This window comes from Sphaeramia orbicularis, chromosome 7, assembly GCF_902148855.1.
Source record: "Sphaeramia orbicularis chromosome 7, fSphaOr1.1, whole genome shotgun sequence".
NCBI lineage: Eukaryota > Metazoa > Chordata > Actinopteri > Kurtiformes > Apogonidae > Sphaeramia > Sphaeramia orbicularis.
Genome location: NC_043963.1, coordinates 11,308,541 through 11,380,629, shown reverse-complemented (window position 1 = coordinate 11,380,629; position 72,089 = coordinate 11,308,541). Strand labels below are relative to the sequence as shown.

The 72,089-nt window shown below is 36.2% G+C and overlaps 1 protein-coding gene across 3 annotated transcripts; it reads left to right on the top strand.

Moving 5' to 3' along the window:
- Positions 1-14,791: 14,791 nt before the first annotated feature.
- On the top strand, positions 14,792-52,926 carry LOC115422869 (translation initiation factor IF-2-like). 3 transcript variants are annotated; one of them, XM_030139474.1, is made up of 5 exons: positions 14,794-15,291; positions 41,907-42,323; positions 43,743-43,851; positions 49,724-49,772; positions 52,022-52,924. In XM_030139474.1, the coding sequence occupies exons 1-5, from the start codon at positions 15,228-15,230 to the stop codon at positions 52,073-52,075; spliced, it is 693 nt and encodes a 230-aa protein (XP_029995334.1). In that variant the 5' UTR covers positions 14,794-15,227; the 3' UTR covers positions 52,076-52,924. The 3 variants fall into 3 exon arrangements, with proteins under 3 accessions (XP_029995335.1, XP_029995334.1, XP_029995333.1); XM_030139473.1 differs by having other exon boundaries at positions 14,796-15,291; positions 41,907-42,332; XM_030139475.1 differs by lacking the exon at positions 49,724-49,772 and having other exon boundaries at positions 14,792-15,291; positions 41,907-42,332; positions 52,022-52,926.
- Positions 52,927-72,089: the final 19,163 nt, after the last annotated feature.

Here is a 72,089-nt window from a genome sequence, read left to right as displayed (position 1 = left end):
AAATGGCAATGTAACCAAATCTAAGCCACTCAGGTGTGAACAAATTAACCCATAAAGACCCAAACAGTCACCGGCGACCAAAACCATCTACTGACCTTAATTGTTTAATACCTGTTGATCCATTAATCCTATCAATACATGAAAATAATTGGTGTAAAATACAGTTTGTCATCTTTTCATGGTCATCAGATATGACCCATTTGGGCGTTCAGAGGCTCCGTAGTTACCATGGTAACACTGTCATCTTCTACAACATTGATTCACCAGTAAAACCCATGGAGTTGGATCAATGACAGTGGATGGAGATGCTTGGTTTATGTTCAATTAATGGTATATTTAACTGAAAAAGTCACTTTTTCTTCATTTTTGTTTTGTTTTGATATAATAACCTTTGACTTTACTCTGAGCATTTCTGAACATCTACACAATCAGTCAATTAAACAATGGAAAATAAATAATTTTCACCAGAAAAAATGTTAGATTCAGAGGAGAATATTATAATAAATGGTGATAAATCACTTACGGAAGGTTAAATAGAGAGAAAAATTCATTTGGGAACTGACAGTTGTCACACTGGGTCCTTATGGGTTAAAAAAAACAAAAACAATTCTGCCTTCCTTTCACATCTGGAGTCAGATAACATAGAACAAACTGTACAGAGTATCTTAAACTTCCAAGTTGATAAAAATCTTAACCCCACATTCATTTTAAACATGACTTATATGAGTAATCATTACTCATATATTACTCAGTAATGCAAAGTCTGTTAACGTTTAAGATGAAAACATATGACTCTTACTCTTGTCTTTCACAAAATCATTCAGAAAGTAATATTTGTGTCACATCTACAAGTACATAACACCAGCAATTATAGGCAACTAACCTGGCAACTTGGTATCCTGTCCTGGTGGTGAATTCATTGAACTCCCAGGTTCACATGAAGAGTCACTGTTGTGAGTTTAAAGCAGCTGGAATTTGCTTCACTTTTTCGGAGCGCTCACTCCCTGCTAGCTTGTCGTATGCGTTAGCATGTTTTGTCTGCTCGTGTCTCTTTTACATTGAATTCCTTAAACAAGGCAACAGTCCCTTGACAAATTAGGCAAACATAATTGCCTCGATTTTCAGTGAAAAAAAATTGTAATTCCCATCTCTCCTGGAAGCGGCAGCCCTCACTGTCAACTTTTGTTTTTTTATTTACAGGCGCCGTGGTTAGAAATTAGCGAAAAGGGTTCACAGCGAGGTCACAGAGCCAGATAGAGTTAGAGTGGTGCTGCCACCATGAGGTGAAAGGAGAAACTGCATTTTGAACCTTTTATGATTCATGTACTCCAGGGGTGTCAAACTCATTTTGGTTCATGGGGCCATATTTAGCCCAATTTGATCTCAAGCGGGCCAGACCAGTAAAATAATGACTTAATGACCTATAAATAATGACAAATCCAAGTTTTTCTTTTTGTTTTAGTACAAAAAAAAACAAAAAACAATTAAATTATGAAAATATTTACATTTTACAAAAAAGATGTGAATAACTTGAAAAAACAGAAATTTCATTTGAAAAGTTAGTGCAATTTTAACAATATTATGCCTTGACATATTATTTATACACGTACATTACACACAATGTTGCATAAACATTTGGTAACAGGTATAATATTGTTAAAATTTTGGAGTTTGGAACTAAAATTTGAACAATTTCTACAATATTACATCTCTTATTATTAACACAACTCCAGATCACAGTGGATCTATAAATGCACAAAACATTTAGTAACAGGCAGAATATTGTTAAAATTGCACATTTCAGGTTGTTCATCTTTGTTTTTATTTATGCATTTATTTGCATTTTATTGTGAAAGAATACTTTAGTAAATGTAAATATTTTCCCAGTGTAAGGTTATTTTTTCACTAAAATTTTTTCCACATAATTTTTCACGAAGAAAATTTGTAGTTGTCATTATTTATGGGTTATTGTGTTGTTATTTTTACTGGAGATCACATTGGTCTGTATGTGGAACTTGAACCAAAATGATTTTGACAACCTTGACTGTTCAGGTTAATTTTTGCACTTTCATCCAGCGGGATGCAATGGAACCTTTGGCGGGCCAGATTTGGCCCCCGGGCCGCATGTTTGACACCTGTGATGTACTCGGTTCAACAGTCCAAGCGGGCCATAAATAATATAATATAAAACCCAAGCTGTGGGCCGTATAAAATCTGACCTCGGGCCGTGATTGGCCCCCGGGCCAGACTTTGGACATGCCTGCACTATGCCATAATATGACTGATACTTACTAGTAAATAATTAGGTTTCTGGCTTTATATTATTATGAACAAATATAATATGATTTACAGAAACACATAATACAATAACACATATATGTAAATACACATTCATACACAGCTCTATACACACATATACAGGGTGGGGAAGCAAAATTTACAATGAACATTTAGTTGTTTTTTCTCAGCAGGCACTACGTCAATTGTTTTGAAACCAAACATATATTGATGTCATAATCATACCTAACACTATTATCCATACCTTTTCAGAAACTTTTGCCCATATGAGTAATCAGGAAAGCAAACGTCAAAGAGTGTGTGATTTGCTGAATGCACTCGTCACACCAAAGGAGATTTCAAAAATAGTTGGAGTGTCCATAAAGACTGTTTAGAATGGAAAGAAGAGAATGACTATGAGCAAAACTATTACGAGAAAGTCTGGAAGTGGAGGAAGCAACAAAAAAACGTACCAAAGCTTTTATTAAAGCTCTCAAATCCAAAATCCTAAAGGATCCAACCAAATCCATGAGAAAAATGGCAATTGAACTTGAGGTAGACAACAAGACCGTTAGAAATGCAGTAAAATAGGATTTGAAGTTAAAATCTTACACAAGAACACCAAAACACTTGTTGACAACAGCAACAAATCCAACTTTAGCAATTTTTGGGAATCATGTTTATGTCCGCCTTCTAGCCCAGATCTAAACCCTCTGGATTCTGCTATTTGGGGCCTTTTAGAACATGCTACCAATAGAACATCACACAGCAATGTCGACTTTCTTAAAGATACTATTAAAGAAGAATGGGAGAAGTTGTCACCCGAATATTTGAGGAACACTTGCGCAAGTTTCAGGAAGCGTGTGAAGGCAGTTATTGAGAAAGAAGGAGGACACATAGAATAAAAACATTTTCTATTATGTCAGTTTTCTTGTGGCAAATAAATTCTCATGACTTTCAATAAACTAATTGGTCATACACTGTCTTTCAATCCCTGCCTCAAAATATTGTGAATTTTGCTTCCCCACCCTGTACACCTATATATATACACACACACGCATGCACACCTATACATACATATATGTCGAGGCCCAAAACGGAATCTGGCCCGATTCAGAATCGGGCCGGCCCAGAATGGAATTCTATTCTAGGCCGGCCTAGAATGGAATCCTGCTGCTATAATGTTATTTTTATACCATGTTTAATGCAAATGATCTAAATTATTACAAAAATCAATACATGGAATTTGCAAATATGTGAAAAAAAAATGAAACAAACAACATTTTAATTGTAAACTATAATACACTTTATTTACAAATAGAACCTAGTGGTACTCCCCACCAATATATGGTACAGTGAAATCAACTGAAACTGACAATAGTTACTCAAGGTATACAAGACTGAAAATGTAAAATTATGACAAATTATGGAATTATGGATCATTTGCATTAAACATGGTATAAAAATAACATTATAGCAGCAGGATTCCATTCTAGGCCGGCCTAGAATAGAATTCCATTCTGGGCCGGCCCGATTCTGAATCGGGCCAGATTCCGTTTTGGGCCTCGACATATACACACACTTACCACATACTTGTACATCTTTGTCACACCCAATGATAAAGATGGATAGAACAAGATATTTAATTTTTGCATTTCACAAATTCATCCCAGGGGCCAGACTGGACCCTTTGGCGGGCTGGATTTGGCCCCTGGACCGCCTGTTTGACACCTGTGCCCTAAGGGTTAATGACAACACATCATTGACCCACACTTAAAAAAAAGAGGATTTGGGAACTTCCATTCTTTTAATTCCCCGTATTTCTAAAATGGATGGACACTTTATATACGGATATTTTTTGAGTGCACTTACCTTATAGTCTGTCTTCACGTTATTTTTGTCCATTTTTTTGTTCTAATGTATGTGCAGCGGTCCATGGTGCCATGTTCTCAGGGTGTTACATTCATCACAACAACAATAAGACTTTTACATCCAGGTTTGTGAGGTTTAGTCGACAGAGTTCACTACCTGTCGGCGAACAGTGAGCCCCCCTCCCCACCCCACCCCCACCCCCACCTCCACCTCCACCTGTCTGGTCTTCATTTGTCAGTTTATAAGCTAACTGATATAAAATACTGTGGAATAAGCTTTTTCAGTAGCTCACGCAACAGCCACTAATTAAAACATAAACATGATGTGTGGACTACCTGCGGCTAGACCCGGAGCAATGCATAGTTTTCGGAGGTTTTTATTCATAATATTGGGAAAGTGCGATGATGATGATAATGATAAGGAGGAGGAGGTGGAGGTTGATTTTTGGCTTTAAGTTGCCTGATTTAGCAGAAGAATCGCAGTTTTTGCACAACGCAAATCTTGTAGTGAATAAGAGAAATTAAAAGGTGGGACTTTTTATTCTTTGTTTCGGAGGATGTTCAGCTTAATTGACCTGCAAAGGAAGCAAAGACTAAATGAAATGTTTATTTTTGGGTTTTTTTGTTTGTTTTTTTTACTGTGATGTTTACTTTTATCTGTGTGTACAAGTGTGTATAGTCCTCTCTGGTTTCATTTAGCACACAGCTCAAAAAAAAAAATATTCATGAGAAACAAATACTTTGTTTGTATTCAGTGGCTTCACAGTGAAATATGACATTTATAAGTGCTCTTTGGTTTGGAGAGACTCTTCGATTGTTTAGGATGGTCAAAACAAAGTCTCATTGTAGAAAAAAAAAAAAAAAGAAGAAAAATACTCATTAATATCGCCATTAAATGCTGTATTACAGTGACCAGCATATATATCTTATATGTTTGTGTGTTGTTGTCCTTGTAAATACTAGTATGTACTCCTCTGTTTGCCCTGGAAAAACACAGACTGATATAAGAAAGAAAAAAAAAAGGAAAAAAAAGACAAAAGAAAACCGCAAATGGAGAGAAAAGTATTTTGTTATTTGTCCTTCAGGAGACATATTATGTACATACCTTCAGTATATTGTAAATAAGTGATGAAAAAAAAAATGACGTTAGCGTTTTGTGTGTCATAAATAATCTGTGTATGGCGGTTCAAAAGTTAAAGTCTGTTTCAGTGTTTATTAAAATGTCATTGACCATTTTTACTGCGCTAAACTTTGCGTCTGCTGTCGTTATTTCATCAGCGGCGAAAAGAAAAATAAACAGAGCGAGAGTAGCAAGTTTGGAAGCACTTTGGGTCTATTTTTAAAAAAGATGTTTACTCAGATAAAGAGAAACTATTTTTCAGATAAAACACATTTTTATATTATTTTAACCCTTTCATGCATGAATTATTAGAACCTTTGTCAAGATCTTTTCTTGAGTGTTTTTATTCCTCATTAGGCATGAAAAAAACAATGTAATTGAGTTTTTTTTTTTTTTTCATGGATTTACTAAAATGTCCACTTGGCTACACTGTGCATTTTATTCTTGAAGCACAGAAACATGTATTTAAAACCCAATATCAGAAAGTGATATGAAAACAATGAAATAAAAACATTTTTAATGCTGCTAATCTGATGTTTTCTCACATTTTAACATACTCTAATACTCGTTAAGACTCACTTGATTGATTTGATTGATTAATGTATTTATTTTGAATATGAATGTCAAAACAGAAGAAAATAAATAAACAAAATACTTAAACATAATAAATATAACACATTTTCTAAAAGGAGTGAGAAGAAGCATAACTTATAAAATCCCACCCCTTTTCTTTAATAATTAATAACAGTAATAATCATCCTAGTTTATGGAGATAATATGCAAAAAAAAAACTTTTTTTTTTTTAAACTGTTAATTACAGTCTAACAATTAACAATTGATTTATACTCAAACGTATCATTGTAGATCAGATTTTTTTTTTAAGAACAGCAAAGTTACAGTAATCATATGAATGTCAGTGTATTGGATGGTGCATAAGTGTCCACTGTGTCGGCTGATTATGCAACTAAAACAACAAAACCTGTGAATATACAAGAGAACAGCTGGAGAATAACTGTCCACTGGAGTGACCACTATGCATGAAAGGGTTAATATCATTTTTATACAAAAATCTGCATGTAACACGGTCAAAAGGACACGAAAATTAGGCACTACTCTTTATTTTTTTTAAAATATCTTTTTATTCTCTCACAGGTACATTGTGAGAATCGAAGTAAGCATACAAGGCAGAGTGTTTGACAAAAATGACCGCTGTTGTAAAATCATTCACGATTTATATGTGTTTAACTGGGCAGGTTCTGCATGTAATACTAGTTATGACTCACTTGATTGATTTGATTGATTAATGTATTTATTTTGAATATGAATGTCAAAACAGAAGAAAATAAATGAACAAAACTCTTAAACAGAAGACATATAATACATATTCGAAAAGGAGTGAGAAGAAGCATAACTTATAAAATCCTACCCCTTTTCTTTAATAATTAATAACAGTAATAATCATCCTAGTTTATGGAGATAATATGCAAAAAAAACAACCTTTTTTTTTTTTTTTAAACTGTTAATTACAGTCTAACAATTAACAATTGATTTATACTCAAACGTATCATTGTAGATCAGATTTTTTTTTTTAAGAACAGCAAAGTTACAGTAATCATATGAATGTCAGTGTATTGGATGGTGCATAAGTGTCCACTGTGTCGGCTGATTATGCAACTAAAACAACAAAACCTGTGAATATACAAGAGAACAGCTGGAGAATAACTGTCCACTGGAGTGAACACTATGCATGAAAGGGTTAATATCATTTTTATACAAAAATCTGCATGTAACATGGTCAAAAGGACACGGAAATTACACACTACTATTTTTTTTATTTATTTTTCTTTTAAATATCTTTTTATTCTCTCACAGGTACATTTTGAGATATCGAAGTAAGCATTCAAGGCAGAGTGTTTGACAAAAATGACCGCTGTTGCAAAATCATTCACGATTTATTTGTGTTTAACTGGGCAGGTTCTGCATGTAACGCCAGTGGACATGATGAGTTACATACGAAACCTGGAATGAGACTGAGATTCATGAAAAACTCACGTCTGGATTAGAGAAACCACTAGGATTGACAAATTTGACACAGTGTCTTTATTTATAGCGGTATATAAGAGCATTTACAGCCATGTTTTCAGATCAAATGCACTCACGCCTAGGTAGTTTTTCATGTCCTAATTTTGGTCCTATTTTTGGCCCCAATATGTAATTAAAAATTCATTAATTTTGGGATAGCTCAGAGCAAGGGTATAGTTTTGTTTGCATTTATCTGAGGTCATCATTAGGTACATCCTGGAGGGAAATATGTCTAAATTTACCTTTTCCTATTGGGTCTAAAAAGCTGGAAAAGTGTCAAATAACAAAATGAACCCAGTTTCATAGAAGCACCGAACTACACATGCAAAAGAACATTTTTTTCTGATTTATTTATTTTTTTAAACCAGAATTATCTTGAGAAATTTGCTAAATCACTCCAAAACTACAGCTCTTTAGATAAACTTCTGATCCCTGTGATGTTTATGAATACAGCCTCTTGCTTTGACGTCTCTTTTCTGTTTGTGTTTTCATAAAAGCAGGGGAGGCTGTGTAGATTCCAGTCAAATGGTGAAACTGTCGTCACTGCAGGGAAAATCACCAGTCACTACAAAGTCACAAGCTGTGAAGATTTTGGCCGAATATGTTAGAAAGTCCCGCATGGAAACGGAACAACTGGGAAACTGCTTGTGATTGGCCGATTATGTGAGTTTTTTTTTTTTTTAAGCTAGAAAATCAGAGCTCAGAAAGAGATACTCACATCCTTGAGACCTAATATGTAACTGGATTTATTTATTTTTTTGAGCTAGACAACATTTGTAAGAAAAACTAAGACTGTCTTGCAGTATTGGTAACATGGTCTGATCTATGCTAAACTATATGGACAAAAGTATTGGGACACATTATGGCTATAGCTGTTCATGCTGATATGAGACAAAAACATCAATATTTCCTTTAAGTTTAATGGGAAATTTTTCTTCCTAAGTGAGATGTGAAGGAAGTAGATGGTTAATTGTGGTGGAAAATTATTATTTATAGTCAGAGCAGGAACAACATTTGAGAAATTTAGAGGTAGAACATTTAAAATCATGGTCATGAATAAAAAAAAACAAAAAAAACCAATGATATTTATCCCAATATAAAACTATATTATGACATTTGTCCATATTGTTTTGTATCCCAGACCCCTGTTAGAAAAGAAATACCTGAATTCAGTGTGTCCCAATACTTTTGTCCATATAGTGAATGTTCCCGCTGTAGCTGCTTGTCGTGCACATCATCCGTCATTTTGTCATTTCGGTGAATATCAATGTTGTATCACTATTTAAGACTTCTAAGTTCACACCAAAACAGTTTCAATACTTTCATTTATCATCACCAGTGTAGCCTCCATAGTCCTAAACCAGGAAATAGGCTGAAGAAATGCACAGACGAAAGGACAAATGTTGAAAATCACAGAATCGAGTCGATTTATACAGGACTAATATGTCTTTATTTCTTTATTTAAGGATTCCCAATAGTCTGTATCAAAGTAGAGACTATTCTTCCTGGGGTCCATTCCCAATATTAAAGTATTGCAATTTTTACATTTACAAAGCACATAGAAAAAAAAAACAAAACAAAACATAATTATATTAATTTATGATTGTTTCATTTTTGATTTCAGGATTATTACGGGACTTCGGGTAGAACATTTAAAATCATAGTCATGGATAAAAACAAAATCAATGTCAAGAGAAATTAAGTACAAACCATCTCTGAGGCATTTTAGAAGAAAACATAAAAATTTAAACCAAACTAGAAGCACTCGGAGAGCGCAGACCTCTGCCAAGGCTGATCAATGCCCCCCCCCCCCCCCCCCCCCCCCCGTGGGCCCCCCCACGCCAAGGAGGTTATGTTTTTGCCAGGGTTTGTTTGTCTGTCTGTTTGTTTGTTTGTCTGTCTGTTAGTGTGCAACATAACTCAAAAAGTTATGGACAGATTTTGATGAAATTTTCTGGTCTGCGCCCCCCCCATGGGCCCCCCCACCCCCGATCACCACCAAAATTTAATCATTTCTTCCTTATCCCATTTCCAACAAACCCTGAAAATTTCATCAAAATCTGTCCATTTATGGGCATTTTCACATCATATGATACAAAATTCTTTCATATTTCTTGCAATAAACGAGTTCTGAAGATTTTACTTTTGCCAATTTATGAGTAATGGGTTTTTTTTAATATTACAGGTGAATGAAATGGCTTCGACTAGAAGATGTTGCAAAAATAAGCCTGACGTATTCTGCTACATCTGTGCTGAATACACCATTGTACCTAACAGGAATCCTGTTAGAAAATGATTTTTTTTCTCTTAAAACCTATTTTGGGTGAGAACTATATAAAAAAATCAACTGATGAAGTCACAAAAATGTAATCAATTTTGTGAGAAGATCAAATTTTTCAAAATCAAATTAGCAAAAAAACCTGACCTGATTGAGAAAAACAGATGTCATTTTTGGATTTAGCGGTGCAAAATGGGCCTAATTCAGTTGAAAAAACCTAGACAACTTGCAAAAAACATTTTTTTTGTAACCCAGTGTATTTCATGGATGAAAGGGTTAAAGTTTTGCAATTTTTACATTTATAAAGCAATTTATAATGACTAGCATCATAGTCATGGATAAAAACAAAAATCAATGTTGAGAGAAATTCAGTAAAAACCATCTCTGAGGCATTTTAGAAGCAAAAATATCGATTTCAACCAACCTAACCAATGCAATGCAGCTGTATTATGTCATTTGCCATTATTGTTTTGTATTCCAGATCCCTGTTAGAAAAGAAACACCTGAATTCAACGTGTCCACATACTTTTGTCCATATAGTGGATGTTTCTGCTGTAGCGGTTGTGCACGTCATCCATCTTTTTTTTTTTTTTTAAAGATTTTATTTTGCTCTTTCAGTGAATATCTATGTTGTATCCCAATTTAAGGCTTCTGAATCTTCACCAAAACACTTTTAATTCTTTCATTTATCATCACCAGCGTAGCCTTCATAGTCCTTATTCAGGAAATAGGCTGAAGAAATGTACAGAAAGAAGCACAAAAATGTTGAAAATCACAGAAACGTCAATTTACACAGGACTAATATTTCTTTATTTCTTTATTAGCCCTTTTTAACCCGCGAACCTAAAAAATTATATTAATATTCATCTACTATAAAAATATAATAAATCAGGACAATGGATGTTTTTTTTCAACTTTTGCTCAAAGTTTAGACCCTAATGTTAATAAAGTACATCAAAAGTGTATTTTAGTGCAAACTTTAATGTTCAAACATGATTTTTAATCTTTGTGGGGTGAAATATACGCTATTAAAAATCTCCGACACGAACAATTAATTTATGCATATCATCGTCAACCCAGCCGAAAAAAAAAACAGGTGAGGATAAAAATTCTAATTTCTCTTTTAGTTTGTTACAGTTTACTCAGGCATAGTAATAGATACAATATTTTAGACAATGGGAATAGATTCTGTGAGGTCTCTAAATGTCCATACTTCCACACCAAGAACATCCATATGAAACTTATTTTTGTGAAGTAATTCTTCATTTACTTTGGGTATGTCTTTGTAGGCGTTTTTCCCCTGAAAATATGGTCAGGGTTAAACAGGTTAGGGATCCCCATTAGTCCGTACCAAAGTAGAGACTATTCTTCCTAGGGTTTATTCCCAATATTAAAGTTTTGCAATTTTTACATTTATAAAGCACATAGACAGAAGAAAAAACATAGTTGCATTTATTTAGCATTGTTTCATTATTGATTACAGGGTTATCACAGGACTATCATCATAGTCATGGATAAAAACAAAAATCAATGTTGAGAGAAATTCAGTAAAAACCATCTCTGAGGCATTTTAGAAGCAAAAATATCGATTTCAACCAACCTAACCAATGCAGTGCAGCTGTATTATGTCATTTGCCATTATTGTTTTGTATTCCAGATCCCTGTTAGAAAAGAAACACCTGAATTCAACGTGTCCACATACTTTTGTCCATATAGTGGATGTTTCTGCTGTAGTGGTTGTGCACGTCATCCATCTTTTTTTTTTTTTTTTAAAGATTTTATTTTGCTCTTTCAGTGAATATCCATGTTGTATCCCAATTTAAGGCTTCTGAATCTTCACCAAAACACTTTTAATTCTTTCATTTATCATCACCAGCGTAGCCTTCATAGTCCTTATCCAGGAAATAGGCTGAAGAAATGTACAGAAAGAAGCACAAAAATGTTGAAAATCACAGAAACGTCAATTTACACAGGACTAATATTTCTTTATTTCTTTATTTAAGGATCCCCATTAGTCTGTACCAAAGTAGAGACTATTCTTCCTAGGGTTTATTCCCAATATTAACCCTTTCATGCATACAGGTCACTCCAGTGGACAGCTATTCAAAGCTGTTCTGTTGTATATTCATGGATTTTTTTTGTTGTTTTACTTCTGTATCAGCCAACACAGTGGACGCTTATGCATCATCCCATACACTGACATTCATACCGTTACTATAACTTTGCTGTTCTTGATAAACCTGATCAGGAGTAACATGTTTAAGTGTAAATCAAGTGCTTGTTATTGTTATAAGTCTGCAATTAACAGGTTTTTTTTTTAAACAAAAGTTGTCTTTTTTTTTTTTTTTTGCATATTATCTCCATGAAGTGAGTAATGGTATTAATATGTTAAAATGTGAGAAAACTTCAGATTAGTAGCATTTAAAAATGTCTGGTAAAGGTTCATACTGTCTTCCACATATAATTATTGTAGGTAATTCATTTATCAGACAAACTAGTAAAGCAAGTAAACAAACAACTACCCCTGTCTGAGAAATGAATTACCAGTAATAAGCATTAAAAATGTTTTTATTTCATAGTTTTCACACAATATATCAGCAAATACATGTTTATTTGCTCCAAAAATTAAACACATGGTGCCCAGCTGAGTGGACATTTTTGTAACCCCATGAAAAATAGGTTCATAAAAAGAAAAAAATTCAATCATATTGCTTTTTTTATGCCTAAAGAGGAATAAAAACACTCTGGAAAAAAATCTTGATTAAGGGTCTCATAACACTGGTCAACAACAAATTTATTGTTGAAGTTTTTTGAGCTGATTTAGGATCATTTTGGTGTGCTGAATCCAAAAATCACATTCATTTTGCTCAATCAGGTCAACTTTCTGAACTATGCTACATATTGGCTTTTTAACATTTTTGCTTACATTTATGGGCATTTTCACATCATATGATACAAAATTCTTTCCTATATCTTGCAATAAACGAGTTCTGAAGATTTTACTTTTGCCAATTTATGATTAATGTTTTTTTTTTTTAATATTACAGGTGAATTAAATGGCTTCGACTAGAAGATCTTGCAAAAATAAGCCTGACGTATTCTGCTACATCTGCGGTGAATACACCATTGTACCTAACAGGAATCCTGTTAGAAAATGATTTTTTTTCTCTTAAAACCTATTTTGGGTGAGAACTATATAAAAAATCAACTGATAAAGTCACAAAAATGTAATCAATTTTGTGAGAAGATCAAATTTTTCAAAATCAAATTAGCAAAAAAAACCTGACCTGATTGAGAAAAACAGATGTCATTTTTGGATTTAGCGGTGCAAAATGGTCCTAATTCAGTTGAAAAAACCTAGACAACTTGCAAAAAACATTTTTTTGTAACCCAGTGTATTTCTTGGATGAAAGGGTTAAAGTTTTGCAATTTTTACATTTATAAAGCACATAGAAGAAAAAACATAGTTGCATTTATTTAGCATTGTGTCATTATTGATTACAGGGTTATCACACGACTATCATCATAGTCATGGATAAAAACAAAAATCAATGTTGAGAGAAATTCAGTAAAAACCATCTCTGAGGCATTTTAGAAGCAAAAATATCGATTTAACCCTTTCATGCATGAATTGATGATGATGATCGAGTTTTGTTTTTTTTTTTTCATGGAGTTACAAAAATGTCCATGCATTTAATTTTTTATGTAAAGAAATATGTATTTAAAACCCATTATCAGAAAGTAAAATGAAAACAATGAAATAACAACATTTTTAAGGCTGCTAATTTGATGTTTTCTCACATTTTAACATACTCTAAAGCTACTTATTACCTCATATAATATGCAAAAAAACAACTCTTTTTGTCTTACAAATAACAACTGATTTACACTTAAACATGTTAGTGCAGATCAGGTTTATCAAGAACAGCATAGTTATAGTAATGGTATGAATTGCAGTGTATTATGGGATGTTGCATAAGTGTCCACTGTATTGGCTGATATGGAACTAAAACAACAAAACCTATGAATATACAAGAGAACAGCTGGAGAAGAACTGTCCACTGGAGTGACCACAATGCATGAAAGGGTTAAACCAACCTAACCAATGCAATGCAGCTGTATTATGTCATTTGTCATTATTGTTTTGTATTCCAGACCCCTGTTAGAAAAGAAACACCTGAATTCAACTTGTCCCAATACTTTTGTCCATATAGTGTGTATGCATAAAGATGTTAAATATGTGTGAATCTTCATGCATCATGTGTTTTTTTTTTTTGTTTTTTTTTGCTGAATCCTGCAGAACCCCCTCCTTTTGGCTGTAAACCCTGGTTACCAGCGCTGTTGTGCTGTTGGGAGGTGTTTGCTTCTTTTTCACTCTGTGCTGTTTTGACCCTTGTATCTCGTTGCCCAACAGGTGTCAGCCTAGTGCCAAGAAACCATGTGTTTGCCCTCCGCTGCATGTAAACTGTGCAGACCACCCATGCCTCCCTGTGTGAAAGTCACACAATGTTCTAACTGAATTTACGGCTCTTTTTCATCAGCCGAAAAAAATTGCTGAAAACTTTTCTCCACCAGAGCGAGGCCGCCGGCTTTACACCTCATTCCAGACAGGTTTTTTAATTTTTTTTTTTTTTTTTTACATTTCTATGTGTTCATCTTATTATCAGTTTAGAGCCATAATGTGTTAACATTTAGTCGAGCTTGTCAACAAAACAGAACCGAACAGAGGAGCTGTGGTGTAGATGCTGTAACTCTGATTCCACATGAGCTCTGTTTATATCCGTCTCCATTCATTCACAAAGAGCTTGTTTTTATTTTAACTTTCTAATTGTGTACGCCGACTTCTTCTTTTTTTTTTTTTTTTTTTTTTTTTTAGCCTAAACCGCTCGTCTCGTCTTGGTAAATAAGTCATCGCTGGTGTTTATGTTGATTTCAGAGTGTGTGCTGTTATGTGTGTGTGTGCTGATGTTACAGGCTTCAACCAACAGCAGAGTGCGTCCTACACGGGGCTGGACCACAAGGACTGGGACCAACTCGCTGCCCCAATCCAGACCCCCTCCTCCCAAACCAACCTGCCTATTGCTCCTCATCCCGCCCAGCCCACCACCACCACCACCACCACCACCTCCACCACCAGCTCCACCAGCTCCAGCTCCAGCTTCCCCTCCTTCACTCTCAGCTCAGTCACTCATACAAACTCCTTTCTCTCTCCTGCTGTGGACCAGTCCACTTCCTCAAACTCACCAGGCTAGACCTCCACTCTTTTTCTTTTTCCTCCTGTCTTTCCACTTCATCCCAAACCAGACGTGTGTTTTTAATTTTTTACCTTTTTTTTTTTGGTTTTTCCTCCTCCTGCAGTCCCGGGCTTTGTCTTCATTCAAAGGATCTCAATCTGCTTCATTCTGCAGACTTTTAAAAAAATTTTTATTCCTGACCTTTTTTGGGCCGGTCCGTGTGTGTGTGTGCGTCTGTGTGTGTGTCTGTGTGTGTGAGTGTTTGTGTGTGTGTCTGGCGTGTGCAGGGGTTTCTGGTGTCGTGCTCTTTGCCCCGAAGGAATCCCTAAAGGTTGCGACTTGGAGGAGAAAGACTTTTCGACACAATGAAATTTCAGCTGCTGCTCCTGCTGGCCCTGGCCGGCCCTTTCTGCGCTTTCACACTTGCAAGTAAGTGGATTCTCAAAGTCTCATGGTCCTGCTGTTAGTACACTGTGTCCACTGTCTGCCTCTGCCTCCATGTGCCCACCCTTTGTTTGCTTTACTGCTGATTTTCCAAGCAGGGAGGCTGGCGTTAGTTAGCCCTTTGAGGATCAATTAATACTAATAATATCAACAGTTTTTTCCTTGAATTCTGAAACCATCTCAACTTTCTAACACTTTCCCACCGCTCCACTTCCATGTGTTCTGTCTTCCCCCCTTAATCTGAGAATCACCCAAGCCAAACATTTTAGCCGAAGGTGTTAATTTAACAAAGAACCAGCGGGCGACTCCATACCCTCCCTCCTTCAATCTCGCTACTTTCCTGTCTCATTTTCACACTGTCACCTTGTTTTTTTTTCTTTTTTCCTCTCATCTCCCTTTTCATTCCGAGCTCAGAGGGAGAAAAAGTTTGATTTCCAGGCACGAGGGAGAAATGTGATGTAATAGTACGAGCTCGACTGCCTCGTGTCTGTAAATTCTTGGCACCGACAAAGAGAAGGGAAGGAATATCCTTTTGGAAAGATCCCAAAACAGAGCTCATACAGGCTGACGGAGGGAGGGAGGGAGGGAGGGAGGGAGGGAGAGAGGGAGAGAGGGGAGGGGATGGAGACGCTGTAGACTGTAACGTACACCCTACACATTCATCTGAAAGTTTATCCTCTGCATCTTCTCGCTTTACCCCCCTCCACCCCCACCCCCCATCTCTCTCTCTGACAGCTTATACGCACTTTCTCTTCTACATCCGTGCCTTATCTCATCATTAGCGTCTTAATTTTGTAGGATATTTCTTGTCTTTCTGTCTTGACCAGCAGTATTCATCAGTGGTGGTGAAAGGGTGGAAGGATGGGGAGGGGGGTGGGGGTGGGGGGGGGTGTGGCAGAGGCCTAAGGGAGCTGTAGGGCAGGGCTGGTTTGCGTGAGGGTATTAATAGAGAGAGGCTCTATATTTAAGAGGGTCATATGGATGAGAGAGGAGAGAACACCCGGTACATGATGGGCTTAAAGTGGGCGCCCCACCCTCTATTACCCACATGTTGTGAGACGAAACAGCGCACCGCCCCTTGGCATTTACCCATCTTTGGTGGGATATCAAGCTTTACCACTTAACCCCTCTCACCCCCCCTCCACCACCACCACCATCTCCGAACAGGCCTCCTCCTTTCTCCAACTCTCTTCCCCCTTCCCCTTTTTGATGAGTCTGGAACCGGAGTTGGGGGTAAGAGCGTGGGGGTGGGGGGGTGAAGGAGAGGAGAGGAGAGGAGAGGAGAGGAGAGGGGTTGGGTCTATTTTTAAGTAACAGCCTTTAGTGCAGGGGTGTCAAACATGCGGCTCGGGGGCCAAATCCGGCCCGCCAAAGAGTCCATTCCGGCCCGCGGGATGAATTTGCGAAATACAAAAATTACACTGAAGATATTAATGATGTTAGTTCAGGTTCCACATTCAGACCAATTTAATCTCAAGTGGGTCAGAACCTGATTATAATAACCTGTAAATAATGACAAGTCAAAAATTTTCTCTTTGTAAATGTCAACATTTTTATGTAATTTTACTGTATTTCTACTAAAACAAGCTATCATTTCTCATTAAAAAAAAAAGAATAACCTGAACAAATATGAACCTGAAACGTCTTAAGAAGTGCAAATTTTACCAATATTCTGTCTGTTATTAAATGTTTGTGTATTTGTTGATCCACTGTGATCTGTAAGTTATTAAGTACATGTGTAAATGTTAAACTGAAGCATAAAGCTGTTAAAATTGCACTTATTTTTCCTAAGAAATGTCAGTTTGTTTCTATTATTCACATTGTTTTAAAGGGTAGTTTGTAGATGTAAACGTTTTTATAATGTAATTTTACTTTTTTCACTCTAAAACACGGAGAAAAGTTTGGAGTTGACAATGTCTGTATATTAGTATGTTATTATTTTACTGGTCCGGCCCACTTCAGATCAAATTTGGCTAAATGTGGCCCCTGAACTAAAAAGAGTTTGACACCCCTGCTTTAGTGATCGGAGACAACATGCCTGCTCTGTTACAGACGAGGTGGAGTAATTAGAAAACAAAAATTTTAGGGTTCATTATCACTATCATTATCAAAATACAAAAACTCCGCCTACTGCGAAGGACATTCCATAATTAAAAAAAAAAAAAGTATCTGAAAAAACAACTGAATCCGTGTATCATTCATTCTTTTCATATTCAATTGAGAATCAACAAACGGAAAACGAAAAAATGACTCAAATCTTCCAGTTCATACGAAATCTAGAATTCGTAGACATTTTTGGAGGGAGCATGTCTACGATGTCCAGAATTGTACCTACCCATTGTTCGTAGGAATCTTTGTGACCTCGATGGCATTAGCGCTGTTTCCTTAAAAATGACAACATCCAGTCTCAGAAAATGGAAAAAAAATGGCGTTTTTGGTCTGTTTTTCCATTTCTGTGAGGTAGTAACTTTCATTTTTGTTATTAGAAAGAGAAAACGAAAATCAATCCGTTTTTTAAAGTTGGTTTATCTGTTTTGACACAGAAAAAAAAAAAAAAAAAAAACGCCTTGAAATTCAATTTAAATTCCTCTAATTTAAAGCAAAAATCATTGAACTACTTGTTTTTCTTTTATTTCTGAAAAGATACACTGACCCTGGAAGATCCTGCGATTTCAGTTGTCATGTCGTCCTCCTTGACAGTAACGCATTTGCTGCCTCTGAATAACACGAAATTCTCCATTATCGTAAAATGTATTAAGCAGAATATTAGCAAACCCAGTCCAGTTCAACACACGAAGAAGTCAGTAACCTCCGGGTCATACCAAATCGGATATCAAAAATGTCAACCTGAACCCCGACATTTGGTCCATTTGCTTCTTTCCAATTTTTAATTTGTTTGTACAATCGGAAATGTATCTGAAAAAAACACTGAATCCGTGTATCATTCATTCTTTTCATATTCAATTGAGAATCAACAATCGGAAAACGAAAAAATGACTCAAATCTTCCAGTTCGTATGAAATCTGGAATTCGTAGACATTCGTGGAGGGAGCATGTCTACAATGTCCAGAATTGCACCAACCCATCGTTCATAAGAATCTTTGTGACCTCGATGGCATTAGCGCTGTTTCCTTGAAAATGAACATCCTGTCTCAGAAAATGGAAAAAAACAGCCATTTATGGTCAGTTTTTCCATTTCTATCAGGTAGTAACTTTGTTTTTATTAGAAAGAGAAGACGAAAATTAATCTGTTTTCAAATTTGGTTTATCTCTTCTGACACTGAAAAAAGAAAAATACCTTGAAATTCAATTTTAATTCTTCTATTTTAAAGAGAAAATCATTTAACTACTAGTTTATTTTTGTTTCTGAAAAGAAAATCCAATTGCCAAAAGATACACTGACTATATCCACCAGGTTTTTTCTCACTATGTCCTCCTTTATGTATGTTGAATATCTATGAATTCGGTTTATGTGGATGCATCTCACAAATTTTCCTACATTTTAAGACAGTATCTATACACCAGAAGCTGATTTAACCCATGTTTAGTTCTGGGGCTTGTCCCATTTTTGCATTTTTGTCCTCTATAGGGGACAAGAAAAACAGCTTTACTTAAAAAAAACAAAAAAAAATACAAAAACCCCACCTACTACGAAGGACATTCCTTAATTTAAAAAAAAAAATGTATCTGAAAAAACACTGAATCCGTGTATCATTCATTCTTTTCATATTCAACTGAGAATCAACAATCAGAAAACTAAAAAATGACTCAAATCTTCCAGTTCGTACGAAATCTGGAATTCATAGACATTCATGGAGGGAGCATGTCTACGATGTCCAGAATTGCACCAACCCATCGTTCATAAGAATCTTTGTGACCTTGATGGCATTAGCGCTGTTTCCTTGAAAATGAACATCCTGTCTCAGAAAATGGAAAAACAGCCGTTTATGGTCAGTTTTTCCATTTCTATCAGGTAGTAACTTTCTATTTATTAGAAAGAGAAGATGAAAATTAATCTGTTTTTTAAATTTGGTTTATCTGTTTTGATACAGAAAAAGAAAAACGTCTTAAAATTCAACTTTAATTCCTCTATTTAGAAACGAAAATCATTTAAGTACTTTTTTTTTTTTATTTCTGAAAAGAAAATCCAATTACCAAAAGATACACTGACTATATCCACCAGGTTTTTTCTCACTATGTCCTCCTTTATGTATGTTGAATATCTATGAATTCGGTTTATGTGGATGCATCTCACAAATTTTCCTACATTTTGAGACAGTATCTATACACCAGAAGCTGATTTAACCCATGTTTAGTTCTGGGGCTTGTCCCATTTTTGCATTTTTGTCCTCTATAGGGGACAAGAAAAACAGCTTTACTTAAAAAAAACAAAAAAAAAAACAAAAACCCCACCTACTACGAAGGACATTCCTTAATTTAAAAAAAAAAAAATGTATCTGAAAAAACCACTGAATCCGTGTATCATTCATTCTTTTCATATTCAACTGAGAATCAACAATCGGAAAACGACAATTTGACTCAAATCTTCCAGTTCGTACGAAATCTGGAATTCATAGACATTCATGGAGGGAGCATGTCTACGATGTCCAGAATTGCACCAACGCATCGTTCATAAGAATCTTTGTGACCTCGATGGCATTAGCGCTGTTTCCTTGAAACATGAACATTCTGTCTCAGAAAATGGAAAAACAGCCGTTTATGGTCAGTTTTTCCATTTCTATCAGGTAGTAACTTTCTATTTATTAGAAAGAGAAGATGAAAATTAATCAGTTTTTTTTAAATTTGGTTTATCTGTTTTGATACAGAAAAAGAAAAATGTCTTAAATAGTCAATTTTAATTCCTCTATTTAGAACAAAAATCAATTAACCACTAGTTTTTATTTTGTTTTTCCAAAAAGAAAACCCAATGACCAAAATATACATGGACCCTGGAAGATTCTGAGTTCAGTTGTCATGCTTTTTTTTTTTTTAATTAATCTCCTCGTGTCTGCTCGCTAAACTCACAAGCCCCATGTATCCTGTAAAACCTTACACCCCCCTCTCTCTCTCTCCCCCTCCCTCCCCTTCCAGTCTCCTGCTTAATGAGTTTTGTCTGCCTCTCCGGGCCTATAATACCCCCGTCACATCTGGACGCTGAGGGACGGGGTCAATGCCCTTTGTCCGTGCCCACTTGTAGAAATGACTTAAATGTGGCGCTTATATTCCAAATATGAGACACATGCCGGTAACAGAAGGACCAAGAGGAACGAGCGCTTCTCACGTCAGCTCGGTCTCGATTTTGAGGGAACAGGGGAAAAAAAAAAAAAAAACGCTTAGTCATACTTCCAAAAATTTCCGTAAGGAGAAAGACACATCTGTTTTATGGAAGGGAGGCTGAGACCAAGCCCAGTCTGTGACAAGGAAGCTGTGTGTTTATGTGTCAAAATAACGGACATTTTCTCCAGTTTTTAGTTTGAGGTACTCCTTCGATGTAGTTTTTTGACTTTCACGTGCATAAGTACGTTAATTTTTGTTTTTATTGTGATGAATTAGCTAGATTTAACTCAGTTTTTATGTAGTTTTAGTATTAGTTGCTGTTTTTTCAGATGTATTTTTTATTACTTTATTGCTATTATCAGCAGAAGACAAGTAATTAATAGTACAGAATAAGATTACCTTGAGAGTAGCTTTCACCTTACATAAGTGTATGTATAAGATTTCATCATACAATAAGCCTGCAGCCTTTCATTTATGTATCTTCCATTCATATTAATGTACATTCCTTCAGATTACAGTGTAAAGATTAATGTACATTCCTATCCTATATACGCCTACATTGTTCACATTTAGACATACATATTAGAGTTATGATTAAACCTATATGTACAAATACCACCATACATATATCAACCTTGGATTACATCTTTTTTTCAGCTATTATGTTTGTAATATGTTTTTTTTATTATCCAAATGAACTATATCCACCAGGTTTTTTCTCACTATGCCCTCCTTTATGTATGTTGAATATCTATGAATTAAGTTTATGTGGATGCAACTCACAAACTTTCCTACATTATGTGACAATATCTATACATAAGAAGCTGATTTAATCCATGTTTAGTTCTGGAGCTTGTCCCATTTTTGCATTTTTGTTCATTACAGGGTACAAGAAAAACAGCTTTACTTAAAAAAAACCCCACAAAAACACTGCCAGCTATGAAGGACATTCCATAAAAAATGTAAAAATGTATCTAAAAAAAAAACAAAAAAAAAACAACCCAGCTGAATCCATGTATCATTCATTCTTTTTATATTCAATTGAGAATCCACAATCGGAAAATGAGAACAATGATAAACGACTCAAATCTTCCAGTTCGTACGAAATCTGGAGTTTGTAGACATTCGTGGAGGGAACATGTCTACGATGTCCAGATTTTGTACGAACCCATTATTCATAAGAATCTCTGGCATTAGCACTCTTTCCTTGAACATGAACAACATCCGGTCTCAAAAGATGGAAAAAAACGGCGTTTTTGGTCAGTTTTTCCATTTCTGTCAGATGGTAACTTTTTATTTATTAGAAAGAGAAAACGAACATTAATCCGTTTTTTAAATTCGGTGTATCTGTTTTGACACAGAAAAAGAAAAACGCCTTGAAATTCAATTTTAATTATTCTATTTTAAAGCGAAAATCAGTTAACCTCTAGTTTTGCTTTTGTTTCTGAAAAGAAAATCCAATTACCAAAAGATACACTGACCATGGAAGATCCTGCCATTTCAATTGTCATGTCGTTCTCCGTGAGAGAAACGTGTTTGCTGCCTCTGAATAACACGAAATTCTCCATTATCGCAGAATGCATTAAGCAGAATACTAGCAAACCCACAATGATCCAGCTCAACACACGTGGAAGTCAGTAATTTCCGGGTTATACCAAATCGGATATCAAAAATGTCAACATGAAACCCGACATTTGGTCCATTTGCTTATTTTCAGTTTTTAATTTGTGCGTACAATCGAAAGAACGAAAAACAAGTTGTTTTTTGATTTTTGATTTGTACGAAAGTTATTATCGTTTACGAAAACTAATGAAATGACAAAAACTAGAATTGAAAAAACATTTTCGTCAACTGAAATAAATAAAAACTGCAATTAAAAGAAAAATAGCATAACTAACTCAAACTGTGTTGTGAACTTACAAAACTAACTAAAACCTATAAAAATTATGGATAAAATTCCCTTCGTTTTCATCTTTGTCTGTGTCGGAATGATATGAAATCGATTTATTTCGCTTGAGCTATTTTAGCTAGCGGCACTTCACGGTCCGTCACTTCTCGTCACTTGTCGTTGTTACCTGGCAACACAGAGACTAAAGTTCGGAGAAAGCACCAGAGTCCTGCATGGGATTTATTTGAATACGACACCGTGAAAGATAAAAGATCTCAAAAAAAACCTAAAACTGAACTAAAACGAAGCATTTATAAAAAAAAACAAAAAACAAAAACAAAACAAAAACAACAGAAAACTAATAAAAACTAGCAATCCTGCTCTAAAAACTAATCAAAACCAACTGAATTAGAGAAAAAAAGTCAAAAATAAATAAAACTAAACTAAAAAATGACAAAACCAAAACTATTATAACCTTGATTTGTACACGAATAATGAAATAACGTCATTTTTTCATTTTCCAATTGTTGATTCTCAAATGAACATGAAAAAAATGAATGATACACTTATTGTGCTGCATTATGTCATTTCCAATCATATTTAATGTAAAAAAAAAAAAGCCCAAACTTTTACTTTCTGGGTCTCGGGAGGATATTCTCGTTATTACTTTCAGTTTTTGCCGTCTGTGTGAGTGTCCAACACAAATGTCTCATCTCTATAGCACCTACGTGTGCTGCAGTGTGAGACATGGTGTAAGAAAAAGTAAGGAAGGGAAAAAAAAAAAAAAAAGAGAGCTGCTGCTGACTAAGGAACACTTACACAACAGGGTGGGTGTTTTATGATGTGGGAGTTGAAGGTTACCTAGATTAGAAATACATTTAGAGGCTCACTTGTTGCATCCGTAAAGGTCAGGGGTGTCGCATTTTTCATCCGTTTGTTTGGAAGGACGAGATTTAGAAGGTACGATCTGTTTATTTAGGCTGCGTTTCTTGTCATCCTCGCTTTGATTCATTAGGTTTTAGGAATTTAATCTGACCTGTTAGGTCTGAGATTAAAGCCCCGCTCAGATCTGATGGTGGTTCGAGTTTGTGCCACCGGTGATGGAGTCCAGATGCTGCATCGAAGAGGGGAAGAAAAGAAAAAAAAAAAAAAAAAAAACGGAGATGTTTGGTGTTTGATAAGAGCGGCTGAGAAGGTTCCACTCTGACCTGTCTCCTGTGTAAGCCCCGCCCCTTACATCTCAGATCTCCACAGCTGACTCCATCTCACTGTATAGAATGCATGGGCAGGGGCGGGAGCTTGGGGGGGTGGGTAGGTTGGGTGGGAGCTGCCCAGTGGTGTAGTCCAGAGAATACCCACTTATTTTTCCGTCAGCATTGCGTTTACCCGCTTCTAACCCCCCTGATGTACACCATTCAGTAGTATCTACAATGGTGAAGCCATGACCCACCCTACTGCGCCAGGATTCACTGCTGTCTCTGATTAGATAGACAGACAGACAGACAGACAGACAGACAAAATGAATGGATGGATGGAAGGTTGGATGATGGATGGACAGCCATATAGGATGGATGGATGGATGGATGGACATGGATGGATGGATGGATGGACGGACGGATGACGGACATTTAAAATGGATGGATGGATGGATGGATGGATGGACGGACATATAAAATGGATGGATGAATGGTTGGATGGATGGATGGACATAAAATGGATGGATGGACGGACGGACGAACGGACAGATGATGGACATTTAAAATAGATAGATAGATAGATAGATAGATAGATAGATAGATAGATAGATAGATAGATAGATAGATAGATAGATAGATAGATAGATAGATGGACGGACATATAAAATGGATGGATGGATGGATGGATGGATGGATGGATGGATGGATAGATAGATAGATAGATAGATAGATAGATAGATAGATAGATAGATAGATAGATAGATAGATAGATGGATGGATGGATGGATGGATGGATGGATGGATGGATGGATGGATGGATGGATGGATGGATGGATGGATGGATAGATAGATAGATAGATAGATAGATAGATAGATAGATAGATAGATAGATAGATAGATAGATAGATAGATAGATGGACAGACATAAAATGGATAGATAGATAGATAGATAGATAGATAGATAGATAGATAGATAGATAGATAGATGGATGGATGGATGGATGGATGGATGGATGGATGGATGGATGGATGGATGGATGGATAGATAGATAGATAGATAGATAGATAGATAGATAGATAGATAGATAGATAGATAGATAGATAGATAGATAGATAGATAGATAGATAGATGACGGACATATAAAATGGATGGACAGACGGACGGACGGATGACGGACATTTAAAATGGATGGATGGATAGATAGATAGACAGATAGATGACGGACATATAAAATGGATGGATAGATGGATGGATGTATCTCTAGAGGTCCTTCCATTGCATACTTGTGTGATATACCATTTGTGCTACACATGAAAAACCACCTCTTGCCAGCGCAAAAACTTTTAAATGAAAAATTAGACTTTTGGCAAAATTTTTCCATTCGGTAAATTTTAATGCTCAAGTTATATTTGCGCAATTTGAGGGTCAATGAAAAAGCAACTATTGTGAGTAGACCCACTACACCACTGGAGCTGCCTACTACTACTACTACCCCCCCCTTCTCCTCCAACACCATAAAAACATTCTTGGACTCATAAGGTGGAGACGCTCGTCCTCCCTAACGCCGCCGTCTCCGCCCACCCTTCGCTTCCACGCGGCTCTGAATCAGCAGCGTTCACACATGAGCACATACACACACATCCATGCGGGGCCTGGCTGACAGCTGATAGTGATCGTAATGGATGGAGCTGCTACTCCCTCCTTTCCTGTCTCGCTCCGTCCACCGCCGCGTCCCTCCCCAACTCCTCATTCTCCTCCGAGCTTTTATTTATGCTGCTCCGAAAGGCCTCCTCCACCTTTTTCTACCAATGTTCTCACTCAGCCCTTTTTGTTCAGTCACTCCTTCATCCTGCGCAACATTCGTCCATTCAAGCTTCTGTATGTGATATTAGATTACACTTCATTAGATTATATTACATTACACTACATTAGATTAGATTAGATAACACTACATTATATTTCATTAGATTATATTACACTACATTACATTACGTTAGATTACATTACATCAAATTAGATTTGATTACATTACATCAGATTAATTACATTACACTACATTACATTAGATTATATTACATTACACTACATTAGATTACATTACACTACATTACATTACGTTAGATTACATTACATCAAATTAGATTTGATTACATTACATCAGATTAATTACATTACACCACATTACATTAGATTATATTACATTACACTACATTAGATTACATTACACTACATTAGATTAGATTAGATAACACTACATTATATTTCATTAGATTATATTACACTGCATTACATTACGTCAGATTACATTACATCAAATTAGATTTGATTACATTACATTAGATTAATTACATTACACTACATTACATTATATTATATTACATTACATTACACTACGTTAGATTACATTACACTACATTATATTAGATCACATTACATTACACTACATTAGATTACATTACACCACATTGGATTAGATTACATTACACCACATTAGATTACATTACACCTCATTGGATTATATTACATTACACCACATTAGATTAGATCACATTACACTACATTACATTAGATTAATTACATTACACTACATTACATTAGATTATATTACATTACACTACATTAGATTAATTACATTACACTACATTACATTACATTACACTACATTAGATTACATTACACTACATTATATTAGATTACATTACATTACACTACATTAGATTACATTACACCACATTGGATTAGATTACATTACACCACATTAGATGACATTACACCACATTAGATTAGATCACATTACACTACATTACATTAGATTATATTACATTACATTACACTACGTTAGATTACATTACACTACATTATATTAGATTACATTACATTACACTACATTAGATTACATTACACCACATTGGATTAGATTACATTACACCACATTAGATGACATTACACCTCATTGGATTAGATTACATTACACCACGTTAGATTAGATCACATTACACTACATTACATTAGATTACATTACATTACACTAGATTATATTATATTACACCACATTAGATTAGATTACATTACACTATAAACACTATATACACTATATACACTGCAATAAAACAAAATCTAGAATAATTATACCGTCAAAAATAATTTAAGTAATAAGTTTATGAGTAAAAATATACATTAGTATAAAATCTACATTATACTCAGCTAACTAATAAATGATTGAGTAGATAATACAGTAGATAATATATAATATAGATAATATAGTAGATAATATAGTAGAACAAGTGGAAAAGCTATTGTTTGTTTAGATAATGTCAAAAAATAAGGTCAGTATTTATGCTACAGACTATTTTGTGTCAATAAATCTCATTTCAGTTAGAAACCTTTGTGAAAAATGCAAAAAAAAAGAATAAATTAGATGATCAGAATGTGTATCATGCAACAGTTTATATGCATTTTAACCACAACATAGTTAAAGTTTACACAGTATTCATAAAAAAAAAAAAAAAACAGTCCTGTCATGGTGATTATATTGTAACAAACTGCATTTATTTCCTTATTATGTTAAAATATGGGGGTTTTTTTTGAGAAAAGATTGATGATTCTTGAGGATTTCTACCTCCACCTTGATACATTCACATTATATTAAATTAACGAATGAGTGATCGAGTAGATGAATAAATACAGAAAAGTCACTGTTTGTTCAGATAATGTTAAAAATAAGATCAGTATTTGTAGCTCAGACTCAAATTTCCTTTATTTGTCATTTATTTATGTCATTAAATAGTATTTCAGTGAAAAACTTTAGCAAAAACTGTAAAAAAATTAACAAATTAAATGTTCAAAAAGTGTATCATACAACAGTTATATACATTTTAACCACAATATAGTTCAAGTTTACATATTATTCACGAAAAAAGCATCCTGTCACGGTGATTATACTGTATTTTTCTCCCATATTAGGGGAAATCTTGAGCAAATATTTACCAAAAACATTTTTTCTTGAATATATGAATTCATCTACATTCATATTATATTCAACTAATGAGTGATTGAGTAGATGAATAAATACAGAAAAGTTACTGTTTGTTCAGATAATGTTAAAAATAAGATCAGTATTTATTGGTCAGACTCAAATTTCCTTTATTTGTCCTTTATTTATGTTAATAAATAGTATTTCAGTTAAAAACTTTAGCAAAAACTGTAAAAAATTAACTAATTAAATGTTCAAAAAGTCTATCATGCAACAGTTTATGTACATTTTAACCACAATATAGTTCAAGTTTACATATTATTCACAAAAATAGCATCCTGTCACAGTGATTATACTGTATTTTTTTCCCATATTAGGGGAAATCTTGAGCAAATATTTACTAAAAACAACATTTTTTCTTGAATATATGAATTCATCTGCATTCATATTATATTCAACAATCAAATGAGTGATCGAGTAGATGAATAAATATGGAAAAGTCACTGTTTGTTCAGATAATGTTAAAAATAAGATCAGTATTTATAGCTCAGACTCAAATTTCCTTTATTTGTCATTTATTTATGTCATTAAATAGTATTTCAGTGAAAAACGTTAGCAGAAACTGTAAAAAATTAACAAATTAAATGTTCAAAAAGTCTATCATGCAACAGTTTATATACATTTTAACCACAATATAGTTCAAGTTTACATAGTATTCACAAAAAAAGCATCCTGTCACGGTGATTATACTGTATTTTTTTCCCATATTAGGGGAAATCTTGAGCAAATATTTACTAAAAACATTTTTTCTTGAATATATGTATGTCTTGAGGATTTCTATCTCCGTCTTCATACATTCATATGATGTTCAACTAACGAATGAGCGATTAAGTAGATTAATTAATACGGAAAAGTCCCTGTTTGTTCAGATAATGTTAAAAATAAGATCAGTATTTGTAGCTCTGACTCAAATTTCCTTTATTTGTCATTTATTTATGTCAATAAATAGTATTTCAGTTAAAAACTTTAGCAAAAACTGTAAAAAATGAATGAATTAAATGTTCAAAAAGTGTATTATGCAACAGTTTATATACATTTTAACCACAATATAGTTCAAGTTTACATATTTTTCACGAAAAAAGCATCTGCCATGGTAATTATACTGTATTTTTTCTGTATTAGGGGAAATCTTGAGCAAAGATTTACCAAAAACAGTATTTTTTCTTGAATATATGCATTCATCTACATTCATATTATATTCAACTAATGAGTGATTGAGTAGATGAATAAATACAGAAAAGTCACTATTTGTTATTAAGATAATGTTAAAAATAAGATCAGTATTTATAGCTCAGACTTAAATTTGTCCTTTATTTATGTCATTAAATAGTATTTCAGTTAAAAACTTTAGCAAAAACTGTAAAAAATTAACAAATTAAATGTTTAAAAAGTCTATCATGCAACAGTTTATATACATTCAACCACAATATAGTTCAAGTTTACAAAAAATTTACAAAAAAAGCATCCTGTCACGATGATTATACTGTATTTTTTTCCCATATTAGGGGAAATCTTGATCAAAGATTGACCAAAAACAGTATTTTTTCTTGAATATATGCATTCATCTACATTCATATTATATTCAACTAATGAGTGATTGAGTAGATGAATAAATACAGAAAAGTCACTGTTTGTTCAGATAATGTTAAAAATAAGATCAGTATTTATAGCTCAGACTTAAATTTGTCTTTTATTTGTCATTAAATACAGTAGTATTTCAGTTAAAAACTTTAGCAAAAACTGTAAAAAATTAACAAATTAAATGTTTAAAAAGTCTATCATGCAACAGTTTATATACATTCAACCACAATATAGTTCAAGTTTACATAATATTTACAAAAAAAGCATCCTGTCACGGTGATTATACTGTATTTTTTTCCCATATTAGGGGAAATCTTGATCAAAGATTGACCAAAAACAACATTTTTTCTTGAATATATGTATCTCTTGAGGATTTCTGCCTCCATTTTCATACATTCACATTCAGATTTATGACTTTCAGCTCATTTCGTGCATAATTTCCATCCAGAAATTCCAGAAATAGTTAATACGCTGTAACACAAACTCATACACATTCCATGACCAAAACAGGAGCAGGAAGAAGGAAAAAAAATCCAACGTTGCTTGCCTCGTTTTTTTCACCGATGCCATAAAATATTCAGCGATACACACTCAGACCCAGTCATGTTAATATACTTGACTACATTAGCAAGTTAACCTGTTTTTCCTTTATTTTTGCAAAATTAAACAGCTTTAAACAACATGGTGGTGAAAGGAAACATAAAAAATAGGGTAATGACAGCATAAGAGTGAATTGAACAGCATCAGCTTTCCATCCACACTCATAAACACGTGTAATATTGACTTTTCTAGGCCTCGCTGAGTCGTACAATGAGCTCATGCTTCTCAAGGAAATGGATTTGAGAGCGTGCATGTGGTCAGAATGATGTAATTGTGGGTAATCTGACCTGAGCTCACCACCCAAAATTTTGTACCAGGAGGATCGAGACTCTAAATGGATGAAAGCACCACGTCACACTGTGCATTGTGTGTTTTTTTTTTTCCTGATAGGTGGTGTGGGCTGAGCTGTCCCACAAAGAAACATGTCTGCTCAGAAACAGACATCACAGGTCAACTGTAAAAGCAACAGAATGTCTGTTTTTAGACAGATTGTCCTTGAAATGTTTGAGTCAGATGTAAAATGCCAAAGGTGGCAGGAGTCCTTAATGACCGAAGAGTAAACAGAGGGGTTTATTTAAGTATTAAACACATCTGCAGTATGTGACACCAGACCAACCACAGAAGGACTATGGATATGTATACTAAAGAAACGGATGGTAGATTACATTACATTACACTACATTAGATTACATTCCATTACACTACACTACATTAGATTACATTAAACTACATTACTTTAGATTACATTACATTACATTGCATTACATTAGATCACAGTACACTACATTACATTAGATTACATTAACACTGCGTTACATTAGATTAGATTACATTACACTGCATTACATTACCTTACACTACATTACATTTTATTACACTACATTACATTAGATTACATTACACTACATTACTTTAGATTACATTAGATCACAGTACACTACATTACATTAGATTACATTAACACTGCGTTACATTAGATTACATTACATTACACTGCATTACATTACCTTACACTATATTGCATTATATTACACTACATTACATTAGATTACATTACACTACACTACATTAGATTACATTACACTGCATTGCATTAGATTGCAATACATTAGATTACATTACACTACATTACATTACACTGCATTACATTTGATTACATTACACTACATTACATCAGATTAGATTACATTGCACTGCATTAGATTTCATTAGATTAGATTACATGACACTACATTAGATTAGATTAGATAACACTACATTATACTACATTACATTACAGTACATTACGGTAGATTAGATTACATTACACTACATTAGGTTAGATTACATTACTACATTATATTACATTACATTACACAACATTACATTATGTTACATTACACTAAATTATATTAGATTACATTATATTACACTTCATTAGATTACACTACATTATATTATATTATATTACACTACATTAGATTAGACTACATTTTGACTTTTTTTTTCTCTAATACAGTTAGTTTTAATTTGTTTTTAGAGCAGGTTTGCTAGTTTTTATTAGTTTTCATTTTTTTCTAAATGCTTAGTTTTAGTTTAGTTTTAGTATTAATTCTAGTTTTGTCGTATCTTTTGTCTTCTTCACCGTTGTATTCAAATAAATCCCAGACAGGACTCTGCTGCTTTAGCCCAACTTTAGTCTCCATATTTCCAGGTAGAGTGGGGACCAGAAGATGACTCTAAACCACAAGTGACAAGAAGTGACGAACCGTATGGTGCCACTAGCTAAAACTGCTAGAGCAAAATAAATCGCTTTCGTATCAATCCGACATTGACAAACACAAAAACGAAGAGAATTTTATCCATAATTTTTATGTTTTAGTTAGTTTTGTAAACACACAATACAGTTTCAGTTAGTTATTGTTTTTGTCTTTTAATTATAGTTTTTATTTATTTCCGTTAACGAAAATGTTTTTCAATTCTAGTTTTCGTCATTTCGTTAGTTTTCGTTAACGATAATAACCTTGCCTCTCAGATATTATATCCTGCATTTTATTTGAACTTCATTTTTAATAGGAAAAATGTGTGGCGTTTTAATTATAATGAAATCTATATTGAATCATTAAAAAAATATTTTTATTAGTGATTTATTTACATTTTTTCTATCGATTACTAGAAATTTCAGGCGACCCCAAGGTTGAAAAATACTATTAATGGAATATCAGGGGCCATGTAAACACCAAGGTTATAATAGTTTTGTATTTTCATTATAGTTTAGTTTTATTTAGTTTGGACTTTTTTTTTTCCTCTAATTCAGTTAGTTTTAATTAGTTTTTAGAGCAGGTTTGCTAGTTTTTATTAGTTTTCGTTATTTTCTAAATGCTTAGTTTTAGTTAAGTTTTAGTTTCTTTATATTTTTTATCTTCTTCACGGCTTTCTCCCAACTTTAGTTTCCATGTTTCCAGGTAGAGAGGGGACGAGAAGACGACTCTAAACCACAAGTGACGAGAAGTGACGGACCGTTAAATATCATATGGTGCCAGCAGCTAAAATTGCTCGATCGATTTTATATCAATCCGACGTTGACAAAGACGAAAACGAAGGGAATTTTATTCCGAATTTTTATACGATTTAGTTAGTTTTGTAAACACACATTACAGTTTCAGTTAGTTATTGTTTTTTTCTTATAATTATAGTTTTTATTTATTTCAGTTAAGGAAAATGTTTTTTTCAATTCTAGTTGTCGTTACTTCATTAGTTTTCGTTAACGATAATAACCTTGCCTCTCAGATATTATATCCTGCATTTTATTTGAACTTGATTTTTATTAGGAAAAATGTGTGGTGTTTTAATTATAATGAAATATACATCGAATAATTTAAAAAAATATTTTTATTAGTGATTTATTTACATTTTTTCTATCGATTACTAGAACTTTCAGGTGACCCCAAGGTTGAAAAACACTATTAATGGAATATCAGGGGCCATGTAAACACCAAGGTTATAATAGTTTTGGATTTTTCATTATAGTTTAGTTTTATTTAGTTTTGACTTTTTTTTTTTCCTCTAATTCAGTTAGTTTTAATTAGTTTTTAGAGCAGGTTTGCTAGTTTTTATTAGTTTTCGTTATTTTCTAAATGCTTAGTTTTAGTTAAGTTTTAGTTTCTTTATATCTTTTATCTTCTTCACGGCTTTCTCCCAACTTTAGTTTCCATGTTTCCAGGTAGAGAGGGGACGAGAAGACGACTCTAAACCACAAGTGACAAGAAGTGACGGACCGTTAAATATCATATGGTGCCAGCAGCTAAAATTGCTCGATCGATTTTATATCAATCCGACGTTGACAAAGACGAAAACGAAGGGAATTTTTATCCCGATTTTTTATACGTTTTAGTTAGTTTTGTAAACACACATTACAGTTTCAGTTAGTTATTTTTTTCTTATATAGTTTTTATTTACTTCAGTTAACAAAAATGTGTTTACAATTCTAGTTTGCGTCATTTCGTTAGTTTTCGATAATAACCTCGGTAAACACCGCTAATAAAGTCAAGTAGAAGACAAAACATGTGGGTTTCTCTTCATCTTTTTGGTTCTGAAACTCCTTTCTTTATTCCTCTCTGGGGATCGTGGCTTCTCGGAGGTTTTTAACGGCCTCGTCCTTAGGGAGTGGCAGAGTCGTGTAAAGGAAGACGAGCTGATTAAAAGGAAAAGAAAGACGAGGGGATGTCGACCACAGCGGTGTTCCTGGCTTACTCACTAATGCAGCTGTATTAACCCAGGACAGTCAGCACAGTGGGGAGGAAACACTACTCGGAGCTAATTGTGGGAACTGTACACATAATGAAACAATTGTTAGTGGGAGTTGAGGGGGTGATTACACATAGTGTAAGGCCATACTCAGTGAAGCACAGACCGTTTTATCATCACTTACAGACGTCCCAAACAAACAGTCCGAGCTTGAAAACCCCCTTCAGTACTCGAGCCGCAGTCGGAACAAACGTTTTGTTATATTTACCCGGCCTGTTGCTAATGAACGCACAAGCCAGCACAGTTACTAGGAATATCTGGTAGTCCATTCATGGTTATTTTTAACATTGTAAAGTATTCTCTATTATTTCAAGCATTTAGAGCAAATAAAGCAAACGGAGATGGAGAGGGAATGATGTCAGACGCTAAGTTTAGACACTCTTGTTCCTGTTTTTTTTTTTTTTTTTTTTTTTTTTTTTTGAGAGAGAGAGAAAGAAAGTTTCAGGCAGATTTAAAAGTTTTCCTTTTTTTTTTTTTTTTTATGTCCGAGCAGAAGAAGTGATTCAAGCCAACATCTTGTCAGTGGAAAGTTAAGCGTACACCGTAATTTTGGTGCCACGCTGAAATCTACCTCCTTAATTTTGAAGCAGCGCTGTCCAGGCTAAACTTTCAGTTGTGGCCGGGAGGATATTGAACGTGGGGAGATGGAGCTTTGGTTATTGGAGGGAAATGATTAGGTTGAGCCCAAGCTGCTTCATAGTCCAGGCCTTGATGAAAGACATGAGGGTAAAGACATGTCTTTATGCGAAGTGGAGCCTCTAGTTGAACTGAGAGCGTACAGAGCGCTCTAAAAGACTAGCAAAACCTAAAATGTTTGATAGAAAGTACGCATATGAACATCGATTTTAGGTGATGATCAGTATTTTTATAGTTTTCAAATTGTAAGATTTGCTTGTGTACTTACATTTAATTTTAGTTGAATCCGTGTATCGTTCATTCATCCGTTTTTCAATTTAAAACCAAAAAACAAAAAGACCAGTCGTTTTCTTTGTTTTTCATTTTCAAAACCACAATGAAAAACGGATAACGGTTCGTTTTTCCATTTCCCAATTTTGTGCTCAAATGAAAAATGGAAATAACAGAAAATGACCTAAAATGTTTGATAGAAAGTACGCATATGAAGATCGAATTTAGGTGATGATCAGTATTTTTACAGTTTTCAAATTGTAAGATTTGCTTGTGTACTTACATTTAATTTTAGTTGAATCCGTGTATCGTTCATTCATTCGTTTTTCAGTTTAAAACCAAAAATAAAAAAAAAACAAAAAGACCAGTCGTTTTTTTTTGTTTTTCATTTTCAAAACCACAATGAAAAACGGATAACGGTTCGTTTTTCCATTTCCCAATTTTGTGCTCAAATGAAAAATGGAAATAACGGAAAACGACCTAAAATGTTTGATAGAAAGTACGCATATGAAGATCGATTTTAGGTGATGATCAGTACTTTTATAGTTTTCAAATTGTAAGATTTACTTGTGTACGTACATTTAATTTTAGTTGAATCCGTGTATCGTTCATTCATTCGTTTTTCAATTTAAAACCAACAATTAAAAAAACAAAAAGACCACTCGTTTTTTTTGTTTTTCATTTTCAAAACTACAATGAAAATTGGATCACGGTTCGTTTTTCCATTTCCCAATTTTGTGCTCAAATGAAAAATGGAAATAACGGAAAACAACTGTTTCATCCAATTTAGCTATTTTTAATATAGTTAAGTTGTCTGACCCGGAAGTAGTCATTACTAGGGAAAAAATAAACAGAATTTTCTGAATTAACAAGATACTGTTTTCTGAAAAAAAAAAAAAAAAAAAATTCGGTTCTGTTTTTCTGAATTAATTAATTCAGAAAAACAGAGCCGAATTAATTTTTTTCTGTGAATGCAATATGCTTCTGTACGTATCAAACAGCTACTTACTTATAGCAAAATATTCCCAGTCCGGCCATGATTCCGTTTGTTTATTTTCTCCCTAGTAATGACTACTTCCGGGTCAGACAACTTACCTATACTGAAAATAGATAAATCGGATGAAACGGTCGTTATCCGTTTTTTCCATTTTTCATTTGAGCACAAAATTGGGAAATGGAAAAAGAAACCGTTTTCAGTTTTTCATTCTGGTTTTGTAAATGAAAACTAAAAAAACAAGTCGTTATTTTGGTTTTAGATGTTTGGTTTTAAATTGAAAAACGAATGAACGAATGATACACGGATTTAGTTGGTAGCCAGTTGTAGAGGTAGACCGATATATTGATTTTTTTTCAATACCGGCCTTGATTTTTTTTTTTTGAAAGCCAATATTTGATCAGTAGTAAAAAATGTTATAAGATATTTGATCAGAATCTGTGTATCATTTGTTCTTTTCATATTCGATTGAGAATCCACAATCGGAAAATGAAAAAATTACTCATTATTTCATTATTCGTGTACAAATTAAAAGTCAAATATCAAAAAACGAGTTGTTGTCGATTGTGGATTCTCAATTGAATACGAAAAGAACGAATGATACACGGATTAATCAGGCACCTGTGTGGGCAGCACTTTAAATTCATTAAATGTTAAAAGAGTACTATGTGTACATGTATTAATAATTTCATTTTTACATAAAAATCTTAATTATCTGAGTGTTTTCATTGTATTTCATGGTCAATGTTATGTAAAAACAATAAATAAAAAATTGGCTTTAAATATTGGCCTCAAAAATTGGCTGTAGATATCGGCCATTGGCTGACCAAATTTTTAAAAAATCAGCATTGGCCGTAGAAAAGCCCATATCATTTGTCTTCTAACCAGTTGTGTTAAACTTATTCTTATTTATTTCTATGCTAATGAATCAACTGTCTACATCAATATTATGTTCCTTGAGTCTTTCTGCAAAAAAATCTTCTCTCAGCTCCTCACTTTTTGGAATGTATGTTAGGATTGCGATAACTGGATATTTTGTTGAAGGATTGAACTACTATCAGCTAACATCAACAAATATAATAGACTTCAATTAAACTCCATATAAGCCGTTGTTAAAGCCAACGTCCTACCCCTGAACCTCATGAATGGTGGTTAAAGACAAGAAACATATTTTTTAAAGTCCTCATTGAATATTGACGCTATTTACACATATGTCCATCACCAGTCACAAGTGTTTGCTCCTGGAGGATTCTGTTGGGTTTCTGTCACTTGGCTTAGAGTCTGGTTTTGACCAACTCTATATATAAAGTGTCATGAGATAACTTTTTTGTTGTAATCTGGCGCTATATAAATAAAATTTGATTGATTGAGTGATTTGATTGGTTTTCCCCTGTAAGTCGCTTTGGGAAAAAGCGTCTGCCAAATGCATAAACATAATTACAAGTCAAGAAAGTCAGTTTGTTTGTTGGAAATTTCTACTTTTGTGTTCAACAGCTGAATGGACTACATCTCTTGTTGTACGTGATACATGTCGGTAACACATGTTGACCATTACCTCAATAGATTTGAGCTCAGTCTACAAGAATGTATTAAAAGAGGTGAAAATGACCACAGGTATGGTCATGTTTAAGCTCCAGAGGCAGAGAGTGACTCTGAACAGACTGTGGACTTTTCAATGTTTAGTCATTATATTTTCACCGTCTGAGAGTTCAACAGTTTTTCCACAAATTGCGACTTTCTTGACTTAAAGGTAGGGTAAGACATCCTGGAAAAATTTTCTGAGCAAGTTACATTTTGAAAATACACAATTCGAAACTCCAAACCCCTTTGTTCACACTTCCCCCCGGAGCCACGCCTCCAGAGTACCGGAACGCGCAATGCTTGTTCCTGAGGGTTCACGAGCACTGCGCAGCATCAATTTGCTAGCTCTGGCTCTAAAAATTCAACAGTTTTTCCACAAATTGTGACTTTCTTGACTTAAAGGTAGGGGAGGAGATCCTGGAAAAACGATTCAAGCAAGCTACATTTTGAAAATACACAATTCAAAAGTCCAAACCCCTTTCTTCAGACTTCCTTCCCGAAGCCACGCCTCCAAAGTACCCCAACACGCAATGCTTATTCCCGAGGGTTCACGGGTGCTGCGCAGCGTCATTTCACCAGCTCTGGCTCTAAAAGATAAACAGTTTTTCCACAAATTGCGACTTTCTTGACTTAAAGGTAGGGTAAGAGATCCTGGAAAAATTTTCTGAGCAAGTTACATTTTGAAAATACACAATTTGAAACTCCAAACCCCTTTGTTCACACTTCCCCCCGGAGCCACGCCTCCAGAGTACCAGAACGCGCAATGCTTGTTCCTGAGGGTTCACGAGCACTGCGCAGCATCAATTTGCTAGCTCTGGCTCTGAAAGTTCAACAGTTTTTCCACAAATTGTGACTTTATTGACTTAAAGGTAGGATAGGAGATCCTGGAAAACCTTTCTGAGCAAGCTATGTTTTGAAAATACACAATTCAAAAGTCCAAACACCTTTCTTCAGACTTTCCCCCCTAAGCCACGCCTCCAAAGTACCGGAACACGTAATGCTTGTTCCAGAGAGTTCACGATTACTGCTCGGTGTCGATTCACTAGCTCTGGCTCTGGTTTTGTTTCCTGTGCAAGTGCTCCAAGCCTCTGAGAATGTGCGATTTGTGCGCGAAGAGGGGGGGGGGGACAAATGGCAGCTGAGTTTGACTGACATATCACCGTTCAATCATTTCAATGGGCCGATTAAAATGATTGGATGGTGTTTTTTCAGTCCTGTCCATTCCACAAGTGACTAAAAATGTTGTATTTTTGTGTTAGAGCATTTAATTAATTGGTTGCAGTCGAGGTGTGAAGGAGATTTTAAGCAATATAGTAAAAACTCTCCAGGAAAACATATCCTTCCCTACCTTTAAATTATCTGTTAAACTGTCAAACATCATATGTGTAAATGATGGAAATGATAGAAACAGAATCAAAACATGATTTATTTCTTGCCGTTGACTGTAATTCAGTTTTTTCCCCCACAACCGGAAAGGGTCCAAACTTACTTTTCTATTGAACCTTTAACTAAACCTGAAAACATAATCCTATTAACTGAAAAGCAGAATGAATCCCACATGGTGCAAATGATGAAAACATCTTTACACAATAAAAGTTATAGATGCTTTGAAACAACAGCGCTGGCATTTCTTGCAGCGCTTTATCAGATGTCCCTGAGTAGATGCAGCCTCTTCCTGAGATTGTGTTACAAGCACATAGGAATTCTCCCAGTTGTGGTTTTTCTCTCACGATCAGACGTTGTCACTGACCCCACCCTTCAGCGGGAGCACATGTTAAGTGTCTGAGGGTTAACAAGCCTCGTGAAGCCTCTCCTCTCACGCCGACGGCTGCAGCGGCGGCTCCCTCCACAGGAAATGAGGCAGAGGATGTGGCATGCCAGTGCGCAAACACTGCGCATTAAAGACAGGATGGAGGGGTGGGGTCGGGAGGGCCAAGGAGTGGAGGGGAGGATGGTATGAAGTCACATGGGTGCGGCGGTCCTGCTGTCACGTCAGCCGGCTGCTGGCGATGGGGTTACAAGAGAATGTGAGAAAGTGGAAAGGTCGAGTCGAGACGTCACGGTGTCACAGAGGAATCTAAACGTTTAGCATGTCCACTTAGACCTTTTAGCTCCCAACAGGGGACTCTCCTACGCCATGTGACATTTATTCCTAAACTTAATATGTCTCTTAACCCATAAAGACCCAAAACAGCTGCTGACGACCAAAACCATCTACTGATCTAAACTGTTTCATACCTGTTGATCCACTAATCCGATAAGTCCATGTCAAATGCGATGATTTGATTATTTATTATTGCGAGATGACACCAGAAGTCATTCCATAAACATGGCGACGAATATACATATCGTGTTGATTTACAGATATATTAATTATTATTATATATTACCCTTCTATCTCGTACTAAATTAAAAAATGATTCGGGTTCCTGGTGTGTCCACACATACTGCAACATATTTCTTTTAAAATTTTTTTTTTGTTTGTTTGTTTGTTTGTTTGTTTTTTTATTCAAGTGACTGTAGTTGCGGAAAAAGATCTTTCCATTGCAGTTTTGCGTGATATACCAATTGCGCCACGCCCAAAAAACCACCTCTTGCCAGTGCAAAAACTTTTAATCGAAAAACAAGAGTTTTGGCGAAATTGTCGTTTTTCCATTAGGTAAATTTTTATGCACAACTTATAGGAAAAGTGACTGTTTCCATAGTTTTAGGAAAGGATCAGTCACTGTTCAAATATCAGCCTTTTGTATTATTTTCTTTATATTTAGCATCAGTGGCTTTTTATGGCTCCCAAAATACAAAATTCATGCAATCCACAGGTGTTCGTCTGAAAATATTATGAAATTTGATGTGAAAACAAAGATACATGTAAATAATTGGTGTAAAATACAGTTTGTCGTCTTTTCATGGTCATCAGATATGACCCATTTGGATGTTCAGAGGCTCCGTAGCTACCGTTTTGTTTTTGTTTGTTTTTTTTAATGCAAGTGACTCTAGTTGCGGAAAAAGATCTTTCCATTGCAGTTTTGCGTGATATACCAATTGCGCTATGCCCAAAAAACCACCTCTTGCCAGTGCTAAAACTTTTAATCGAAAAACAAGAGTTTTGGCGAAATTGTCGTTTTTCCATTAGGTAAATTTTTATGCACAAGTTATATTTGCGTAATTTGAGGGTCAATGCAAAAGTGACTGTTTCCATAGTTTTAGGAAATGATTAGTCACTGGTTCAACTATCAGCCTTGTATTATTTTCTTTATGATATTTAGCATCAGTGGCTTTTTATGGCTCCCAAAATACAAAATCCATGCAATCCACAGGTGTTCGTCTAAAAATATTATGAAATTTGATGTGAAAACAAAGATACATGTAAATAATTGGTGTAAAATACAGTTTGTCGTCTTTTCATGGTCATCAGATATGACCCATTTGGATGTTCAGAGGCTCCGTAGCTACCATGGAAACACTGTCATCTTCTACAACATTGGTACACCAGTAAAACCTACAGAGTTTATCAATGATAGTGGATGGACACACTGGGTTTATGATCAGTTAATGAGAGATTTGACTGAAAAAGACACTTTTTCTTCAGTTTTCTAACCCTAGCACTAACACTAAATCGTACCAAGTGTATTTTTCTCATTTCTAGTCAAAATATCTCATCGCACTTAAAATAAGACATAATCACTTATCGAGGAACTTTCAGTGAAATATAAGAACTTATTTTTAGACAATAGAGCTTCAAGAACTTATTTCGAGAAATCTTACCAAGATCATTTTCACTTGTTCCATTCGCAGATTTTTTTTTGCTTAATTCAAGATTTTTTTTTGTTTAATTCAAGATTTTTTTTTGCTTAATTCAAGATTTTTTTTTTTTTTGCTTAATTCAAGGAAAAAAATACCAATGGAACAAATGAAAATGATCTTGGTAAGATTTCTTGAAATAATATTTTCAAGATCAGTTGTCTAAAAATAAGTTCTTATATCTAACTGAAAAGTTACTCTGTAGGTGATTATGTCTTATTTTAAGTGTAATGAGATATTTTGATTAGAAATACGAAAAATACACTCGGTCAGATTTAGATTTTTTCCAGGGAATGTTACACAAACATTTGGTAATGGGTATAATATTGTTAAAAATTTAGAGTTTAGAACTAAAATAAGAAAATTTTCTCATTCAATTTCTCATTTGTCCTGGTCATTGTTCTTTTCGGCAGTTCTTCGAGGTTCAGCTGGACTAGTTTTGCCTCAAAAATGCAACACTAGTCCAGTTGAACCTAGAAAAATGGAGTTACTTCAGATCATATTGGTCTGTTTGTGGAACCTGAACTAAAACTAAAAATAAGTTCTTATATCTCACTGAAAAGTTACTCTGTAGGTGATTATGTCTTATTTTAAGTGTAATGAGATATTTTGATTAGAAATGAGAAAAATACACTTGGTCAGATTTAGATTTTTGCAGTGTGTAAAACATCCAAACATCGCAGATTGTAAAATATTGAACCTTTTATTGTTTCTCATCAGTGATATTGTTTTATTTGTCGGTATATTTTGTCTTAACTTCACTTATATCATTTCCAGTCGTATTTGTGTCATTATTGGAAACCTTCAACACAACCTTTTCAGATTTTTGTAGCAGCACGTGTAACATGAACTTTACGACTAAAAACTATTCACAAGTCCAACGCTGCATCAACACATTTCTAAAAGTGCTTGTAAACGTATCTGACCCCGCTCTAAACCTCCCTGATTCTTTCCAGGCCCCACAGAACTCCCTGCAGAGCTTGACGTCACGGCCACTGAAGCTGCACCAGAGGAGGCCGTCGTCGAAGCCGCCGACGCCACCGACGCCCCGGAGGCTCCCGTCGAGCTCACCGTCATCACCGATCCCCCCGCCACCGACCCCCCCGCCGCCCCTGAAGAACTCGCCACAGAAGTCGCCGCAACCGAGGCACCAGCGGCTGCCGAAGAAACAGTGGAAACCGAGGCCCCAGTCGTGGAGACAGAAGGTCCTCCCGCCGTCACCGCAGGACCAGAAGTCCTGCTCACCGAAGCCCCCGCTGTAGAGACGGCAGCCCCTGAACCAGCAGAACCAGAGGCAGAACCAGAGGCAGAACCAGAACCAACACAGGCTGTAGCTGAGGCAGAGGCAGAAGAAGGAGTGGTGGTTGAAAATGGTGAAGAGGGTAAGAGAAGATAGGATGGATGGATGGAAGGAAGGTTGGATGATGGATGGACAGCCATATAGGATGGATGGATGGACAGACAGACAGCCATTTTGGATAGATAGATAGATAGATAGATAGATAGATAGATAGATAGATAGATAGATAGATAGATAGATAGATAGATAGATAGATAGATAGATAGATAGATAGATAGATAGATAGATAGATAGATAGATGCCACACGTGAGTGTTTGGATGTTAAATGTCTGTTCTTCTTCCTCTTCGTCCTCTTCCTTTTCTTCTTCTTCTTCTTCTTCTTCTTCTTCTTCTTCTTCTCCTTCTTCTTTTTCTTCTTCTTCTTCTTCTTCTCCTTCCTCTTCTTCTTCCTCTTCTTCTTCCCTTCTTCTTCTTCTTCCCTCTTCTTCTTCTTCTTCCTCTTCTTCCCTCTACTTCTTCCTCTTCTTCTTCCTCCTCTCCTTCTTCTTCTTTTCTTCTTCTTCTTCTTGTCTCCTTCTTCCTCCTTCTTCTGCTTCTTCTCCTTCTTCTCCTTCGTTCTCTTCTTCTTGTCGCTTCTTTCTCCTTCTTCGTCTTCCTTTTCCTTCTCCCTCTTCTTCTTCCGTCTTCTGTCCTCCTCGTTCTTCTTGTATCGTCTCCTCTCTCTCTTTCTTCTCCTTCTTCTTCGTCTCTTCCTTTTCCTATTCTTCTTCTTCTCTTCTTCTTCTTCTTCCTCCTTTTTTCCTTCTTCTTCATTCTCTTCTTCTTTCTTCTTCCCTCTCTCTTTTCCTCTTCTTCTTCTCCTTCCTTCTCTCTCTTCTCTTTCTTCTTTCTTTCTTCTTCTTTTCTCTTTCTTCTCCTCTCTTCTTCTCTTCTTCTCTTCTTCTCTTCCCTTCTTCTTTTCTTCCTCTTCTTCTTCTTCTTCTCTCTTCCTTCTCTTCTTCTCTTCTTCTCTTCTTCTCTTCCTCTCTTCTTCTCTTCTCTTCTTCTTCTTCTTCTTCTTCTTCTTCTTCTTCTCTTCTTTCTCTTCTTCTTCTTCTCTCTTTTCTTCTCTTCTTTTCTTCTTCTCTTCTCTTCTTCTTCTTCTTCTTCTTCTTCTTCTCTTCTTCTTCTTCTCTCTTTCCTTCTTCTTCTCTCTTCTTCTTCTTCTCTTCTTCTCTCTTCTTCTTCCCTCTTCTCTTCTTCTTCTCTTCTTCTTCTTCTTCTTCTTTTCCTTCTTCTTCTTTCCTTCTCTTCTCTTCTTCTTCCCTTCTCTTTCTTCTTTCTCTTCTTCTTCTTCTCTTCTTCCTTCTTCCCCTTCTCTCCTCTCGTTTCTTCCTTCTTCTTTCTTCTTCTTTCCTTCTCTTGTCTCTTCTTCTTCTTCTCCTTCTCCTTCCTCTTCTTCTTCTTCTTCCCTTCTCCCTTCCTTCTTAATATTCTTCTTCCTCCTCTCAGAGGGGCTCAGCTCAGGCCAGGTGGTGGGCATTGTAATCGGCGCTCTGCTGGCAGTGATCATCGTCATCGCTGTAGTGATAGCTGTGGTGAGGAGGATGGGAAAATACTCGTAAGTACTTTACGTCTACTCCGGCATCATTCACACATTTACACCCAGCAGCGGAAAGGATGTATCGATCATGTGTTGGTAATTAACAGCAGTGGGAGAAGTATTCAGATCCTTTACTCCACTGTGCAGGAAAATGGCTCCTGTCACTGTTTTACTCCTGAGGTATGAGGTTTGGGATTCATATTACAGCTGCATTTGGAGCATTTGGAGGCATTTAAAGTGGTTAAATCTCCATCATTGCATCGTATTCTATAAGATCATTATGTGTTTGCAGCATCGCTGTTTTGAGAGGAACGCATATCTGTAAAAAGTCAGCTTTAACGAACTTCAGCTTATGTTTTCCAGCAAATGGAGGGTTGTTTTTTAGCTTAAGACACAGGTGTCAAACATGCGGCCCGAGGACGAAATCTGGCCCGCCAAAGGGTCCAGTCTGGCCCTTTGGATGAATTTGTGAAATGTAAAAATTACACTGAAGATATTAACATTCAAGGATGTTCAATCTAAAGTGGGTCCGACCAGTAAAATACTATCATAATAACCTATAAATAATGAAAAAAAGCCATTGTTTTCTTTTTGTTTTAGTGTCAAAAAAGTAAAATTACACAAAAATGTTTACATTTACAGACTGGCTTTTCACAAAAAATATGAACAAGAATGTAGTATTTTAACAATATTCTGCCTATTATAAAATGTTTTGTGTATTTGTAAATCCACTGTGATCTGTAAGTTGGGATGCATATGTATAAATGATAAACTAAGGTGTAATATTGTTAACATTACACTCATTTTTCTTAATAATTTTCAGGTTGTTCATATTTGTTCCTGTTATGTTCAAGTACGGTTCGTAGATGTAAACATTTTAATTACGGAATTTTACTTTTTTCACTCAAAAACATAGAGAAAACTTTGGAGTTGATATTATTTCGAAGTTCTTATTCTATTATTTACATTATTTTACTGGTACGGCCCACTTTATATCATATTAGGCTGTATGTGGCCCCTGAATTAAAATGAGTTTGACCCCCCTGGCTTAAGATAAGGACAGATTTCTCAACTCGTAAAGAAACACGTCCATCACAAACATGGTTTATCCCATTTTAGACTATTTTTGCAAATTCACCTCTTTTTTTTTTTTTTATCAAGGTCTTTTTTATTTTCAATTTTCAAATGTATAACAAGAAACATACATGAACATGAAAGTGTCGCATCCAGTTCCTATCCAACTGACCCCCCACCCCACCCACCTCGAGTACTGGACCTTCATTAAGTTTATATACAGCCAGTCCTAATATACTTACATACAAAAATATATAAACCCCCTTCAAATATATGTACGGACACATACATACATGTATATATTAGGGATGTAACGATTACCGGTATAACGATAAACCGCGGTAAAATTGCAGACGGTTAGTATTACTGTTTAAATTCTAATTATCATGATAACCGTGTTTGATTACCGCACTTTTAGGTGAAAAAACCCTTTAATTTATTACAATTTTAATTGTGTATACCTAAAATTTGGGACCAATATTCACTTTTAAAGTCTTTGAAAAGGTTCGTTAAGTATCTGTGTGTTATTTATGCAATAAATTATATACATTTTTCAAATTGGATTTTTTTTTTTTTTTTTTGTATTTTCTGGCCTTTTATGTTTTCATAGTAGGTTAAAGTGAAAAAAAAAAATAGGCAGATGATATAGATGAAGTTGTGCTGAAAAAAACAGATCCCAAACATGGGTATAATAAACATTTGTTTATATAGTATATAAAGGCAAAATCAAAAGGACTGAAAAACCGACAAAATAGGCTCAGACCACTAAGGGTTAATATTTGAATGTTTCTGCAACAGAAGGTACATTGTGCCAATTATTGTATTTGTTTTTTGTTTATTTTTCAAAATACAATTTGGTTAAATTATTTTAGTGTGTGTATTAGTACTTTTTGAACATTTTGAGCACAATAATAATACAATTCAATAATATCGTGATAATAATGACAACTGTGATAATTCTGGTCACAATAACCGTAACATGAAATTTTCATAAAGTTACATCCCCAGTATATATATATATATACATATATATATATATATATATATATATATATATATATATATATATATATATATATATATATATATATGTCCACATATTCACACTTGCATATTTTGTAAGTTCACATACACGTAAGTTTTGCGCTGTTTTTGTGCTACTCAACACTGTGAATATAAATACAGTTGCAGAAAAAAATATTAGACCATCAAAAGTCATCAAAAACAATGGTTATGCAATCCAGTACTAACTCCTGTGTGCATCATGTGACTAAAACAGACAGAAAAGAAAACGTGGATTTTAGTGATTTTAGTTGGAAGTTTAGCTGGAAAATGAAAGTCATGGAGAAAATTATTAGACCACACCCTTGTTTTCTTCAATTTCTTGTTCATTTTAATGCCTGGTACAACTAAAGGTACATTTGTTTGGACAAATATGATGATAACAAAAATAGCTCATAGTAGTTTAATTTCAGAGCTGATATCTATCCATTTTCCATGTTTTTTTTGATAATAACCAAAATCACTTCAGTTCCTACATCAATATCTATGGCATTGTACTGACAAAAACAGTGCTTTTAGGCATTCTGTGTTTTCTTTTCTGTCTGTTTTAGTCACATGATACACACAAGAGTTAGTAGTGGATTGCATAACCATTGTTTTTTATGTCTTCTGATGGTCTAAGAATTTTTTCAGTAACAGGATTTATACAAAAAGGACAGAAAAGTGAAACACCGTGGAAGTGTGAGGCCTGTGATGTGATCCTCGGTGTTGTTGTGGACAGGAACTGTTTTAGAGAGAAATAAATAAAATTAAAAAACAAAATTAAAATGACTAAATTTCAGAGCTGATATCTATCCATTTTCCATGGTTTTCTTGATAATAACCAAAATCACTACAATATCTATGGCATTGTACTGACAAAAACAGTGCTTTTAGGCATTCCATGCTTTCTTTTCTGTCTGTTTTAGTCACATGATACACACAGGAGTTAGTACTGGATTGCATAACCATCGTTTTTGATGACTTTTGATGGTCTAATAATTTTTTTTCCACGACTGTATTAGGGTCTGCAAATACACAAATAAATGAACCAAAGACTAATAAAAGTGGGTTTAGCAAAATATGATGCCTTTAAGGCAGGGGTGTCAAACTCATTTTAGTTCAGGGGCCACATTCAGTTAAATTAGATCTGCAGTGGGCCAAACCAGTCAAATAATAACATAATAATATAGAAATAATGTCAACTCCAAACTTTTTTCTACATTTAAGAGCAAAAAAAGTTAATTTACATTATGAAAACATTTACATCAAACTATCCTTTAAAACAATGTGACTAACATGAACAAACTGAAAAAATAAGAGTAATTTTAACAATATTCTGCCTCAGTTTATCATTTACACATGTACATTGTAATGTAAAAAATACACAAAACATTTCATAACAGGCAGAATCTTGTTAAAATTGCACTAACTTCTCTTAAGACATTTCAGGTTGTTCATATTTGTTCAGATTATTCAATTTTTTTTGCAAAATTATACTTTGTTTTAGTGAAAATACATGAAAATATTTACATTTACAAAACGAAAAATTTGGAGTTGTCATTATTTATATGTTATTATGATCATATTTTACTGGTCCTGCCCACTTGAGATTGAATTGGTCTGAATGTGGAACCTGAACTTAAAGGATTGTTAATGTCTTAGTGTAATTTTTGCATTTCACAAATTCATCCCAAGGACCAGACTGGACCCTTTGGTGGGCCGGATTTGGCCCCTGGGCCGCATGTTTGACACCTGTGCTTTAAGGGGTTAAACTCAACAGGAAGAAGGTAGAAAACTGCAATCTGAAAAGTAATGAAAGCTGTCAGACAAATGTTTTGGAGTAAAAAATGCAATATTTGCCTCAGATGCAGTGCAGTCGAAGTAGAAAGTTGCATAAAATGTAAATAATCAAATAAAGCACAAGTATTTGCATGCGTTCCACGTCTGCAAACACACCCAGAGCATGAGCTGATGAGGCTGCAGACGATGAGATGAGAAGAGATAAGATAAGATTAGATAACATAAGATAAGACAAGGCAAGACAAGATAAGACAAAACAAGAAGAGACAAGATAAGACAAAATAAGACAAGATAAGATAAGACAAGACAAGATAAGACAAAATAAGATAAGACAACATAAGATAAGACAAGATAAGATAAAATATGATAAGATAAAATAAGACAAGATAAGATAAAATAAGATAAGATAAAAGAAAATAAGACAAGACAAGATAAGACAAAACAAGAAGAGACAAGACAAGACAAGATAAGATAAGACAAGAAAAGACAAGACAAGATAAGATAAAATAAGATAAGACAAAATAAGGAAAGACAAGATAAGATAAAATAAGACAAGATAAGATAAGACAAGGCAAGACAAGATAAGACAAAACAAGAAGAGACAAGAAAAGATAAGATAAAATAAGATAAGACAAAATAAGGAAAGACAAGATAAGACAAGATAAGATAAAGTAAGACAAGATAAGATAAGACAAGGCAAGACAAGATAAGACAAAACAAGAAGAGACAAGACAAGATAAAATAAGGCAAGATAAGACAAGATAAGATAAAATAAGATAAGACAAAATAAGGTAAGACAAGATAAGATAAAATAAGATAAGATAAAATAAGACAAGAGAAGATAAGATAAAATAAGACAAGATAAGACAAGAAAGGATAAAATAAGATAAGACAAAATAAGATAAGACAAGATAAGATAAGATAAAATAAGATAAAATAAGACAAGACAAGATAAGATAAGATAAAATAAGACAAGATAAAATAAGACAAGATAAGATAAAATAAGACAAGATAAAATAAGATAAGATAAGATAAGATAAAATAAGACAAGATAAAATAAGACAAGATAAGACAAGATAAGATAAAATAAGACAAGATAAGACAAAACAAGAAGAGACAAGACAAGATAAGATAAAATAAGACAAGATAAGATAAGACAAAAAAAGATCAGATAAGATAAAGTAAGATAAAATAAGACAAGATAAGATAAAATAAGACAAGATAAGATAAAATAAGACAAGATAAGATGAGATAAAATAAGACAAGATAAGATAAGATAAAATAAGATAAGACAAGATAAGCACCTGGAGGGTTCAAATTCAAACTGTATGAACTATTAGGGTCCAAATACACAAATAAATGAACCAAAGCCTAATAAAAGTGGGTTTAACAAAAATATGACCCCTGTAAAGGGTTAAACTCGACAGGAAGAAGATAGAAAACTGCAATCTGAAAAGTAATGAAAGCTGTCCCACAAATGTTTTGGAACAAAAAGTACAATATTTGCCTCAGATGCAGTGCAGAAGAAGTAGAAAGTTGCACAAAATGTAAATAATCAAATAAAGCACAAGTATTTCCATGCGTTCCACGTCTGCAAACACACCCAGAGCATGAGCTGATGAGGCTGCAGACGCTTGCAACAACATTTTATACTGAGTCATCGCTTCTCGGGTGTAATATGCAGCGAAAGTGACTGGTGCATGATAAAACAGAAGCAGCGAAGTGTGTGTGTTTATGTGTTTGTGTGATAAGATGACCTCTCATGCCCAACACAATCTGCGAAGTATTCACGCCATAATTGGTCCCTGGTGTCGAACATATTTGAGCGCCGACCTTCCCTCGTGACAGTAATGGAGGTCCCGTCCAACTGACAGCGTTCCCGCCGGCCACGCCTTCCCCTCTGAGGATACTGTCACATCTGTGGATGAGCTGCATGTTTCACTAATGGAGGATGTTTTTTTTGTCGTCACAGGGCTGCCAAGAACAAAAAACCTGCGAAAAAAGACAGCGTTATGGTTTCTGTAAATTTCACACTTTGATTCTTCTCCTAGTTAATCGACTTTAACCTCGATCTACTGACACTGTTTTCCAGCTGTGGCTCTTTTTTGCTGACACGCTCCCATGGGTTAAAGCAGAAACCGGGTCTTTATGTTGACAAATCGCTCTATTTTTCGCCTGGAAAATGAGCTTGTTTATTGACTCAGTGTCTAAGCGGGCGATGGTCATCACGTAAACCGGTTTTATCTCGATCCTCGCTATGAACCAGGGGAGCTGTGGTTCAGAAAAAAAGGCACAAGAGCTGATTATCCATGTTTTAAAAAGCCTAATTCACCCTTATGGTATCTTTGAGATCTAATCTGATGTTAAGTACACCCCAAATAACATGAATTTACTATGAATTAGGTGGAAAAAAAAAAGTTCCCTCCCTTAATTTGTTCCTAATAACCTGTCATATTATTGTATTTATGCAACTTCTTGACCCCAAACGTTCAAAATCACCTTTTTTTTCTCTGCTGTTTTGCTTTTTCTACCCTTATTTCCCCAGCCAGCATGTCCATGTTGGCCTCAGAAGGGTTACATTTGGGCTGGATATAAGGATCCTGAGAGGGTTTGTCCACAGTTTCCATGGTGACCCCACATGTGATTGCTCATATCAGAAAATCGAAAAAAACGAAACTGAGGTAGAGCTCTCAGGTTCAGTGCAAGGATTTACAGACAGACAACAAATATCAGTAAAACAACAGCAAATATCAGTGAAACAACAACAAATGTCAGTAAAACAACAAGAAATATCAGTAAAACAACAACAAATGTCAGTAAAACAACAAGAAATATCAGTAAAACAACAACAAATATCAGTAAAACAACAAGAAATGTCAGTAAAACAACAAGAAATGTCAGTAAAACAACAGCAAATATCAGTGAAACAACAACAAATGTCAGTAAAACAACAAGAAATATCAGTAAAACAACAACAAATGTCAGTAAAACAACAAGAAATATCAGTAAAACAACAAGAAATGTCAGTAAAACAACAAGAAATATCAGTAAAACAACAAGAAATGTCAGTAAAACAACAGTAAATATCAGTAAAACAACAACAAATATCAGTTAAACAACAAGAAATATCAGTAAAAACAACAGTAAATATCAGTAAAGCAACAAGAAATATCAGTAAAACAGCAACAAATATCAGTAAAACAACAAGAAATATCAGTAAAACAACAGCAAATATCAGTAACACAACAAGAAATATCAGTAAAAACAACAGTAAATATCAGTAAAACAACAACAAATATCAGTAAAACAACAACAAATATCAGTAAAACAACAACAAATATCAGTAAAAACAACAGTAAATATCAGTAAAACAACAAATGTCAGTAAAACACAGCAAATATCAGTAAAACAACAAGAAATATCAGTAAAACAACAAGAAATATCAGTGAAACAACAACAAATAACAGTAAAACAACAACAAATAACAGTAAAACAACAACAAATATCAGTAAAACAACAAGAAATATCAGTAAAACAACAGCAAATATCAGTAACACAACAAGAAATATCAGTAAAACAACAGCAAATATCAGTAACACAACAAGAAATATCAGTAAAAACAACAGTAAATATCAGTAAAACAACAACAAATATCAGTAAAACAACAACAAATATCAGTAAAAACAACAGTAAATATCAGTAAAACAACAACAAATATCAGTAAAACAACAACAAATATCAGTAAAAACAACAGTAAATATCAGTAAAACAACAAATATCAGTAAAACAAGAAATATCAGTAAAACAACAGTAAATATCAGTAAAACAACAACACAGTTACACACAGTTATTTTCGTTAAAAAATTAAAAGTATTGCAAACTAAGATATTATTATATTATGCTATTATTTTACCGGTCCGGCCCACTTGAGATCAAATCGGGCTGAATGTGGAACCTGAAAGAAAATGAGTTTGAGACCCTTGATTTAAGTCGTGCAAATGACATGAAAGATACATATTGTGGGATAAATAATATGAGATATTCTCATCTCTGATTCAGATTCTTATATGGACAAACACATGTGGGGCCACCACGGAAAACAAACCCACTTAGGACCCTTATACGCAGCCCAAATGTCAGCCTTCTGGGGCCCACATGGACATGCAGGCTGAGTCCCTGAACCAGTGGTGATAAGTCGGTCCGAGCATCAGCGATTACGTCATCTCACTTGTTCCCTCTCTGTCTCTTTTTTTTTTTTTTTTTCCCACAGCCCTTGAGGAAAAAGGCAGTGAAGCAGCAGGAAAAGAAGTTCTGGAAATTCTGAACTACTGAACTGTGACGTCATTTCCCATCATTAAAGCAAGCGCCGTACCAGAACTAAACTCATCTAACCAGGACTGTGGACTGTTGCCAAAAAAAAAAAAAAAAGTACAAGAGGGGGGGATGTGTGGGGGGGAGTTGTGTGTATGTTATTTTATGTACTGTATGTATGCATGTGAGACAAGAGGGGGTACATGAGCAAAAAAAAACCCACCCTCACTACCCCTCTTTGCGACCCCTCCCCTCCCCTCCCTTCGTCTTTCTTCCCTCCGCTCCCGAAAAAAGTACTCGGAGCGAACAAAAAAACGAGGTGACAGCAGGATGTCACAAAGAATTTCAGGGCTTTTCATTGGATTTTGTTAAAAAAAAGAAGACGCGTAGAGGATCGACCTCTGGCTTTTTAAAGTGATACTTACCTCGACTGACTTAGATTTGTGTTGAAGTTGGCGACGTTGAACGAAAATACTTAAAAAAAAAAGCAGCAGGATTTTTTTTTTTTACAAACACAAAACAAGGTTGTGAGAAGGAAAGAAAACCAGGAGAGTCTGTTCCAAATTCCACAGGATGTATATACAACGCAAGGGGACGACATTGTACACACAGCTAATGACTTTCTCATATGTTAGCATGTTAGCGTATCACGGATGACGCAGTACATACAATACAGTTGGCGTAGACTTTCTTACTGGCTAACCAAACTTCAACTTGAGGATACCCCTGAGCACCATTTAAGACATTTCTCATGCTCCCACGATCCCTCATCTCGTAAACACACTGATATGTTGGTCAGCTGTATGAAGCCGCCATGTGCCGAAGTTGTTCTGACATAACAACCTGACCCCCCCCCCCCCCCCCCCCCCCCCCCCCTTTGAGCTCTGAGGGTCAGCGATTGGCTGACGGCGAAAAAAAAAAAAAAAAAGGCAACCTCATTTGCAAGAGTAACGTGACATTCTGCCCACTTTAACACTGACGTATAAAAACCTAATACATATCTGTGAAATTTAGCAGAAGGGTTTGTGCCACTGTCTCTGGTATTCTCTAGGTAGTTATAAGAGGATTTTAACTTTTGAAGTGCATTATTAATGTGAGTTGACTGTAACGTTTAACTGACACCCATTCCAAAAATGAACCGCTTTGATAAATCTTTTTTTTTTTTTTTTTGCCAAAGTGTGTTCCTTGTTAAGGCTTACAAACAGAACAGCCGGCGGTTGTTAGCACACATAGAGGAATCATTGTCTCGGCGATGTATTCATAGTACTTCAGTAACAGTTAGATTACCAGAACCAGTCCTTAAATTGAGCTCACCCCAGATTATGTGCACAGGAATGACATTTATAGCTGCACTTAGTTTTAGTGCACAGTGTTAGGCAGTAATGCCCTGTTTTAGTTATTTTTTTGCAATTGTAAGCGTGCATAAATGGGTGTACAAATAATTAAGTCTCAGCTTAGCTCTTGCTTGCTTTATAAACTCGTTTAATACGTGCACTGAATGAGTGATGTAATTTTTAATGAAAAAGGCTTTAGACACTGCAAGATGTTTGCAACGACATGTGTTTGTTTCCTCCCTTCTGCTTCGCTTCATATTATCACCTCTAGGTCTTTAATTTGTGCCATCGGAGTTTGTTTGAACCTTTTATTTAATTGCGGTGTTTTGTTCATACTGTTTCAATAAAAAACTGAAAACACACCACAAAGACTCTCTTCTCCAGTGTTGGCTTTAAAGCTCTCTTTTTTGTTTCGTATCCGTGTCGTTTTCGCTAGTATTTGTCGATTGTCGTCTCCGATTCCTATCAATTAGATTAGATGGTTTCCATGGTAACACGTAAAGCTCCACACATTCTTAATCCTTGTTGACAGTTAAAAACGTCATGACACTAATTTCCAAATGCACATGTATACATGATAAGTTGAGGCATAACACTGTTAAAATTGCACTTATTTTTCTTACGAAATTTCAGTTTTTCCAGTTATTCACATCTTTTTTTATTTGGATAGTTTATAAACTTAAGTATTTTCATAATTTAATTGGGGTTTTTTGCACTAAAACAAAAACAAAAATTTGGAGTTGTCATTATTTATAGGTTATTATGCTATTATTTTACTGGTCCAGCCCTCTTGAGATCAAATCGGGCTGAATGTGGAACCTGAAAGACAATGAGTCTGAGACCCTTGATTTAAGTAGTGCAAATAACATGAAAGATAAATATCGTGGGATAAATAATATGAGATATTCGGATTCTGCTTCGCTTCATATTATCACCTCTAGGTCTTTAATTTGTGCCATCGGAGTTTGTTTGAACCTTTTATTTAATTGCAGTGTTTTGTTCATACTGTTTCAATAAAAAACTGAAAACACACCACAAAGACTCTCTTCTCCAGTGTTGGCTTTAAAGCTCTCTTTTTTGTTTCGTATCCGCGTCGTTTTCGCTAGTATTTGTCGATTGTCGTCTCCAATTCCTATCAATTAGATTAGATAGTTTCCACGGCAACACATTCTTAAGCGTCACTGTAATCCTTGTTGACAGTTAAAAGCCTAATGATACTTATTTCCAAATGCACATGTATACATGGTAATTTGACGCATAATATTGTTAAAATTGTACTTATTTTTCCTAAGAAATTTCAGTTTTTCCAGTTATTCACATCTTTTTTTAAATTTGGATAGTTTATAAACATAAGTATTTTCATAATTTAATTGTTTTTTTTTTGCACTAAAACACAAACAAAAATTTGGAGTTGTCATTATTTATAGGTTATTATGCTATTATTTTACCGGTCCAGCCCACTGGAGACCAAATCGGCCTGAATGTGGAACCTGAAAGAAAATGAGTTTGATAGAAAGGATAAAAGATACGACAAAACTAAAATTAATGCTAAAACTAAACTAAAACTAAGCATTTAGAAAAAAATGACAACTAATAAAAACGAGCAAACCTGCTCTAAAAACTAATTAAAACTAACTGAATTAGAGAAAAAAAAAAGTTGAAACTAAATAAAACTAAACTATAATGAAAAATCCAAAACTATTATAACCTTGGCTTCCATGGCAACATGTAAAGCTCCCCATAATTCTTAAGCGTCACTGTAATCCTTGTGAGAGTTAAAAAAACCTCCTGATACTTATTTCCAAATGCACATGTATACATGGTAATTTGACGCATAATATTGTTAAAATTGTACTTATTTTTCTTAAGAAATTTCAGTTTTTCCAGTTATTCACATCTTTTTTTATTTGGATAGTTTATAAACTTAAGTATTTTCATAATTTAATTGGGGTTTTTTGCACTAAAACAAAAACAAAAATTTGGAGTTGTCATTATTTATAGGTTATTATGCTATTATTTTACCGGTCCGGCCCACTGGAGATCAAATCGGCCTGAATGTGGAACCTGAAAGAAAATGAGTTTTAAACCCTTGATTTAAGTCGTGCAAATAACATGAGAAGTAGTGCAAATAACATGAAAGATAAATATCGCGCGATAAATAATATGAGATATTCGGATTCTGCTTCGCTTCATATTATCCCCTCTAGGTCTTTAATTTGTGCCATCGGACTTTGTTTGAACCTTTCATTTAATTGCAGTGTTTTGTTCATACTGTTTCAATAAAAAACTGAAAACACACCACAAAGACTCTCTCCTCCAGTGTTGGCTTTCAAGCTCTCTTTTTTGTTTCATATCCGTGTCGTTTTCGCTAGTATTTGTCGATTGTCGTCTCCAATTCCTATCAGAATAGATAATTTCAACACCATATTTATGTTCGTCGCCATATTTATGGAATGACTTCTCGTGTCATTTTGCAATAATAAATAAACAAATCATTGCATTTGTGATTTAATGGAAAAATCGATATTACGCACTTCTGTTTTTTCGACATTTAGTAAATATCGGTAAAGTTTTGCGCAGATGTCCAATGGAAAAGCAACTAATGTGCCACTCACTTGAAAGACATTTCTTCTGCCTTTCTCGTTAAGCATTTAGAAAAAATGAAAAAATGAATAAAAACTCGCAAACCTGCTCTAAAAACTAATTAAAACGAACTGAATTAGAGAAAAAGAGACAAAACTAAATAAAACTAAACTATAATGAAAAATCCAAAACTATTACAGCCTTGCAGGAAACCCAATCTTTTTTTTTTTAATTTAGTACGAGATAGAGGGGTAATATATAATAATAATGAATATATCTGTAAATCAACACCATATTTACGTTCGTCGCCATATTTATGGAATGACTTCTCATGTCATTTTGCGATAATAAATAAACAAATCATTGCATTTGTGATTTAATGGAAAAACAGATGTTACGCACTTCTGTTTTTTCGACATTTAGTAAATATCGGTAAAGTTTTGCGCAGATGTCCAATGGAAAAGCGACTAATGTGCCACTCACTTGAAAGACGTTTCTTCTGCCTTTCTCGTTGGCATTTAGAAAAAAATTAAAATGAACAAAAACTCGCAAACCTGCTCTAAAAACTCATTAAAACTAACTGAATTAGAGAAAAAAAAGTCTAAACTATAATGAAAAATCCAAAACTATTATAACCTTTGTTTCCATGGCAACACGTAAAGCTCCACATATTCTTAATCCTTGTTGACAGTGAAAAACCTCATGACACTTATTTCCAAATGCACATGTATACATGATAAGTTGGGACATAACATTGTTAAAATTGCACTTATTTTTCTTAAGAAATTTCAGTTTTTCCAGGTATTCACATCTTTTTTTGTTTGGATAGTTTATAAAAGTAAGTATTTTCATAATTTAATTGGGTTTTTTTGCACAAAAACAAAGACAAAAATTTGGAGTTGTCATTATTTATTATGCTATTATTTTACTGGTCCAGTCCATTTGAGATCAAATTGGGCTGAATAGGGAACCTGCAAGAAAATTAGTTTGGCAGAAAAGATAAAAGATACGACAAAACTAAAATTAATACTAAAACTAAACTAAAACTAAGCATTCAGAAAAAAATGACAACTAATAAAAACTAGCAAACCTGCTCGAAAAACTAATTAAAACTAACTGAATTAGAGAAAAAAAAAGTCAAAACTAAATAAAACTAAACTATAATGAAAAATCCAAAACTATTATAACCTCGGTTTCCACGGCAACACGTAAAGCTCCCCACATTCTTCAGCATCACTGTAATCCTTGTGACAGTTAAAAACCTCATAACACTTATTTCCAAATGCACATGTATACATGATAAGTTGGGGCATAATATTGTTAAAATTGTACTTATTTTTCTTAAGAAATTTCAGTTTTTCCAGTTATTCACATCTTTTTTTTGTTTGGATAGTTTAGAAAAGTAAGTATTTTCATAATTTAATTGGGTTTTTTTGCACTAAAACAAAGACAAAAATTTGGAGTTGTCAATATTTATAGGTTATTATGCTATTATTTTACCGGTCCGGCCCACTGGAGATCAAATAGATAGATAGATAGATAGATAGATAGATAGATAGATAGATAGATAGATAGATAGATAGATAGATAGATAGATAGATAGATAGATAGATAGATAGATAGATAGATAGATAGATAGATAGATAGATAGATAGATAGATAGATAGATAGATAGATAGATAGATAGATAGATACTTTATTGATCCCTGGGGGGAAATTCAAGTATTCAGCAGCTTACACACAACACAAAAGTGGGTTAGTACCAGGTTGACAAAAAGGTTAGTATATACACTCTAAGAGACAATTGCTAAAGAAACTACTCTAAAAGTGCTACCTGTACAGTATTATGCATAAAGACTTCTGATTGTATTCACATTTCATGGCATTGATAAAAAGAAAAAAAAAAAAAAATTGGGCTGAATGTGGAACCTGAAAGAAAATTAGTTTAGCAGAAAAGATAAAAGATACGACAAAACTAAAATTAATACTAAAACTAAACTAAAACTAAGCATTCAGAAAAAAATGACAACTAATAAAAACTAGCAAACCTGCTCGAAAAACTAATTAAAACTAACTGAATTAGAGAAAAAAAAAAGTCAAAACTAAATAAAACTAAACTATAATGAAAAATCCAAAACTATTATAACCTCGGTTTCCACGGCAACACGTAAAGCTCCCCACATTCTTAAGCGTCACTGTAATCCTTATGACAGTTAAAAACCTCATGACACTTATTTCCAAATGCATCATACACATAAGCAGTTTGCTCAGGGGCAGCGGCCGGATGCCCGCTCTGATTGGCCTGTTCGAGGAACGCTGCAAAAAAAAAAAAAAAAAACAGCCCCTTTTCAGAGCGCAGGCAAACAGCACCAAATATGGACGACCATATGGCCCAAAACCGTTAAGTCAGTTGAGCCCTCTGACAGTTAGGTGTATTTTTTATGTCATGTTGTTGAGTTTTTCATAGGGCGCTGTTAAGCTGAGGCAGGGCTCCAACAGGAGGCTGTGAGTCGCACAGAGATGCTCTGTGTCTGGCTCCTTCTTCTTCCTTGTGGTTTTAGGCAGCGGCCCAGAGCCCACCACCCCATCTCTGCCCCACCGGCACAGCTTCATAACTCTCTTTAGCTCACTCTCCGGCTTCAGACTGCAGGGAACAATGAGGTCTTTTGAGAGGGGGCAGATGGGGAGGCTATGGGCCGTGGCTGTGCAGCGCCCGCTCTCCCCTTCACTTCAGGATAGGGGGAATTCTGTACATGGCTTCGGGGTGGGGTCACTTCCTGGGTGGGCCCTGCGGCGATCATGTGCATTTACGCACGCTTTCACACTCTGGGACTCAAAAAAGAGAAGTCTAAGTTACCAACGCTGTGCCCGCTGTGCAGCTAAATGTCAGACTTATCATAACAGTTTTGCTCCAGGAAAATGTCCTAGCAGAAGCAACTATTAAAACACCCCATAAAAAACATGATTCACAAAGAGAGTTTCAGCCCGAGTCGTGACACACATGGTCGGAGGATAAAGAACAGACAGTCTTGTACAGTATTTAAGCATTTAGAAGGGGTTCGATGAAGTTAGTTCAGTGTACTGTACAGGGTGGGGAAGCAAAATTTACAACATTTTGAGGCAGAGATTGAAAGACAGTGTATGACCAATTAGTTTATTGAAAGTCATGAGAATTTATTTGCCACAAGAAAATTGACAAAATAGAAAATGTTTTTATTACCTCCGCCAAGGAGGTTATGTTTTTGCCAGGGTTTGTTTGTTTGTTTGTCTGTCCGTTAGTGTGCAACATAACTCAAAAAGTTGTGGACAGATTTTGATGAAATTTTCAGGGTTTGTTGGAAATGGGATAAGGAAGAAATAATTAAATTTTGGTGGTGATCGGGGGTGGGGGGGCCCATTTCCAACAAACCCTGAAAATTTCATCCAAATCTGTCCATAACTTTTTGAGTTACGTTGCACACTAACGGACAGACAAACAGACAGACAGACAAACAAACAAACCCTGGCAAAAACATAACCTCCTTGGCGTGGGGGGCCCACGGGGGGGGGGCCACTGATCAGCCTTGGCGGAGGTCTGTGCTCTCCGAGTGCTTCTAGTTTGTTTGTCTGTCCGTTAGTGTGCAACATAACTCAAAAAGTTATGGACAGATTTTGATGAAATTTTCAGAGTGGGAAATGGGAAATGGGATAAGGAAGAAATGATTAAATTTTGGTGGTGATCGGGGGTGGGGGGGCCCACGGGGGGGGGGGGGGGGGGCACAGACCAGAAAATTTCATCAAAATCTGTCCATAACTTTTTGAGTTATGTTGCACACTAACGGACAGACAAACAGACAGACAGACAAACAAACCCTGGCAAAAACATAACCTCCTTGGCGTGGGGGGGCCCACGGGGGGGGCCACTGATCAGCCTTGGCGGAGGTCTGCGCTCTCCGAGTGCTTCTAGTTCTATGTGTCCTCCTTCTTTCTCAATAACTGCCTTCACACGCTTCCTGAAACTTGCGCAAGTGTTCCTCAGATATTCAGGTGACAACTTCTCCCATTCTTCTTTAATAGTATCTTCCAGACTTTCTCGTAATAGTTTTGCTCATAGTCATTCTCTTCTTTCCATTATAAACAGTCTTTATGGACACTCCAACTAGTTTTGAAATCTCCTTTGGTGTGACGAGTGCATTCAGCAAATCACACACTCTTTGACGTTTGCTTTCCTGATTACTCATATGGGCAAAAGTTTCTGAAAAGGTATGGATAATAGTGTTAGGTATGATTATGACATCAATATATGTTTGGTTTCAAAACAATTGACGTAGTGCCTCCTGAGAAAAAACAACTAAATGTTCATTGTAAATTTTGCTTCCCCACCCTGTACACTGTAAGACCGGATAAGTTGACTTTACTTAAAAAATCTGAGCTAACTCGTCGCCTTAAAAAATTTAAGTAATGACAAATGAAAACTTGAGTGTATTAACCCTTTCATGCATACTGGTCACTACAGTGGACAGCTATTCTACAGTTGTTCTCTGGTATATTCATGGATTTTTTTGTTCTTTTCATTGTTTTTTTTTTTTTTTACACATATCTTTATTAATGTTTTAAGACATTACATATCTTTTCTGACATGAATTGGTAACATCATGTAGATCTCTCCTGAGCATAAAACCCCAGAATCACAAGCCCTCCCCATAGTTTTCACACAATTTATCAGTAAATACATGTTTCTGTGCATCAAAAATTATATGTGTGGTGTCCAGGTGAGTGGACATTTTTGCAACTTCATGAAAAATAGGTTCATAAGAATTTTTTTTTTATTTTTTTATTATTTTTTTAATGTATTTTTAAAATATTTTTTATTTTATTTATTTTTTTATTTTTATTTATTTTTCAGAGGAAAATTTTCAATCGCATTGTTTTTTTCATGCCTAAAGAGGAATAAAAACACTCAGGAAATTTTTTTTTTACTAAGGTTCTCATAATTCGTGCATGAAAGGGTTAAACTTAAATGCTTGATTTGAATAGAATTGCTATTTTAAGGACAACAAACTAAATGTCAAGTTAATTTAACTTAAAATTTGTTGCAGTGTCAATTGCTTTATATCAGGGGTGTCAAAGTCATTTTAGTTCTGTAATGGGACTAGTACAAAGGCTGAACCCAAATGCAAGACCAGAATGCAGATGACCAATTGAGAGTGTTTATTAAACACAATCACAGTAGTAAAAACACAGCACAAAATAGTTAATACGTCTGTGAAGGCGTGTGATTCTGGACTCTTCGTCCGGGCTGTGAACGGGGAATATGGATGGTCAGCACGGCCGAGCCGGAGGATTCCCGTCAACACCCCGACTAGGGCAAAACAGAGGATAGTCAAAAAACAAGCCAGGTCATACACAGGAGGGCAATTCAGGAGGCAACGGGACATGAGGGAAAGGCTACTCACGGTCAGGGTCCAGGCGAGGGTCGATACACAAGGTAACACGTTGGAGGCTGAGGTAGTCAGGGAATAGGCAGAATCAGAAGTCGAAGTACGAACCAGGTCAGAACCAGACGAGCAGGCAGACAAGGAACAGGCAGGATCGGTGGTCGGAAGGCAAAACGGGTCAAGAACGGGCAGACAGACTGACAGGTATCCAAAAACGCTGGTAAGTGAGCACACAAAGGTAGAACACAAACTGGCAAAGAAACAGGGGAAAACACAGGGTTTAAATACACAAGAGGGTGGGAAGACAATTGGACACAGGTGGAGATAATCAGGGAGGAGTCAGGTAATCAGGAGCAGGTGAAACAATCAAGGAGGGGAAGTAAAGACACCAGACATGACACAAGAGGGAAACTTAACAAAATAAAACAGGAAATGACAGAGAAAACAGAAAAGACAGACACAGTCTGGGAGCAGACATGACAGTACCCCCCCCTCTAGGGGACGGCACCGGACGGCCCAGGAACCTCCGGGTGGCGGTGATGGAAGTCCCGGATCAGGTCCGGGTCCAGGATGTAAGAGGCGGGCACCCAGGAACGCTCTTCAGGGCCGTATCCTTCCCAATCCACCAAGTATTGAAATCCTCTTCCCCGGCGACGGGCCGCTAGGAGCCGGCGAACAGTGTAGGCTGGGCCTCCATCAATGATCCGGGGTGGCGGTGGTGGCTGGGTGGGAGGGACTAACCGGCTCTCCTTAGCCGGTTTAACTTGACTCACGTGGAAGGTTGGGTGTATCCTCATGGTCCTAGGTAGCTTCAGGCGAACAGAGACAGGATTAATAATTTTTGAGATAGGAAATGGGCCCACGAACCTGGGTGCCAATTTGCGGCTCTCCACCCTCAAGGGAAGATGACGGGTTGACAGCCACACACGTTGGTCGCGCTGGTAGACCGGGGCTGGAGTCCTGTGCCGGTCCGCAGCTGCCTTGTAGACCCCCGAGGCCTTCAACAGAGCTTGTCTGGCGCGAATCCAGGTCCTTTTGCATCTCCTTATCAAGGCCAGAGCTGAGGGGACGCTGACATCCTTCTCTAGGGCCGGGAACAGAGGAGGCTGATAACCACAAACTACATGAAAAGGAGACAGACCAGAAGAAGCACAGGGTAGCGAATTGTGGGCGTATTCGACCCAGATCAGCTGGCGGCTCCATGAAGCAGGGTTGTGAGAGGCCAAAACTCTAAGACCGGCCTCCAGCACCTGATTGAGCCGCTCCGTCTGACCATTGGACTGTGGGTGATAGCCCGAGGACAGACTAACAGACGCCCCAATAAGGGAACAAAAAGCACGCCAAAAACGTGCAACAAACTGAGGACCTCTGTCCGAAACAATGTCTCTGGGAAAACCATGTAATCGACAGACATGATATAACATGGCCTCTGCTGTCTCCTTAGCAGAGGGGACCTTAGGTAGTGGGACAAAGTGAGCCATCTTGGAAAAACGGTCTACAATGGTCAACACAGTGGTATTTCCATCTGACGGGGGCAGCCCCGTCACAAAGTCTAGTGACACATTAGACCAGGGTCTACTGGGAACAGGTAGAGGGTGTAATTGACCAACCGGAGGTTTATTGGAGGTCTTACACGCAGCACAGACAGGACAGGCAGCGACATACTCCGCCACTTCTTTCTCCAAAGCGGGCCACCAGAAGCGCTGTTTAATAACGAACGCAGTCCGCTGGACTCCCGGGTGACATGTCAGCCTGGATGTGTGAGCCCAGTGGATGACCTGTGGGCGGAGGTGATCAGGAACAAACAGGCGGTCTGGCGGAACGCCAGCCGGGATGTCACAATCACGTAATGCATTAATAACAGACTTTTCAATCTCCCACTGCACCGCCCCCACCACACAGTTCTCAGGGAGGATAGGTCCTGGTTCAGAATCTGAATTGACGGGCATAAAGAGTCTGGACAGAGCGTCAGGTTTCACATTTTTGGAACCAGGCCGATAAGACAGTGAGAAATTGAATCGTGTGAAGAACAGAGCCCACCTGGCCTGACGGGAGTTGAGTCTCTTTGCAGACCGCAGATACTCTAGGTTCTTGTGATCCGTCCAGATCATGAATGGTATTTCGGTTCCCTCCAGCCAGTGGCGCCATTCCTCCAGGGCCACCTTGATGGCTAGCAACTCCCTGTTGCCGATGTCATAGTTACTTTCCGCTTTGGACAGTCTCCTGGAGAGGAAAGCGCACGGGTGAAGCCTGTTATCCTTTGGAGAGCGTTGGGAAATGACTGCCCCGACCCCCAGATCAGAGGCGTCCACCTCCACGACGAACTGACGAGCTGGATCCGGAACCGACAGAATGGGGGCCGAGGTGAACGCCCTTTTCAGCTTCACAAACGCTGCGTCTGCTTCGGGGTTCCATCTGAAAACAGACTTGGGAGAGGTTAGAGCATGCAAAGGGGCAGCCACACTGCTGAACCCCCTAATGAACTTCCTGTAGAAGTTAGCGAATCCAAGGAATCTCTGGACATCCTTACGACTGGTGGGCGTGGGCCAATCCCTGACAGCACTGACCTTGTCTGGGTCCATCTGGACACTCCCCTCTGCGATGATAAAACCCAGAAAGGAAACAGACGGGCGGTGAAACTCACACTTCTCAGCTTTTACAAACAGTTGGTTTTGGAGAAGTCTTTGGAGCACCTGGCGGACATGCTGGACATGTGACTCCTCATCCGGGGAAAAAATAAGAATATCATCCAGATACACAAATACAAAAACATTGAGCATGTCACGTAACACGTCATTGACTAAAGCTTGGAAAACAGCGGGGGCGTTAGTGAGACCAAACGGCATCACTAAGTACTCATAGTGTCCACTTGGGGTGTTAAAGGCAGTCTTCCACTCGTCCCCTTCTCTGATTCTCACCAAGTGATATGCGTTACGGAGGTCTAACTTGGTGAATACTTTGGCCCCGTGTAATAGTTCGAATGCTGAAGACATGAGGGGTAATGGATATCTATTACGGATGGTAATGTCATTAAGGCCACGATAGTCAATACAGGGGCGTAGCGTCTTATCCTTCTTGTCGACGAAGAAAAACCCTGCCCCAGCTGGAGATGAGGATGGACGAATCAGGCCGGCCGCCAGGGACTCATCAATATACTTTTTCATTGCGGCCGTCTCTGGGCCAGACAGAGAATACAGCCTCCCCTTAGGGGGGCAGGTACCAGGACGCAAATCAATAGCACAGTCATACGGTCTGTGAGGGGGTAGCGCAGTAGCGCGTGACTTATTAAATACCTCCTTAAGGTCGTGATAACACTCGGGTACCTTACTAAGAGCAGGGAACACCGTCTCCTGCTCCTCCGGAGAGATGACAGGTGCCACAGTGACCTGAACTGGCTTGGACGGAGGATCAGGATTCCGGACCCCCTCACAACAGGAACCACACCCCTCTCCCCAAGCTTGGACCTCCCCCGTTTGCCAGTTAATACAGGGGTTATGGAAAGATAGCCAGGGGTGACCTAATATAAGAGGGTGAGAGTCAGAACGATAAACATGAAAACTGATTTCCTCAGAGTGACCATCTTTGAACCGGACAGTAACTGGTTGAGTCCGTTGAGTAACTCTACAGATAATGTGATTGTCTAAAGCCCTCGCCTCCAGGGGCTTCAGAACCGGGAGCAGACTGAGGTGGAGCTGCTTAGCTAATTCTTCATCCATCAGATTAGCGTCTGACCCGGAGTCTATCAGGACTGGAAGCTGCAGAGACACAGAACTAGAGCATACACAGACCAAGGGCTGAACACGAGAGGCGCTGGACACACAGAACGTTCTGCTCAAAAGAGAGTCCTCACCTGCCATCGTTCTAGGTTTCACTGGGCAGTTGCTGACTCGGTGCCCCTCCTGACCACAGTATAGGCACAGACCAGCCACCAGACGGCGTTGACGTTCCTCTGCCGACAGACGAGTCCGACCCACTTGCATCGGTTCCACTTTCGAACCCCCGCTGGACTCAGGTACTGGGTGAGGGGGTTCTGAGTGGGGCTTACTCACGGAGGGCTGGCGGTTCCATGATGGTTCTGGCTGCCAAAACACCGACTGGTCAGTAACCCAAATAGCAGCCTCGATGACATCATCCAGTGAATGGAGTTCCTGCCGGAGCGCCATCTCACGACCAACGGTGCGGTTGAGACCGCTCTGGAACGCAGAGATCAAAGACTTCTCGTTCCATTCAGATTCTGCTGCTAGAGAACGAAACTCACTGATATACTGCCTAATGGGGCGATCTCCCTGCCTCAGCCTCATGAGTCTTTGACCGGCCTGTGGTCCACGGATAGGATGGTCATATATCCTTTTTAGCTCAGCCATCAAACCCGAGGCTGACTGAGTGATGGGAGACCCTTGTTCATAGGCTGCGTTGAACAGGCTTAAAGGAGGGCCTTCCAACAGGCTAGCAATATATGCAACCTTAGCTAACTCATTAGCAAAACGGCGGGGCTGGGAATCAAAAATGAGCTGGAGTTGTGTACAAAAATTACGGCAAGTATCAGGGTTACCTGTGTACTTAGATGGAGGTGGGATGTTGGGTTCCTCCAAGGTTTTAACGGGTGAGACAGAGTTAATATTCTCGACTGGCGGGACCGGAGCAGAAGCCTGGTTACCAGAATACTGGGAAAACTGAACGGACAGCTGAGTCATCTTATCCATTAGGGAGTGCAAAATCTGTTCATGTTCCCCTAAGCGTTGCCCCTGGGACCGAACTGCCACCCGGACCTGGTCTAGGTCTGCTGGGTTCATCTTATTGGCCAGTTTGTACTGTAATGGGACTAGTACAAAGGCTGAACCCAAATGCAAGACCAGAATGCAGATGACCAATTGAGAGTGTTTATTAAACACAATCACAGTAGTAAAAACACAGCACAAAATAGTTAATACGTCTGTGAAGGCGTGTGATTCTGGACTCTTCGTCCGGGCTGTGAACGGGGAATATGGATGGTCAGCACGGCCGAGCCGGAGGATTCCCGTCAACACCCCGACTAGGGCAAAACAGAGGATAGTCAAAAAACAAGCCAGGTCATACACAGGAGGGCAATTCAGGAGGCAACGGGACATGAGGGAAAGGCTACTCATGGTCAGGGTCCAGGCGAGGGTCGATACACAAGGTAACACGTTGGAGGCTGAGGTAGTCAGGGAATAGGCAGAATCAGAAGTCGAAGTACGAACCAGGTCAGAACCAGACGAGCAGGCAGACAAGGAACAGGCAGGATCGGTGGTCGGAAGGCAAAACGGGTCAAGAACGGGCAGACAGACTGACAGGTATCCAAAAACGCTGGTAAGTGAGCACACAAAGGTAGAACACAAACTGGCAAAGAAACAGGGGAAAACACAGGGTTTAAATACACAAGAGGGTGGGAAGACAATTGGACACAGGTGGAGATAATCAGGGAGGAGTCAGGTAATCAGGAGCAGGTGAAACAATCAAGGAGGGGAAGTAAAGACACCAGACATGACACAAGAGGGAAACTTAACAAAATAAAACAGGAAATGACAGACAAAACATAAAAGACAGACACAGTCTGGGAGCAGACATGACAAGTTCAGGGGCCACATTCAGCTAAATTTGATCTGCAGTGGGCCGAACCAATAAAATAATAACATAATAATATAGAAATAATGTCAACTCCAAACTTTTCTCTGTTTTAGAGTGAACAAAGTAAATTTACATTATGAAAAGGTCTACAAACGATCCTTTTAAAAGATGTGAATAACATGAACAAACTAAAAAAAAATACGTGTAATTTTAACAATATTCTGCCTCAGTTTATCATTTCTACATGTACATTATAACTTACAGATCACAGTGGATCTACAAACACATAAAACATTTAGTAACAGACAGAATACTGTTAAAATTAGAAAAAAAAACAAACAAACAAAAAAAAAACTCTTAAGGCATTTCAGGTTGTTCATATTTGTTCAGGTTATTCACATTTTTTTTGCAAAATTATACTTTGTTTTTGTGTAAATACATGAAAATATTTACATTTACAGACAGAAAAATTTGGAGTTGTCATTATTTCTATGTTATTATGATAGTATTTTACTGAATCCTGCCCACTTGAGATTGAATTGGTCTGAATGTAGAACCTGAACTTAAAGGATTGTTAATGTCTTAGTGTAATTTTTCCATTTCACAAATTCATCCCAAAGGCTGGACTGGACTCGTTGGCGGGCCGGATTTGGCCCCCGGGCCGCATGTTTGACACCTGTGCTTTATATAATCATTAGACTTAACATCATCAGTTTACTTTACTCAATTCCAAGTTGATTTAACTTAAAGTCTTTTGCAATAAGAAGTGCTTTGTATAGTTATTCAGTTTTATATATTGTAGTGTGGGTGGACATTAGCTCAATATATTTGCCAGTACAAAAAATGCTTTTAATTTGGCAAAGCATTGAGACTTACATTGAATAAAACCAACCTTGGATGAACAGGAAAGCTATTGTTCGTCCTATGGCTCTGACTCACGGTGCAGCTCTACAAAAATACAAAAACAAACACAAAAAGGCCAGTAAACACTGCCATACACACATTAAGTCCAAATTAACATTAACGCCACAACCCCGCTGAACCCCTGCACAGAAAAATAACACATTTTCAACAACATGCCCAATACCCACAATGCAATGCACAGATAAAAAGGTGTGGTCATGACAAAAACTTAGTGATTTAAATCCATTCAACTTAAACTTTTTCGTACTTTCAACTATGTCTACAAATTAGTAGAATATACTTAAGATTTTACAGTAATGTCAAAAAACTTCAAACATTTAAGTACATTGTAATTAAAGCATTTTAGTAAACACAGCTTCCGGGCTTACAGTGTAGAAACATCAGTTTAGTTTAGTTTATCATATCGTGGAAAATCCCATTTAATTAACTGTATCAATAACAGTAAAAAGGGCAGCTTTAGCCAACATGACTAGTATCCTGCTGTAGTTCCCGGCCTGATGACAATAGCCACCCTAAAAAAAAGCAATATATTACAGGACATTAATTAAAAAGAGAGAATTAAGACAGCTAAGAGACAAGATAAATCAATAAAGAGAAAAGAGAACAGTGAAACACCAGTACAATCATAAAAAAAAAAAAAACAGCACATGAAATCAGCTCTGTCACTTGTATGTGGTCAATCTGTCGGACCGGGGGGATTGTAGGTAGGATCTGTACATAACGTCACATAACATCACTTTTGCTAGCATGAAACAGAACTGAAACATACTTTCAACATCTGAGTTTTCCTATTGAGCAAACAGTTTAATTTTTATGAATATTTGAAATAAATCATACATTCAGAACACTCAACACAGACACATCAGGAATTAAAGGGTTAAGCATCTATAATGATATTGTCACCTTTCTAAAATAATTGCCTTTTGCCTTTTTTTTTTTCAGATTTTTCCAGAAAAAAAAAAAAAAAAAACAATTAATGAGAAATTGCATATTTGATTGTTCAGGCAAAAAAAGTCATTCTTGTCAAAATTATTTTAGGAAGGTGATGATATAAGAATAATTAGACACATAGATGTAATATGAGAATAATCGCATTTTATTTAGTCTTAGTTTTAGTCATTCTTAAAACAGTTTTAATCATGTATTATAAGACAAAGAATAAGAAGATATACACTCACTGTTCATGCAGAGGTGGACCTTACAGACCTTGTATACCAGGGGTGTCAAACTCATTTTACACTGAACAAAAATATAAATGCACGACTTTTGTTTTTGCTCCCATTTTTCATGAGCTGAACTGAAAGATCTAAAACTTTTTCTATGTACACAAAAGGCCTATTTCTCTCAAATATTGTTCATAAATTTGTCTAAATCTGTGTTAGTGAGCACTTCTCCTTTGTCCTTTGCTGAGATAATCCATCCACCTCACAGGTGTGGCATATCAAGATGCTGATTAGACAGCAGGATTATTGCACAGGTGTGATTTAGGCTGGCCACAATAAAAGGCCACTCTAAAATGTGCAGTTTTACTGTATTGGGTGGTCCAGGGGGGTCAGAAAACCAGTCAGTATTTAGTGTGACCACCATTTTCCTTGCACAGTCAAAACTTGTGACATCTGTGGTATTGTGCTGTGTGATAAAACTGCACATTTTGGAGTGGCCTTTTATTGTGGCCAGCCTAAGGCACACCTGTGCAATAATCCTGCTGTCTAATCAGCATCTTGATATGCCACACCTGTGAGGTGGATGGATTATCTCAGCAAAGGAGAAGTGTTCACTAACACAAATTTAGACAGATTTGTGAACAATATTTGAGAGAAATAAACCTTGTGTGTACACAGAAAAAGTTTTAGATCTTTGAGTTCAGCTCATGAAAAATGGGAGCAAAAACAAAAGTCGTGCATTTATATTTTTGTTCAGTGTAGTTCAGGGGCCACATTCAGCCCAATCTGATCTCATGTGGGCTGGACCAGTAAAATAGTAACAGTGAAAAAAGTAAAATTCTATTCTGATCAGGTTTACATCTACAAAGTTTCTTTAAAAATCTGAACAACATGAGCATTTTGAATTGTCTTAAGAAAAACAAGTGCAATTTTAACAGTATTCTGCCTCGGTTTATCAGTTTATCATTTACACATGTGCATTACAATCGCACAAAACATTTAGTAACAGACAGAATATTAGTTAAATTGCATTAACTTTTCTGAAGACATTTCCATTTGTTCATATTTGTTCATGTTGTGTTCTGCAAAAGTTATTCTGCACGTTGTCTCCCCCTGGTGGTGAGGACGTCTTTATTACATTAATTGAAGAGGACGTAATGTGCAGCGGTTTCATGATTTTTCTGCTTCTGTTCTTGATTCCGTTCCGTATGCAGCATCTTCGGTATGTTTCTTATGATTACAAGTTTGATAAGACATTGAGTGATGTGCATTTTTGTTTTTATACAGAGGAGTGTGTATGGTTAAATGGGTTTTGGTCTGCTAGTGTTAGCTGCATTGAATTGTAGCTTCTGTTTAGCCATTAGCTATTTAGAATGAGTTGTAAACTTACATGACACTGATGTAAGATGTATTTCTCCTTTTTAGTTTTACCCTTTCTGACAATAAAACAACAGTCCGAACCTCTGAACCTACGTCTTGTTGATTGGGAAGGAGTTTAGCTGCCTGTCAAATCACGCTGTGTGACAGAGGACAGAACAGTTCAGGTTATTCACATTTTTTTAAAATAAAAGTATAGTTTGGTAATGTAAACATTTTCATGTAATTTTACTTTTTTTATACCAAAAAAAAACAAAGAGAAAATGTGGGGTTGTCATTATTTATAGGTTATTATGAGAATATTTTACTGGTCTGAACCACTTGAAATCTAACTGGACTGTATGTGTCTGTATGTGGAACCTGAATTGAAATGATTTTGATAGCATCGATTGTTAATATCTAAAGTGTAATTTTTGTTTTTCACAAATTCATCCCGTGGGCCGGATTGGACCTTTTGCCGGGCCCGATTTGGCCCCCGGGCCGCATGTTTAACACCTGAGCTGTAGACCACATTGGACCTGAGACTGATGACTCATTGTAACTGTTGCTGTCAGTGTCTTGTAATGTTTGTGGAAATGACCAAAATAGTCACTTGCCGGACAAAGGGTTAACCGTCCTAACCCTACTGTTCTATATAAGTATGAGTGGAGGCTCTGGTGTCGTTGTAAACACTGCACACATCTGTAACTCGGTGTAAACTCCATCCTGCTGAACAGATCATATGTTTGTTTTTTCAGTCACTAAACACAGTCTCCGTTCCTTTTCCTGAGGTGACTTAAAGTCTGGCTCAAAAAGGAAGGAGCTTCTCCCGGCTCTGGCAAACAGATGGATGAGGCAGTATCTTCCTCTAAATAAAACCAGACCACTGTATTTTCATTCACAAGAAGAAGAATGTGTGGGTACTTTTTTTTTTTTTTTTCGCCTGTTTAGTGGCCAACAAGTCATAAATACTTAAGCCTGTGACTGTGAACTGTCTGTTTGTGATATATATATTCCTCAGAGAAGGCTCATGGACTCTTAATTTGGTCATCATTTTTAATTTGTAGGAATCCTGTCGGTGCTAACTCAGCAAACAGTAATCCTCACGGTGGAAATAAGGCCCAGATTGTACAACAATAGCACAGCGAGGGTTTGTAAATGTAGGGCTTTAAAACAAATGCCAGGCATCAGATTAATTCCAACAATTTGTTTCAGACGGGCAAAGAGTTATAGAGTGGAATATTTGTGCAGCCGTTGTAATTAAATAAAAACAGTAAAAAAGTGGGAAAAAAATAAAAGCCGGCACGAACAATGAAAACTTCCATATTCCCTGCTGCTCATTAACAAGGATTAAGTATTTAATGATGTTTTAAAGTCGGCTGATCCGACAAACACACAACAAGTTACAACGTTTTCTCAATTAGAGTTATTTTATTTATTTATCTGTTCAGAGCCACATCAGTTACTAAAGCAGGAATAAGTATTTTATCTGAAATAGATAGATAGATAGATAGATAGATAGATAGATAGATAGATAGATAGATAGATAGATAGATAGATAGATAGATAGATAGATAGACAGATAGACAGATAGATAGATAGATAGATAGTGACAGTAGGATTTATCCTATTCTATTCTATTCTATTCTATTCTACTGTTCTCT

Coding starts and splice junctions, on each gene's coding strand:
- LOC115422869 (XM_030139473.1), top strand. CDS start 15,228: ATGAAATTTCAGCTGCTGCTCCTGCTGGCCCTGGCCGGCCCTTTCTGC. Junction 43,852..49,723: donor AGGAGGATGGGAAAATACTC/GTAAGTACTTTA, acceptor TTGTCGTCACAG/GGCTGCCAAGAACAAAAAAC. Junction 49,773..52,021: donor AAGACAGCGTTATGGTTTCT/GTAAATTTCACA, acceptor TTTTTCCCACAG/CCCTTGAGGAAAAAGGCAGT.